Source organism: Lotus japonicus, chromosome 4, assembly GCF_012489685.1.
Source record: "Lotus japonicus ecotype B-129 chromosome 4, LjGifu_v1.2".
Lineage (NCBI taxonomy): Eukaryota > Viridiplantae > Streptophyta > Magnoliopsida > Fabales > Fabaceae > Lotus > Lotus japonicus.
This window is the reverse complement of record NC_080044.1, coordinates 47,801,045-47,872,744: the sequence shown is the minus strand read 5'-3', so window position 1 is coordinate 47,872,744 and position 71,700 is coordinate 47,801,045. Positions and strand designations below refer to the sequence as shown.

General features: G+C 40.1%; 4 protein-coding genes, 2 long non-coding RNA genes and 1 other non-coding gene across 10 annotated transcripts; 2 read left to right on the top strand and 5 right to left on the bottom strand.

Annotated features, from left to right (window-relative positions):
• Positions 1–2,191: 2,191 nt before the first annotated feature.
• On the bottom strand, positions 2,192–7,321 carry LOC130710838 (probable lipid phosphate phosphatase beta). Of its 4 annotated transcripts, XR_009010486.1 has the most exons (5): positions 6,508–7,320; positions 3,893–4,056; positions 3,142–3,282; positions 2,971–3,070; positions 2,192–2,492 (listed from the first exon to the last, which is right to left on the bottom strand). XR_009010486.1 is itself a non-coding variant. In XM_057560212.1 (2 exons), exon 1 carries the CDS (start codon positions 7,181–7,183, stop codon positions 6,509–6,511), a length of 675 nt encoding a protein of 224 aa, XP_057416195.1. In that variant the 5' UTR covers positions 7,184–7,319; the 3' UTR covers positions 2,192–2,492; position 6,508. The 4 variants fall into 4 exon arrangements, 2 of the variants coding, with proteins under 2 accessions (XP_057416195.1, XP_057416194.1); XR_009010487.1 differs by lacking the exon at positions 3,893–4,056 and having other exon boundaries at positions 6,508–7,321; XM_057560212.1 differs by lacking the exons at positions 2,971–3,070; positions 3,142–3,282; positions 3,893–4,056 and having other exon boundaries at positions 6,508–7,319.
• Positions 7,322–14,596: 7,275 nt separating this feature from the next.
• Positions 14,597–16,514, top strand: LOC130714006 (uncharacterized). The gene is made up of 4 exons (XR_009011103.1): positions 14,597–14,788; positions 14,912–14,985; positions 15,952–16,065; positions 16,220–16,514. It is a non-coding gene; the product is annotated as an uncharacterized LOC130714006 (long non-coding RNA).
• LOC130714007 (uncharacterized) lies at positions 16,220–22,723 on the bottom strand. The gene is made up of 3 exons (XR_009011104.1): positions 22,091–22,723; positions 20,093–20,215; positions 16,220–18,776 (listed from the first exon to the last, which is right to left on the bottom strand). It is a non-coding gene; the product is annotated as an uncharacterized LOC130714007 (long non-coding RNA).
• An 18,982-nt stretch (positions 22,724–41,705) lies between these two features.
• On the top strand, positions 41,706–47,335 carry LOC130712853 (uncharacterized). Its single transcript, XM_057562669.1, has 3 exons — positions 41,706–42,178; positions 46,399–46,670; positions 46,911–47,335. The coding sequence occupies exons 1-3, from the start codon at positions 41,706–41,708 to the stop codon at positions 47,333–47,335; spliced, it is 1,170 nt and encodes a 389-aa protein (XP_057418652.1).
• A 6,380-nt stretch (positions 47,336–53,715) lies between these two features.
• LOC130716250 (vegetative cell wall protein gp1-like) lies at positions 53,716–55,266 on the bottom strand. The gene has a single exon (XM_057566456.1). It carries the CDS (start codon positions 55,177–55,179, stop codon positions 53,986–53,988), a length of 1,194 nt encoding a protein of 397 aa, XP_057422439.1. The 5' UTR covers positions 55,180–55,266; the 3' UTR covers positions 53,716–53,985.
• A 1,114-nt stretch (positions 55,267–56,380) lies between these two features.
• Positions 56,381–58,499, bottom strand: LOC130712852 (uncharacterized). Its single transcript, XM_057562668.1, has 2 exons — positions 58,433–58,499; positions 56,381–56,643 (listed from the first exon to the last, which is right to left on the bottom strand). Exons 1-2 carry the CDS (start codon positions 58,497–58,499, stop codon positions 56,381–56,383), a joined length of 330 nt encoding a protein of 109 aa, XP_057418651.1.
• A 10,530-nt stretch (positions 58,500–69,029) lies between these two features.
• Positions 69,030–69,136, bottom strand: LOC130716325 (small nucleolar RNA R71). The gene has a single exon (XR_009011944.1). It is a non-coding gene; the product is annotated as a small nucleolar RNA R71 (small nucleolar RNA).
• Positions 69,137–71,700: the final 2,564 nt, after the last annotated feature.

Sequence of the window (71,700 nt, the reverse complement as noted above, 5' to 3'; positions counted from 1 at the left end):
CTCTTTCCCTCTCTTCTTTCTTTGATGTTTTGTTTGGTATGCCATTTTAGGCTGAAAAGTAAAGGGAAAGATGGGAGGAATAAGTCTACTCCTTGTTTGTTAGCACATTAGCAATGAATTGAAGCGATAGAATTTCCTTGGGCCTATCTCATTTTCCATATCGTCCCCCATTGGAAAGGAAGGGAAGGGAATATCATTAATTCTTTGAATCCTACCACTGATTTACATGTTTTTATTATTTTCCTTTATGAAACCAAACAAAAGAAAGAAGCTCTTTCTTTCTCATTGAACGATATCAAATAAGATAAGAAATATTATTTCATGTTTTCCCATCTTTTACCCCCCTTACTGTATATATTCCATGCCCTTTCCCATTTATATACATACCAAACAAAAAGTATTTTTGAAAATTATATTTTCACATCTGAGAAAAAGAATTATGTGAGAAGCTACTCAGTAATTTTGTGGAAGGAAATGATTTTGGGAGGTTTAACCGTGATACAAACACGCCGAGACAAGAGATGATTCATGTACCTCTTCAAGCATGTATGGATTCGCGTTCAAATCCTCCAGAATCAATTCTACTCCCAAGTAGCTTTTTCCATAATCAAATATCATTCCAGAGTAAAAATCTATCATGTAGCCAAACATGCAATTCATCCAACCTTGGCAATAGTTTTCACTTTTCTCATTACCATAATTTGTGTCATCAGATAAACAAGTCAATAATGGAAACCATGGCATCTCTTCAGCATCAGCACAGATCAGTTAGGTACACTTTAGACATATGAAAGAAACTTCCATCTGAAAAAATTGAAAAAACTCATGCTGAGCCACGAAGCAGAATGTGATTTCAAACAGTCATTTAAAGGAAAAAGGTAAAAAGAAAAAAAGGAGCCTCAGGGATCAAGATCAGATGTGATAACTAGTGGGGTAAGGGGAGACAGGTTTCAATGATGCCCACTGTCTTCATCTCTTGTAACTCTTTCTACCGTTTTGATTACCACATGGTGTCAGCAATCTTTCTACCCTGAATCCCTCTGCTGAGTTTGCTCAGTTTGCAGCAGAGTGATAAATAAATTTGGATACAGGGCCAAATTAGAAAGACATGAAAAGTCTTGCAGTCCCTGCACCCAATATCCAATTGGGATGAGTGGTCCTCCATTAGCTTTTCTTACAAACGAGGTATCCAATATCTCCAAAGTAGAGGTCATGAAAGTGTCCAAATGCAAGTTTAATGCTTCCGTGCAGGTTTGAATGCATGGTGTAAACAATGGTGAATCCAAAATCACAGTCACCATTATTCACCACGATTTTAACTTCACCGTGTTTTTCTACCAATAACCCTGTTTGTATCCAAACATGCACTCAGATGTCATGAAAGTGTCTTAAAACAAGTAACAAGTTTAACGCTTCCATAGAGAAACGCCCACAACCTCCCAAAATGAAAACGTACGAAAACTGGGAAAAGCCTCAAATGGTTGCATCATCATGCATGCATACTAGAGGTTTTTCCACAGCTGATCATGGTCATCCGTAGATGCTAGATCATGACTGGTCCAACACAACATTTAAGAAGCTCTATTGTGCATGGTCTACAACTAACACGAAGACCCAAATAGGTGCTGTACGAATGAATACGACAGAAACCCACCACACTATGACTCTAGAGTCTATGATGATCAAGCCAATGTAGGTGTAACCCCTAAATTTGGTTACATGACCTTGTTTAAACAAAGCCCGTTTTCTAAGAACTGGGGTTCAGGGTTGCTGTTTTGATGCAATCTCGATTCTCAAAGACACCAACGCTGACACAGATGTATAGACCAGTAGTAGTGTAGTACTACTACTACCCTCTGCTCAATTATAAAATTCAATACACAATGTTTGACCAACGAGGATCACGCATAGGTTCAATTCAACAACTCAGTAAAAACTTGAAAAGAACACAGGAATCAAAATCTGTAAAGTGAACAAGGCCTATGTATATTATAGTTTGAATGAAAAAAGTGGTAATGCAGTGACTTTTTGACCACCAAAAGATTTTTGATACATTGACTCTCACATTCTTTTTTATCTCATTTCCACGTATTTTCTCTTCTTTTTTTCTTAATTTTTTTCTATCACATATCATCTTTCTCATTTCCTCTCTTCTATTCCTAGATTTCACTGTTTAGAGGAGAAATTAAGATTTGTATGAATAATTCACCTCTGACAACATTCCAATCGCAGCTTATGAATCAATGCTCTTAGGAAAATAAACAGTGAAAGTTAGATTTTTGCAGAGAGACAATTTCTGATCATTACTAAGAAAACAATCATGCAAAGAGAAACATCAAAAGCAAGAAGGCAGGTGTCCCACAAAACTCAAATTTCCAACCACTCCAAATCTTGAGCAGTAACTTGGTAATCACACAGCAAATGCCAAACATGCGGTGCTTCATGTACGTACATCGTAGGACCCTCAAGTTGTAGTGGATTCCACCAATAACCTGTTTGAGCGACATCAAAGATTATGATTTCCCCTGTTACTTAATCCATAGTAAAAAATTTGCCGACTTTAATTATGTAGATGTAATTATTTTCAGCAAAGCGCGGAAAACAGACAACAGAAGAGAAAAATTGTCAATGTTCCTCCTGGACTAATATGAAAGAAGATGAATCCCCTTTCCAAATTGATAAGCTTAAAATTCTCTTGGAGTTAATGGTTATCAACCCCACATGCCATATCAATAAAACCAAAAAAACAAAGACTGGTTTTACTCCACATGCTTATATCCACATCATAACTATGGCAACGATGCTGCCAGCAAAGAATAACAACCACCCTCTGTGCTGATTTGGTAAGTGTATGAATCTTGTCCAAAATTGAAAGGAAAGCGAAGAGCCATCAATCAGTCAATCCAAAACACCTTAGCTGATAAAGCATTGATCACAGTAAGAAGGCACATGCAAAAGAAGCAAATTTACCTAACAACTTTTTATCCTTCAATTGATGATGATCCAAAGTTTCAGTTTAAGGTCGGCAACAGACACATCAGACAAAACACACGGTCCCTTGAAGAAAATCCTAGAAACAAAACACATGCCAGTGAGCATATGCTACTTTTTTTTTTTCTAACCATATATACATATGCTTACTTGTAATTACTGCTCTTGATGATTACAACCCCCAAAACTCAAACCATAATGCTTCATCTACCGGAACAGAGTAGCAACCAGAGTGTGTTGGATGATGGATAGACACAAAAACCAATGCAGTCCTACCGGCCTACCCAAAAGCTGCACTTCGTAACATCTTGTTAGAATTGATTTTGCAACTTAAATTTGTTTGCAAAAATCTAAACCCAAACCTAAATTGCTTAAACATATTCTTGCGTATAATTACAAATATAATTTCGTCTTGGTGATTACTGTCCCAGAACTCAGGATGATGCTCAATCCACCTGAGATCAGAGATGATACCCTAGACATAAACTAACTACAGATTGACATAAACGGGCTCCAGATTCAGGCAACAATTGTCAGAACAGGTAACACATTTCAGGTCTTCAGATGACACAAAATAAATTGAATTGGCATTAGTACCTATGCAAAAATTGGAAACATCTGACAGCAGCAGCAAATTTATACACTGTATAACTCAATGCATACCACACATCCTATAATTTGAATCGAACATAAGACAAAAAGGTACACAAAAAATACAAACAGACTTGGTGTACCATGAACGTAATTATCACATGTCTACATTTATCATTTATTTGATAGCAGAGGAGAGTGAAAAGAGGCATATAGTTATCAATTTTTTGCTGAGGTACAGCCAAGGAATAAATAACAGCAATAAAGCTACAAAGAAATTTTAACAGATGAATAAGGGCAAAATAGAGACCAGGTAGTGTTTGCAAGATGTTAGTCATAAACGTATCCAAGTTATCGGATCAAGATGCCGACACACTAAAACATTCATCGCTGCATTAGAAGTGGGAAACCAATTAGAAAGATTTGATTCCCCTCCTGTAGCATAAGTTCAATGAGTTCCATGACCATGAGAACCTGAAGCATTAGAATGTTGAAAAACGTACAGCCATCAGATTCTGCACCATTATGCATCTAATGGATATTTAGTAATACAGGTTACATGGAGCCAAATGCATCCACTTAGAACTAATCATACTTTTAAGTACAGACAAACTCTGATGATGAAAGAGAGAGAGAGAGAGAGAGAAAATGGGTGCAAGTACAGACAAACCGATGATGATTGAAAAGGAAGAAAAGCAAAGGTGAACCCCCCCCCCCCCCCCCCCCATGTGGTTGTCCGTGTTAAACCTAATTTATAGGCAACTATTCTAACAAGCCAATAAAAAATAAAGATAAAAACAAAAGCTGAAGAAAAGGACAAGATGAGCTTCAAGAATGCAGTCAACAAGCTTCTACAAGAACCTCATCCCCAGTTTCCAATGCTTTAACAAACACTAACCTTCACAACCATTGCCCACCCGCCCAAAATTATATATGTACTAGTAGGACTGAAAGGCTGTAAATATGAAGAATACCAAACACCAATCCAAAAAAAAATTGTGATAGAAACTTATCATTTTATTTTCTTTAACTCTTTCAATGACATATGAACGCTTCAGTCATAATCCATTAGTGTACATTACAATGCTTCATTTTGATTCTCCTGTCCACTTTCCCACCTTTTCCTAAGATGCTCTATGTCTCTATCATCTTTGCAGCCTCATAATTGAAGCAAGGGCCACACTAAAACTCTGAAATAAACAAAAATAATATACCCTTCTCCATATCCATTTGTTTTCCTTCTACTTTTGATTTAGAAGCTGCAAAATGTTCATACACCCCAAAGCAAGAAACAGCGAAGGAAGTCTATTGTTGGATTGGGAAAACTCACATTCACTTTTGGGACAAACTATAACTAAGTGTGTTTGGGTAACGGAAAAGGAATTTTATCCAATCCACTCCTTGATTTTCTATAGCTTTTCTGCATTGGAATTATGCAAAAGGTGGAAACTCAACCCCCAGCCCAAACCACAAACGTGAGAACAAGTTAAAATGGATTGAGCAAATACAAAATAAAGATGTGAATACTCAAGGGTATCTCAATAACAAAAAGAGAAAATTTAAGAAGGAATGACAAGTCAAAAAGAAGATTGGAAGATCTTATTAAAAATGACTTCATTCTCAACAACATCCCACAAAATTTGGTTTTTGATCGAGCTCAAGGACGTAGTACGATCCATATAGCCAACCTCACTTAGCGAGATAAGACTTTTGTTGTTGATGTTTGTTGTGGTTGAATGATAAGTCAGAGAAATTGTACTAATATAGCAAGCAAAGATAAAAAAAAAATGAAAAAAAAAGTAAGAAAAAATCCTTTGTTGAAAGATGGGAACGAAAGGTTTATTAACGGTATTGCATTCTTTCACATGATTTATTATTTTCCGCATCCACAGGATGATGACAAAGGAAAAAAGAAACTGTACATTATAACAGCAGTTTCTCAATTCTATCTTTTTGGGCACCCTACAAGCAATTTTTTTCTGAATCAAATTTCAAGAGAGTTTCTCAATTCCAACTATGCTAGAAAATGGATTGATAGCAAACAGAAGAATGAGTTTATAATGTATTCAAATAATCATTCAAGAAACATTTTCATTCAAATAATCATTTGCAGCCAAAAGAAATGTTAACATTCATTGAAGACCCTTTAGTAAAACTAACAAATTCATCCTTACACCCTCTAGAGAAGATGCTGTAGGTTCAAACAAGGATAAATCTAAGCTAATTTATCATCTGAGCCAAAAGTCTAAATGTCTAATACAACAGACTCAACCTAGCAAGCATATGTTTAATTCCCCTCCAACACATACACCATTCAAACATTTCAATTTCATATCTTATAGTGGCGTGCCCTGCAACTGCCACTATTGGTTTGTTCTTCTAATATCAAATTAGGGATTTTATATAAACCAATATTTTGTAGAACTATTGTAAGTTTCAGGAAAGCCCTGGCCTCCCCTGTAATCAAAATTCTCCGGAACCATCATAGCTCATACTTCAACACTCAATGTATGTGACCTCAGATTGCAGATTCTTCCAGTGACACATTTGAGAAACTTCTAACTTCTAACCATAATTTGGTTATAAGCATCGCACATAAACGCATTGAGTCAACAATTATCTACCTCATCTTAATGACATTATACAAAAAAATATAGCTAAACAGAAATGAAGGTTGATGTATTGCCATGATTGATATGTATGTATTGTAAAACCATATCTCAATATGATACATTGTAACCCCAAAAGAGAGCAGAAAACGCAGCATTAGAAACCAATTAACCTAAAGATAACTTCATCAGTACACAACTACTCACGCAATACATCAAATTTCCCAATTCCAGAAAAGCTAGTGCAGCATTCATCACTTGTTAACATCACATCATAACAAATCTAACTCCAACAGTTCCAATTATCATCTCTTACCTCAAATCAACGCACGGTATTGGAGAAGGCGCAAAGTGATGAGAGCTTCAAGGACACCAAAGCAAGCTCCAAAGAGGACATCGAGAATGTAATGCCTCCCAAGAACAACCCTAGAAACAACGGTCGTCAGAGCCCAGGACCAAACCGCCGCAACCAACAGATTAACAGCCAAAACCTCGTCTCCCCCGATCCAACGATGAACGAGCGTGACGAGGTGGGGATGATTGGGGCCGGCGATGGCGCCGGCAATGGGAGCGCGGGAGAGGAAAAAGATGGAGGCGATGAAGGAGACCCTGGAGGAGTGGCCGCTGGGGAAGGAGAAGTTATCGAGGGAAACGACGGCGTTGTAGTCGTTGTTGGTGGCGTAGGCAGGGCGAGATCTGCGAGCGAGGGATTTGACGAGGCCGATGAGGATGAGGTCGAGGAGGGAGCAGAGGATGAGAGGGAGGAGGAGGTGGGAGCGGAGAGGGGAGGAAGAAGGGGTGGCGAAGAAGAGGGAGAGTGTGACGGGGAAGAAGAAGCGGAAATCGGCGAGGTGTTCTAGGAGGCGGAGGAGGAGTTTTGGGGCGAGGGGTGTGGTGAGGGTATGGATGTGGAGGGAGATGCGCTCGTCGAAGCTCGCGATGTGGCGGAGTAACGGTGGCGTCGGCGGTTTGGGTGGTGGATCGCCGCCCATAGCACTCGCTATTCACTGAATTGAGCTGTCATGGAAAGTTCTAACGAACCAAAACGGTTTACAACGTCCAACGACGCCGTTTTGTGGTTTTCTATTGCAACTCATATTTCCATTTCCACTTTTTTTTTTTTCTTCTGATTATCTCTTTCTTGGATTCTTAAGACATCACTTATCATGTTTCTCAATTCTTTCTTCTCTATTTTTTTAAATAGATAATAGGGTTAATCGTCTACTTGATCCCTGTCTTTGTCTCGCAGTCTGAAATTAGTCCCTCCTCGAAAAATTTGCAAATCTAGGTCCTCTCGTTTGCAATAAGTCTGGAGCAGGTCCTCGCCGGAGCCCGGAGCTCCGACGAGTGATGAATAGGCATGCTGACTGGATAAATGAGGCTTACGTGGAATTTAAAAAAAAATAAAAAATTACACATCATTAAATTAAAAAATTTAATTCTCCAAAAAAAAAAATCAGAACCTCTCCCAAAATTAAATCTTCACTTTCAGAAAAAAAAAATTTAAAAAATCCCTTGGCCTTCAATATCAAAACCAGATCCCAGAAACACAATTGTAGATCCAAACAAGAAAACACAAGAAGATTCACTTTCTAGCATTCTATTTTTTCTCCCCTGTACTGTGCTCTTGCTCTGGTTTTTCGTTCCTCTCCTCCAGATTATTCACTTTTTAAAGAAAACATCTCTTGGCACTTGATCTGGTTTTGATTAACTTATCCTAATGGGTGACTTCAATTGTTTACTTGTTTTCTTCCTCATCATCTCACTGCAACATTACACATTGACACAGAGTAAGAAACACCCCACCCAGAAACCCATTCTAGATACCCATTCCCACCTTCACCTGCAACCCAACCCCACTCATAACCCACCCCCACCTTCACCTGGAACTCACTCCCATCCCCACCCCTACTCGTAACCCACCCCACCCCACCCTCACCAACAGCCCACCCCTGAAACCCATCTCTACCCATAACCCATCGCAACCCACCCCACCTCACCCGCAACCCACCCCTATCCCCACCCTCACTCGCAACCCACCCCCATGCTCAACCCCACCCACAACTGAAACCCCAACCCGCAACCTCACCCCCATCCCCATCCTCAGTCGCAACCCACCACACCCAAACCCGTAACCTTTCCCCCAAAGAAATGATAGATGGAGGACGATTCGCAGATTCGGGGGGAGATGGTGGATGGACATGCAGGCACAAGCTTGAGAGGAAGAAGAAGCAACTGAGGGAAAGAAGAAGATGAGAAGATGCTCAGAAGGTTATGGGTTTGAGAGGAAGAAGAAGCAATTGATTCAAGAACCCTAAATTCATGTCACATGATTGGGAAATTTGGGGGATTTCAGAAATAGAGAATTGTTTTGGGCCCCAATTAGGATAAGTTAGTTAATTAGGGTTAATTAGGGTTCTTTTAAATAATAAAACTGATTTATAAATTTTTATTTTTTATTGTTTTTTTTCCTTGACACGTCAGCCTCATTTATCCAGTCAGCATGCCTATTCATCACTCGTCGGAGCTCCGGGCTCCGGTGAGGACCTGCTCCAGACTTATTGCAAACGAGAGGACCCAGATTTGCAAATTTTTCGGGGAGGGACTAATTTCAGACGGCGAGACAAAGACAGGGACCAAGTAGACTATTAACCCTAGATAATATTATTAACACATGAAATTGACAACCAAGTTTCTCATGTGAGTTTTAGAGTAAACAACACCACTCAAATGCAATGAAGGAAGGCACATATCATGCCAGGTCAGAGGAAGGGGGCCCATATGGAGAAAAAAAGAATCATTCTAGTAGCAATGGGCCGAGATTTACGGTGCAAAGGATGGGTATGAGGAAACGCGTGGTTAGCACCAAGCTGAAAGACTATGTTTGCACATGAGCTAGTATATAAGGAATAATTGTTAGTAGTTATCTTTTATGCAAGTTGTGAGAATTATCTTTATTCTGTTCTCTCCCTCTTATTTTCTATTTTCCCAATTTGCATTTGTGTACTGATCCTTCCAGAACTACACCTGGAAGTGGTTTTCCCTTTTCAATCAATATAAGAGTTACCTTCCTTTTCTCTTTTGCTCATTACAATTGGTGCTTTCATCTCACCATGGCAGAGAATACACGGATGAAGGAGCTCAATTTCTGAGGTCAAGCGCAGCGCTGAGGCTATCGAGAAGTTGTACTCCGACTTCCATGAGCAGATTGACAAGTTCCAACTTGCAAATTCGGCTCGATTCGACCGAATGGAAGTGATGCAGAAGGATACGGACACCAAATTTTCTCAGATCCATGATGCGCTTGATGTGTTACTGAATCAGAGTCCCCAAAAATCTTCCCATGGTGCTGGAAACTCAAGCAAACAATCCTTTCAAGTGAGAAACGTGAAACTCGAATTTCCCCGATTTGATGGCAACAATGTTTTGGAATGGATTTTTCGTGCAGAGCAGTTCTTTGATTATTATGGTACACTGAATCCGGATCGGTTAACCATCGCCTCTGTGCACTTGGACAAGGACGTTGTTCCTTGGTTCCAGATGATGCAACGTTCTCATCATTTTCGCTCTTGGGCTGAGTTCACTCGAGCATTAGAGCTGGATTTTGGACCATCGATTTATGAATGTCCAAGAGCAACATTATTCAAATTGACCCAAACTGGTACTGTTGCTGAATATTATCTTCAATTCACCTCATTAGCTAACAGGGTTTATGGCTTGAGTAATGATACTTTGATTGACTGTTTCATTAGTGGTTTAACACCTGAAATCAAACGGGATGTGATGGTTCACACACCCATTTCTATTGTTAAAGTTGTGTCCCTGGCTAAAATTTATGAAGAGAAATACCCACCACCAACTAAAACTTCAAAATTCACCCCATCCAATTCATATACTCACAGAGCAACCTTCAATTCAAATAAGCCAGAAAACAGCCAAGCTGCAAGTCATGCTCCTATACTTCAAACCCCACCAACTCGACCCATGAATCCTACTCAACACAACCCAAATATCAAAATAATTTCCCCAGCTGAAATGCAATTGCGCCGAGAAAAAAGCTTATGTTATTGGTGTGATGAACAATTTTCTCTTAAGCACAAATGTCCCAACCATCAAGTCATGATGCTGCAATTTGATGATGGTGAGGAGGAAGTACAACCTGCAATAGAGCACACCCAGCTTGATATGCTCGACCCTACACCTGAATCAACCACAGAGGACCACCATCTCTCTATGAATGCAATGAATGGGACAAATAGCATGGGTATTTTGAGATTCACATGCCAAATTGGACACACCAGTGTGCAAGTATTAGTTGATGGAGGAAGTTCAGATAATTTTCTGCAACCTCGAATTGCTGAATTTCTCAAATTGCCAGTTGAATCGAGGCCTTGCTTCAAAGTTTTGGTGGGAAATGGCCAAACTATGACTGTTGAGGGAGTGATTCCTAAATTGTCTATCACACTAGAAGGCCATGAGTTGATTGTACCTGTGTTTGTATTACATGTGGCCGGAGCAGATATTGTTTTGGGGTCTTCTTGGCTGGCGACTTTGGGTCCTCATGTGGCAGATTATGCAGCTTTAATACTAAAGTTCTTAGACAAAGGAAAATTTGTGACATTACATGGATAGAAGGACACACCACCTAAACCAGCTCAATTCAATCACTGTAAACGGATGTACAACACTGATGCTATTACTGAATCATTTGCAGTGCAGTTATTTCAATTTCGCACAGATGCAGACACCTTACATGAGTTACCACAAGATATAGAACCTAAGATTGCCCTGTTGCTGCACACTTACAGTTCAGTGTTTCAAACTCCAACATCGTTACCCCCTCCTAGAAGTCAGAACCATGCTATTCCACTTATGGAAGGTACTAAGCCAGTCAAGGTCAAACCCTACAAATATCCACATAGCCAGAAGGAGCAAATTGAGAAAATGGTGCATGAAATGCTGGACCAAGGTATTATACAGCCTAGTACTAGTCCTTTTTCTTCTCCAATAATACTTGTGAAGAAGAAAGATGGTAGTTGGCGTTTTTGTACTGATTATAGGGCCTTAAATGCTGTGCCTATAAAGGATAGTTTCCCTATGCCAACTGTTGATGAATTACTAGATGAATTATTTGGTGCAAAATTCTTTTCAAAGTTGGACTTAAGGTCAGGATATCATCAGATTTTAGTGCAACCAGAAGATAGGCATAAAACAACTTTTAGAACACATCATGGACATTATGAGTGGTTGGTCATGCCCTTTGGCTTAACCAATGCCCCAGCAACTTTTCAGAATTTGATGAACCAGATTTTTCAGGATGCCTTGAGAAAATATGTGTTAGTTTTTTTTGATGATATACTCATCTACAACTCTACTTGGCATGAACACTCGCCCCATCTTGAAAATGTGCTAAGAGTTATTCAACAACATGTTCTGTTTGTGAAGTTGTCAAAGTGTTCTTTTGGAGTATTGGAAATTGAGTACTTGGGACACATAGTTTCTGGACAAGGAGTCTCTATGGATAACAATAAAGTTCAGGCAATTTTGCAGTGGCCAACACCCAAAAATGTGAAACAATTAAGAGGATTTTTGGGTCTCACAGGCTACTATAGACGTTTTATCAAGGCTTATGCTCGCATTGCTGCTCCTTTGACTGAATTACTCAAGAAAGATGGGTATGTATGGATTGATGACACATAAACAACATTCCTTCAACTCAAGGAAGTTATGATGTCCACACCTGTTCTAGGTTTACCTAATTTCCAACAGCCTTTCATCTCAGAAACTGATGCATCCGGGGTCGGTATTGGTGTAGTACGTACTAGAAAACACGCAAATAAGGACAGAATTTTGCGACGGAAAACAATTCGGTCCCAAAATAATTAAATTGTGAAGGATTTGGCGACACTTTCTTGTCGCTAAGTTTTTTTTAGTACATTAATTTATCATTTTGGGACGGAATACAAATTTTGTCACAATTTAGGGCCGAAATTAGGCAAATCGTCGCAAATTCGCGACGGACAAATCAATTTCGTCCCAATTGAAACATTTATTTTGGAGGGAATCAAGGCGCCAACTTTGGGGACGCAATAATTTAATTATTCTGTCCCAATTTGTGACGGAGTTAGCCATAATTATCCGTCACAAATGCTTTCTGAAAATATAATCTTTTTTTTTTGACGAAGTTTGTATTCTGTCACAATTTAGTGACGCAGTTATATAAACCGTCGCAATGTGGGGACGCAATTTATATTCCGTCCGAATTTGAATATTTAGTTTTGGGGGGAAACTAAGGCGCCAACATTGGAACGCAATAATTTAATTATTCTGTCCCAAATTGTGACGGAGTTAGCAATAATTATCCGTCACAAATGTTTTTTGAGAATATAATCTTTTTTGGGACGGAATTTGTATTCTGTCACAATTTAGTGACGCGGTTATATTAATCGTCGCAATGTGGGGACAAAATTTATATTCCGTCCCAATTTGAATATTTTGTTTTGGGGGGAAACTAAGGCGCCAACATTGGGACGTAATAATTTAATTATTATGTCCCAAATTGTGACAAAGTTAGCAGTAAATTTCCGTCACAAATGTTTTTTTAAAATATAATCTTTTTTTTGGGACGGAGTTTGTATTATGTCTCTATTTAGTGACGCAGTTATATAAACCGTCGCAATGTGGGGATGAAATTTATATCTCGTCCCAATTTAAATCTTTAGTTTTGGGAGGAAACTAAAGCGCCAACTTTATATTACCGTGTCCATTTTGATACGACCATATACGAGTTATTCCACTTAACTCGCGGGCAGCAGATCTGCTAACCAATATTTCTTACATATTAATAATTTTGATTAAAAGTGCAAAGAGTTATGTTTCGAGTGTCAAGATCAAAGATGCTGTTTGCTCCGTAGCTATGAGATGCTTGACCTGCCCTATAAGGTGTATTCACGAGTTGGATGAGCTTAAAAGTTTCAAGGCATGTTTTCGTGGTTCTCCCCAAAGCATGGGTTTGAGGAATACTTCCCTAAGAAAATTCATTATGTCCTCCCCTCTACAAACCCTAAAATTGTTATTTTCTCACTCAACAATTTATTTAAAAATTAATTCCTAAAATACCCTTTATAAAAAACAATTGCCATCAAATATTGTGTTGGTTTAGCACGCATTAATAAAAAAAATGCTATCAACTCCCCCTCATTGTATTAAGGGTTGAAGTACCTCTTACTCCTTTTACTGCATTCTTTTAGCATATATAAAAAAAACTTACGTTTAAATCATTTCCCTACCGAAAAAACACAATTTTCCAACACTTCCATTTATCCTTTGTAGTGAGTGTGTGAGAGTTGCTAGAGCTCTTTTAAAAAACTATCTAAAAATTGCCTTAAAAGCCCTAAACCCAAATTCTATGTTATTTTCACCTATCGTCCTCTGCTAAATCATTTCCCTACCCAAAAAACACAATTTCCCAACACTTCAATTTATCCTTTGTAGTAAGTGTGTGAGAGTTGCTAGAGCTCTTTTAAAAAAATATCTAAAAATTGCCTTAAAAGCCCTAAACCCAAATTCTATGTTATCTTCACCTATCGTCCTCTGCTAAATCATTTCCCTACCCAAAAAACACAATTTCCCAACACTTCCATTTATCCTTTGTAGTGAGTGTGTGAGAGTTGCTAGAGCTCTTTTAAAAAAATATCTAAAAATTGTCTTAAAAGCCTAAACCCAAATTCTATGTTATCTTCACCTATCGTCCTCTGCTCTCACATCACCCTTCTTCTTATCTCTTCCTCTGCTCTCGATTCCACCACCTCCACTTTTGCCCCGCCTTCGTCCTCGATTATGCCGCCCCTCCCCTCTTTGGTAAGCTCCTCACCCTTGTCATCTCCGTTTACAATGGCCTTAAGTGGCTCACCTGCGGCTTCTGCTCCAAACCAAGTTCAGCCAAGTCCGATCAAATTGGATCCGAATTTCCACCTCGATTTTTCTCAAATGTTAGATCGATTCGATTTGCTAGGTTTTAGGGCAAAAATGTTCGACACCGTTAACAATTTTAGACGCCATGTTATGTTCTATCATTTTTAAATTAATCGATGAATGTTCACAACAACTTTTGTATATTCTAAATTTCCTTGTAACAATGTAACTATAGGTTGCCCTTTGAACCCTTATTTCGAAGAAATCTAAACTATATATTAGGGATGGCAAAAAATACCGGAACCGCGAGTAAATACCCGCTTGGGTAATAGGACCTGCGGGCAGATGAAAGGTATTTAACTACCCATTTAGAAAATGGGGCAGGGCAGGTCCGGGGTACCCATTTATTTTTAAAAAAAAAATCTTGAGGATGTTAGCGACGGACTGTTTCCGTCTCTAAACTTTGTAGTTTAAAATAAAAAACTCAAAGTCTCTAACATTCACTTTGAGCTTTGAACACAGCAACAAAAACCCTAAAAACAGAGGTCCTCCTACTCACTCTGTTCCTCTCTTCAACAAACTCAAGTAGCCGCCGCCGCCGCCGCTCCTCCTCCTCTCCCCGCCGCCGCCGTCGCTTCCCTTCCTTCTCCCACAGGCAAATCTCAGACTCACTCGAAGCGAAGGTATCGTTTCTTCTTTGTTTTCTCTGCAACCCTTCATTCCATTTTTTTCATTTCCTTTGAAATTAGGTTACAAGTCACTAATTTCTTAGTCTAATTTCTTTGATTTTGGGTTGAAACTGTCAGGTTCATTCTACTAGTCACTTTGCTCGGATCCCCAACTTCGAATTGCACCGTAATTCTGCTCGTCGCTCGCACAGGTAGGTACCGGAACCAAATTTGGTTTCTATCTCCTGGGGTTTAAAACAGACTTATGAAGCAAACTCGCCTCAAATTTGGTTCTGAAACTAGAACCACATTTTCGGTGAGTTTGATTGAGGGTAGGTCATGGGGTTCCTTCAAAATCAATTTTTTTAGCGGAATTCATATGGGTCTATGCTTTCAGGGCTCTGTTTGTTTGTGTGCATGTCAAGAGATGGTTTTGTTATCTGTGTGATTGTTTTGTTCTTTTTGTGTAGAAATTTTCACTTGTACCGATTCATTCAGTGGTTTGATGGAGCTGTATAGGCAATATAAGCATGATTTCTCTGATATGTTTTCGTGCCAATATGTTGAAAGCATCATCCTCTGTTAATGACATTATGCTACAGAAAAAATTGCTTTCTTATTTGATCCTTGACTGTGCTGAATTGTTGACCTATAGACATAATTACATAAAGATCACATTCACTTGTAAAATCAGCCAGTATAGACTATATAGTGTGATAAGGAGTTTCTGTACAAACTACAAAGGGAAGGTTCAGCAGCAGCCTCTGTGAAGGAACCAAATACTGGTTCATTCTACTAGTCACTTTGCTTTATACTATCCAATGATACCGTAAAGTTGACTTGGCAGTGCATTATTACTTAGTACTTGCTCATGAAGGGCTCATGCTACAAATGATTTCATTCCAAGATCGGGCTAGTATGTGCTATATAATTAGAGGAACCAACCTTGGTCTACTCAGAACCAAAACCAGCCTTTGTACTTAACTAGTTGCTCACAATGCACACTGAATTTGTGAGCAAATTGCCATATCACATTAGCTTCTTTTTTTCCTGTTTCTTCTATATTACTTCATTGGAGTTGATTCATAACAGTACATTAAAGTGTCAATGATTGATATATTAATAACTTGCTTAACATGACATTGTTTGTGTTCTTATAGTGCCTTGTTTATTTGCAGGATGTCTCAATCTATCCAGCAATCATCTAGTATTCTAATGGGATGATATATTAAACTCCAGTCTGTTGGGAATCAGCTCTTATATTCCACGATTTTACTTAAGTTTATTTTAGAGTAATTACAATCCATTTTGCCTGATAATTTTGGTGTATAATGCGTCATTCATGCTTGCATTGCTTGTTCGATCGGGGTGTTTTCTTATTTAATTTTGTTCAACCTATCTTAGTTTGCTGGTTGTTTCCTAAAAGATATTTATTTGTTTCTTCAGATATGGAGCTTTACCATGAAGTCTGTGTGCTGTAAACATAAGGCAGCAGGGGGAGCATGCTATGAGACGATGTGAGTTCTTCCATGTGTGGAATTTGCTCCTTTAATTGCCAAATCTTTGGGTAGGAGATAAGCTTGTAATGTGAACCTATGTAGTTCCTTCATAAGTTTCTTTTGGTATTTTGGCTAACTGATTGTATCTATCTATTCATCATAAATTTGAACACAAAATGTGGCATACTGTGGATCCACCTCTTCAATTTTTCTTATATATATAATTATATATTGGTGTTTGAGTCTGAGATAAATTAAGGCAAATAAGTGGACTGACCTTTGCCCAAGGAACTGACCTTTGCCCAAGGAAAGGATTTGTTGTCATATTTGCATTTTGGTATCACTTTATACTGCACATTGATTGGACTGGCCCAAATAATTTTTTTTAAAAAAGTTCAAATTAGCGACGGAATATTTCGTCCCCAAACAAACTTCACAGCTCAGTGACGGAATATATCCATCGCACAATTTGGGACGGACTATGTTATTTTCCATTTCGTCACAGGAAAATATTTTTTCTGTTACCCATTCTGTCACAATAGTATTTTCATAAAAAATGTAAATTACTGTATTCCGTCCCAAAAGTGCAACGAGTAAATATTTTCCATCACAAATTTTCTTTAGTTCCGTCACAAATTCTGTCACAAAGTTACCTAAGACGCAAGCTTAGAATGACGCGATCTAGGTAATTGTGGACCGACTTACAAAATGTGCACATTTCATCGCGGTTAACATGACATATTCATTGGAAAAGTTGGCCAAGATTTACATCAAAGAAGTTGTAAGACTGCATGGAATACCAACAAGCATAGTTTCGGACCGAGATCTGCGATTTACTTCACAATTCTGGAAGAGTCTACACAAGGCTTTGGGAACGAATTTAAGATTTAGCTCGGCTTATCATCCCCAAACCGATGGACATACCGAAAGGACGATCCAGACACTCGAGGACATGTTAAGAGCTTGCATTTTGGAAGAGCGAGGAAACTGGGAAGACTGCCTACCATTGGTAGAATTTTCCTACAATAATAGTTTCCACTCAAGTTTAGGAATGGCACCTTTCGAGGCGCTATATGGAAGGAAGTGCAAGACGCCACTATGATGGTTTGACGAAGGAGACAAGATAGTCTTAGGACCCGAAGTGGTACAAGAGATGTCCGAGAAAGTAAAAAGGATTAGGGAGAAGCTGAGGATAGCACAGGACCGACAAAAGGCTTACTATGACCGCAGAAGGAAGCCTTTAGAATTTGAGGAAGAAGATCATGTTTTCCTTCGGATTAGTCCGGTCACAGGGATAGGAAGATCTATAAGGTCAAGGAAACTCACCTAAATTCTTAAGACCTTATCAAATCCTTAGGAGAGTGGGGGCATCAACTTATCAGATAGTCCTTCCACCCTCGTTGTCAAACTTGCACGATGTCTTTCATGTGTCCCAGATGAAAAGATACATACCTGACCCCTCTCATGTGATGAAACCTGAACATATACAACTTAGAGAAAACCTAACATACACAGCAGAACCTAAACAGATATTAGATAGGAGGATGAAGAAACTTAGGAAGAAAGAAATCCCATTAGTAAAGGTAGCTTGGGGAGAAGGGGAAGACCGGGAAGCTACGTGGGAGTTGGAAGAAGATATGCGGAAGACATACTGATGACAGCGGTCCGTGAAACCCGACGGATTGGGGGAGAGGGTGCCTATGCCAGTGCCGGAGGAGGGGAGCAGTGGTGACATGGAAGAGGATCCGGAAGAGGAGGAGGTTGGGGAGTGAAGTCGTATGGTCCGATGATAGTTCACACTAGTTCTCTTAATTAATTAAGTTTTTGTTTGATGATGCCTTGTGGAGGAATGTGTATACCCTCAGTTGAACACTCTATTGGCTTCTGTCATTCGAACTTTATAGTGACCTTCGCCACGTATGCTATGTGTTTAATGCTTTATTGTGTGCTAACTTGCTTGCCTTTATGTATACGGTCATCCATCTGAAAAGGTTAGAGGGGAACTCTGCGACTGTGAGAAGTCGTAAAAGGTCTCTGAATCGATGCATCATTAGAACGGTAACACTAACACTAACACTAATGCGACAAAAAAAAAAAAAACGGCTCACTCATTCATAAGTGATAGGAGTTGGACGAATACGTCACTTGTGGAAGGGGGACGCCACAGGAGTTGGTATTAGAGTAATGATTCTTTGGCCTAGGGAAGGAGCATACTAGAGAAATCTAAGTTGAGGATCTTTGGGAAGGACGGACTCACTATGCAATGACTCCATAGATCCGATATACTCCCTATGATTTCCACACCGGGTAACCATAGGAAAGCAATGCACCGGAACCTACCCAAAACCTCAAATGCGAATCATAAAATTATCCTACAAGCTTAAACCAATAACGGTAAGTTTTTCTACCCAAAGGCTCTTGCCCTACACCCGACTCTATTCTTCGAGTCTTCTATAGATCTTCCACGTGGAGTAGCATCTGCTCACATCACCTCCTTTCGTCGTCTGGCAGCAGGCCGACCGCCCAAACACAAACATACAACCAAAGCCAAGGCGCGAGGGTCAACTCACAGTATACAATAGATATACAAGCAACATGCGACAAAAGGGGTATAGATATATATGTTTATATATATATATATATAAATAATCCTAGCATGTTATTGGCTCTAACAATGCTTCAATAATTCAAATAGCATACAATTCCAGTCAGAGTGAATGTATGCGTGAAATGCAATTCAATATGATCCGGATAATTGTGACGCATTCCCGTTCGCCACTAGTGAAGCATTCCCGTTCTTCACTATGGATGAAGCATTCCCGTTCTTCATCCTTGACGAAGCATTCCCGTTCTTCGTCAAATGATGCATTGGTGAAGCATTCCCGTTCCTCACCATCGATGAAGCATTCCCGTTCCTCATCGAATAATGCATCAGTGAAGCATTCCCGTTCTTCACCAAATGATGCATGATGCAATATGGTTAGCCAAACATCGAATCGACCTCACAACACAAGTGTTTAGCTCAAAACCCAATCTCAAAAACCCAAGAGTTAGTGTCGGTCAATACAACACAACTCCAACAACCAAAACCTAGAGTTAGTGTCGGTCAATACAACACAACTCCAACAAACAAGAGTACTAAAGTTCTCGGGAGTTTAGTGTCGGTCAATACAACACAACTCCAACAACAAAACCCAAAGTCAAAACCCAGAGTTAGTGTCGGTCAATACAACACAACTCCAATAATAAGAGTACTAGAGTACTCGGTGACTTTCGATCATCACCGTGGCTCACCTCCCCCTGGTGTCTAGCAATCCTCCAAAACCCACAACAAAAGTCGACTTTTCCCCGTCTTTCGCAATTATTTTCCCCTTTAGGTTCCCTATGGTTCATTTAATCATGAAAACGTTTTAAATTGAATTAGTCAGGTTATGAGTTTAATTCTTTGAAAACTAAGTTCTCTAAGGTCTTTAGTTTTCGAAATTCTATTCATTCTAAGTTTTCCAAAAACCCACCAAAAGAAATTTCCCGGGGAAAGTCTAAGTATTCCAACGAATACCAACCAATGGCTAAGCCTCAAACCCCACGTTTGAACTTGCCTAGGGTTGTTCATCCAACCTGAAATATCAAACAACACCAGTTCAATGAATCCCCACTCCGAAGTTGCGTCAAAGCGCACAATTCAATAACATCTCAACATCATCAATTATGGAAAACATCATAACATCAGTTCATCAACATAATCAACATCAAAGTAAAGCATAAGTCGAATTTATCGACGCCTATCATGCAGTCATAGCTAATAGTAAGTTGCCCTCACCTTAGGCGCTTTCCTTACTAAGTTGCGACTCAAATCAAATCCAGTCATATCTTTGCTTTCCCGTGTTGGCTCACTTCCGTTTGTTCTTTGGCTTCGTCGTCAAGCGCTTCAGTTATTCGTACCCTTCATAAGTACACATAACATAATCACTAATTGAGCTACCTACTTTCCAAGTCTAAAGCTACACTCTCAAGCAATTGGCTCGACGAAATCACAAGTTAAACTCAATCTCCTTAATGGTTATAAACCATCAAGATCAACCTCAGAAATTAAGATAAGTCATCATAATGACAACAAAGCAATAACAAAGCTTCAAAATCTTATGACTTAGTAAATCAACTTTAAAACCAAATACTCATATGCTTGTCAAAATAGATAAGTACACATTACTAGTACTTACTCCTCTCATTTTCCTTAGAGATCTCAGTCTCTAATAGGATACTCATTGAGGTATTTTCGCAATACTACACACCATTTCCCGTTAAAGCAATTAACACAACATCTGCAATAGAATTCTCCTATCATCATCCTTAAGTAATCTCTTCCCGTTTTCTATTCCATAATCCTCTTTATCCTCAATACTTACTTATCAAGTCACCTACAACAACTTAATGTCTCAACTCGCTCTCACGATCTATTCCTCAAGCCAATGTTGTATCATTATCAATTCTTATCAAAACCACTAACTCTTATCAAGTAATCCATAAACCATAGTTAACTTCCAAGGCAAACAACTCTTCTTATCTAATGATTATGTACTTATTCATGACTCATAAGCTCCTTCAAAACGATCGAATCATTTCTCTTAAACTTAAACTCGCGATATCTCATTAGACACACAACCCTAGTCTCTTCGAAACTCCACTTTGGTTCTACAAAAATCCCAGCTTATAGATAAGTCATCAATCTCTAAGAAATAACTTCTAGTCCTCAATCAATCCCTTAATCACTTCTAAGTCCTTGAACTTCCAAAGTTTCAAATCTAGACCTTCTAGAACCAAGTATTTATAGTAAAGCTCATAGACTTCTTGGAATTCAAGATTCAATCCTAAGTCATCTTCCAACATCAAGATTGCAATCACAACTTAATCCATTCTAATTAATACCTTTCGGAGTCTAATTCCTCACTCGGAAATCCAAACTTAATTGCTCTAACTCTATCCAATCTTGCTATTCCTAAGCATCCATCGACTAGCGAGATAGTATCATTACGCTTATTCCCTAACACTCCGACAACTTGTTCGACTTTCAAAACCTTTCGCAATCGCTTTTTAACGAATAAATGTGCGTGAACTCAAACGTTCTCTATTTTCATAAACGGATAAACAACGTACGTAAGTAAGTTTAAAAAATATGTTTTCCTACTCCAAAGCATTGCAATATCGATTAAAATAAAAGGTTTTATCATCTTTTTCCCAAAGCATTTCTTTTCACTTGAAATAACTAATTTTGTCAAACGATTATAAACTGTACAGCGACTTTAGCTAATTTTTAAATAAGTTAAATGAAGTCCGAAAAATCTAATATTTTTATCCTGGCTTCATCTACAGGTTTTGTAAATCCTCATAAATTTTCAAGTCTAAATTCAAAGTACAGAATTCAGGAAAAATCGAATACTACAGCAGTTCGTGAGAAACGGGACAGCTTAACCCGTGCTCACCAAAATGCGTATAACTTGAGCTAGACAAATCGAAACGACACGAAACCAGTGGCAAAAGTTTGCTAACGGAAAAAGCTACAACTTTTATGAAGAACATAGTTCGAAAATCTTAACCGAAACATACGATTTTAACAGAACAGCGGCTACTACTTTTGAAAACAACAACAGTTTTATGTGAGTTTTCGCAAAAGCTTTTCAAGCACATTAAGGGCTGAACCCTCATGCCCTCAGAAATCAACAACCATAACACTATTTAAAACCATATTTATTCATCTAAACCCAGATAACTTTAGAAATCAAATATACAGACATACTAATCAAGAAATTAAGGCTTTTACCAAGGAAAATGAGAGGGTGATGTGCCGGTGGCGTCCTCTGCGTGGTGGAGCTCACGGTGGTGGTGCTTGGGTCCTTTCATGGGGTTCTCCATTCAAAACCAGAAGAAGGAGAACAAAGATGGTGGATTGTTAGGCTCCATGGAGAGCCAGGAACGGTGGTGGTTAGAAGATGGAGCAAATATGTGATGAGAAGGGGTGTGTGTGGCTTTCATATTGGTGGTGGTGCCATGTTTGTTGCTGCAAGTTAGGAAGGAGAAGAATCATGGTGATAGTGATGGTGTGATCAGCGGTTACAAGAGGGAGAGTAGAGGTGGTGGCTCATGGACTGGTTGTCCATGGAGAAGAAAAGGATGTGGAGATACTGATCAAAAGAGAAAGAGGAACGGTGGGGAGTTGTTGCAGCAAATAAAAGAAGGAGATAAAGTAGGTAACAAAGAAAGAAAAGAAGAAGAAAAGGAGAAGAAAGGAAGAAAGAGCAGAAATGGGTCTGCTGAAGAAAGAAAGAAAACGTGAAGGAAGAAAAAGTAATAGTGAGGAAGAGAGAAATGAGAGTGAGTCGAGGATGAGGTGGACGGAGGGATAAGGATGGTGAGATATTTGTTGAAGATACTTTGAGAGGATATATTTTTTTAAAATCGGTACGAATTGATTTAGACACTGAATCATTTAGCTCATAAACTTAAGAAAAAAATATATGAGTGATATATTATTATCCCAAAAATTATGGGGAACTCTATGAAATGATAAAATATAAATTTGAATCACTTTGAATAAAATAAAATGATCCGTGAATCAAGAAATGAGTAGAAACTGAGCTAAATAATAATTGTGAGATAATTAGAACAAATATGACGTTGTCATATTATGTGTCTAAGCTAGAATAATTTACAAGGAAAATGACAATAGTAACTATTATCATTTGAGAGGAACAGACAAACTTTAGATAGCTCACAGAGCGTTGAATTGAGCTTGTCAAATGAAACAAAGAGTTTTATAACTTATTAAAAATAGGAAAACTATAATATCCTTTCTATTTTCAAAGAAACTCTATAAAGTAAAATATTTTGAAATTAACTATCATTTAAATAATTTCAATGATTTGTAATTAAATTCAAGTCAGGAAAAAGAATATAAACACTCAATTAATTAATAAATCAAAAATAAATAAATAAACTAGTTATTTAATTCAGGGTCTTACAACCTACATGCTCGACCTCGTAGGTATCGTCATACTCTCACATCAACAACGCAACCATGAAACATACATCCATTTATCATCATGCTAATATCATTCAAATCTCATCAAATGGCTTCTTCTGCCAATAATCTCACCTCCAATATCCATCGATCAACCGCTTAAAAGAAAATTATCATCTTGAAATCTATTAATCCATCAATGTCATCTCCTTTTTCGAAACTATCCTCATACTAATCATAAGTTAATCTTTCGCTTAGTCACAAATCGAATCATATACTTATCTCAAGTCCTAACACTCTACATAACTCAGAATTTACCCTTTACTTCAAGATCATTCTTATACTATACCTCAAGGAACTTCACTTGACATTTCATCCTTAGATCTTCAATCTTCAAAGATTCAACTCTTATCGTCACAACTACAGCCATGAAATCCCTTATTCGAACATGATTCTCAACTCACAAGGTCAATCTTAACCCTATGATTCCAATTCAACTTAGTAAATCTCACTTTCTAACCTTAGCACATTTCCTCCAAAATCCATCTTAGGGATTCATTCACACTTAAACTCTCGATCAAAACCTGACATACTATGCGGACATATCCCGAACCCTAAGGAAGCGACATAGTAATTTTCACCTCATTGGTGTCTTATAAACCCAATATCGCAGCTTAGCTCGACAGACCTATTCCTCAACAACCTCTGGTAATCTCAACCAAAGCTCTGATACCACAATGTAACGCCCCGATTTCTCGAGGGTCACTTTAGTAACCTTTATCCAAACTAAATATGCTGACTAAACTTTCGGAGTCCAAAAATGCGAGTAACTTTTTTTTTTCAAAACATGCTCTTGCGAATGCACAGTAATTACCCAATAATATATAACTTTATATCCAAAAGTATATGTACAATTGAGTCTTCAAAAAGGAATATCAAAAGACTTTATGCCCGACTAGCTTCCTGTGATCTCTACGCTGGATAGACCATCAAACGACACACATCGGGACCTACCCTTCCTCTGAACCCAAGAGAATACAAACTCATATGATCATCCTACAAGCTTCAACCAACGACGGTAAGCTTTCTACCCAAAGGGCTCAAGCCCTACATAAGACTCTACTTCTGCCCTTAGTGATTCTCCTCAATCGAACAATCAATCTATGATGAGATTTGCAACAAGGTTCTAGCATTAGCAAACACGTAGTCAAATCCCACGAACGACTTACGGTGCGCTTCACCGAACTGATACAAAGGCATGGCACTACATCAAATCATCATGGATCCCCCTCATCAGCAGCACCACTGCGACTTCCCCAAAAGCATGGTACTTGATCATGTCGTCGCCCATCGCCTGGCAGTCGCCCATCACCTGGCAGTCGTCGGCTGCCCAAACACAAGCAATACATACAATGGCGTGCGAGGATCAACTTCCAGAATATAAGTATATATATTATAGTAGGTCACACAGTATACACATAATCACATACTTATACGTTTCACGCTCACACACGCAGATCTATCGATCACGTGACTTACGTAAAATATGAGGGTTGTCCATGACATACCTCTCCCACACACATAACAATTAAATAACATTTAGCTTATCTCAAGCATATCAAAACTCATAGCACATATCAAGCTCAATCGACAACCCTAAGGTTAGTCTATATGCTCGTGCAAAAGCAATGCCACAGAGGTACATCAAATGATCCGGATATAAACACCATTTCCCTATGAGGTAGGCGGGACAACACTTAGTCGGCCTGATACCCACTCCAGTATCGACCTCTGACTAGTGAATGCCACTTAGTTGATACCCACTCCAGTAACAACATAGTTGATAACCTCTCCATTATCAACATCTGAAGGTACGACCACTCCATCGTCTTCAGAAGACAGGCATGGCCACTCCACCATCCTAACAAAATGTATGCATGCATGATATGAATCATGGTTAGCCAAACAAACGGGAACACCCTCTCCAGTCTTCACGTCTATCTCTAAGAAAACGGTCATACGAGAAAACCAATCTAGATTCATCATCAACGGTTGCACTCCGCTCCAAGTGACCGAAGTTTACACTACGATAGGTCATTCCACTCCAAGTAACTGTGTCGCGAGTCTCGTCTTTCTTTCATCTAAGCCACCAAATAAGACCCCCTTTGAAATTCTTTTTTTTTTCTAAAAAAAAAGGATTTAAGCCCCTTTGAAAACATCCTTCCCATTCTTTAAAAGTTTTGCAATGCAAATAAACTCTCTTTTAATTTACAAAATATGTATTCACTTTGATTATTTAGTTTAGATGAAGTTTTATATGTAAATCATGAATAGGTTTGTTCCTTTTCGAAAACTTTGGTAAATTAAATAAAAGATCCCACCCATTATAAATCTTTTTGAGAAAACCTCTTGATCGAAAATCACAGTAAATCTAAAGCATAGTTAGAGTCTCCTCTAACCGACACTCGGAAAAACCCTCCGGTTACACAAGCGATAGGCCGTTAATAGATAATCAAATATCACAATGAAAGTACAAACATCATCACAACAAGTCATTTTATGAAATAGCAAGCATCAAGGTGCTCTCACAACAATCATATAGCATATATTCAACGATATAAATAGACTAAGAGAATAGTCCTCACAACAAGCATATAGCATATATTCAATAATATAAATAGCCGAAGCGAAGTGCCCTCACCTTAGCTACTTTCCCTCCTAAGTTGTGACTCTGCTTCGATCACGTCATCGCTCCTCGTAGCGGCTTGCTTTCCTTCCATTTTTTTTAGCTCCGACACGAATGCAATCTTGCACTTTGTATCCTTATAAAATTCATCGCTTTGAAAATTGCTAAGCTTCAAGATCCTAACTTCCGCTCCCAAAACTCAAGAATCTCCTCACACTCAAGACAAATACCAAGAATTTTCACTAAAAACTAATGAACTCAAATAGCATTTACCCAAGTAACTATTGCTATTGTGGATATTGTGTGCCAATATAGTTTTGTGGGGGTTGCTGAAGCCTTCATGTTTCTGCCTTATATAGGCATGAATGCTCAATGCTTAAGAGTGAAGAAATCACTAGCAAGTGCCACGTCCAACATGTTTAAGGAGGTGGTGGAAAGTGCATGGGTGGTGGTAGCTTAAGGTTGGACACGTTTTGTTTTTGAAATCCTTGTCATGCTATTTATTTACACCTCATGCTGAACGCTCCACGTTCAAGACCCCTCCAGCTTCAATCTATTTTTTTTATAAATCCTTTCTTACTAATATGAGAGAAGTATACATATAGAAATATGTATTTAAGTATAGAATGGTTTTAGTAGTGTAGGATTTGACTCATAGAGCTATAAAAAAAATATTAGAAAGATGAATCATCATCCTAAAAATTATTAGGGACTCTATGATATAATTTAAAATCACTTTGAAAAAATTTAAGTGATCGAATATAGAAGTGTTAACAACCTAGATATACATATATACTTGCTAATTACATATCTTTTTCTTTCTTTAATTTTGTTGTTTTCTTCTTGTTCATTTTAAGCCACTCACGTTTACCAATGCCACGATTTTGGTCCCCCACCTAATTTAATTACATGGATGGTCCCCGACGTTGTAGGCCGTGTGCAACGTTAGTCCTACTGTTTATTTCTTAATGGAGGAGGCTTATGTAGATGTCTAGTTGGAGAGAAAAAGGAGATCTGAGGAGAGAGGGAAGCACGTGAGTATCACGTGAACTCACGTGAACCTTATATGAACCCATTATACCCAAATCTGAAACCCTAGGGATTTAAATCGCGTTACCATCTTCGTTCCAGGGAGGTCAGGGGTTTGGGTATAATGGGTTCAGATAAGGGTCACGTGATACTCACGTGCTTCCCTCTCTCCTCATACCTCCTTTCTCTCTCCAACTGGACGTCCACGTAAGCCTCCTCCATTAAGAAATAAACGGTAGGACTAACGTTGCACACGACCTACAACGTCAGGGACCATCCACGTAATTAAATTACGTGGGGGACCAAAATCGTGGCATTGGTAAACGTCGAGGACCAAAGTTGCAATTAAGCCATTTCTCAAACTTGAACTTTTCTTTTCTTTTCTTTTTTTCTTCAAGTAAGAAATTAATAGTCCTAATAGAATTATATAAATATACAAGGCATAATAAACACATCAACTTAAACTTAATAGCGCTTATCGCTCTTAAGCCGATAAATAACTAGTTAATTAAACGCTAAATTTATTTGGGTCTTAAAATGGCATCTACTGTTTCATCAGGCTCCATCATGAAGGCTTCATACTTTTTGATCAAGGATAGCGCCTTTGTCTCCTTGACATCTTCATTTCCTTCATGAGATATCTTCAAGGAATCGAAGATCACCTTGGCAGAATCACGGTCTGTGATCTTCTCATATTCTTCGTATGAGATAGCACTCAGCAAGATGGTTCTTGCTCTGTGATGATCTTTGTACATCTTCTTCTGAGCATCAGTCATCTTGTCTCTTGTAATCTTTGCTCCATCTTCATCAACAGGGCGAGTGTAGCCATCAATAATGTGATCCCAAAGATTAGCATCAAATCCAAGAAAGAAACTTTCGATTCTATCTTTCCAGTAATCAAACTTTTCTCCGTCAAAGATAGGTGGTTTAGCTCTGTAGTGATCTCTTTGAGCATCGCTGGTGGTGGCAGTCATTTGAGTTTTTCACACCGGTCCGGATCTCTGAACACTGTTAAGTGTGGTAATCAGAACCAGGCTCTGATACCAATTGAAGGTATGAAAAACACTAGAAAGGGGGGGGGGGGTTTGAATAGGGTTTTTAGCTTTTAAGGATAATTTTTTCAGACTAAAGATCACAAGGTGCACGAGATAAGGGAAAGAGAAAAGCACACAAAGATTTTATCCTGGTTCACTTGATAAATAACTCAAGCTAATTCAGTCCACCCGTTAAGGTGATTTCTTCCTTCTTCGAATGAAGGTAATTCACTATTCATTGATTGTTACAACTGCACTAGCAACCTTGCTCAATTCCTAACAATACAATGAACTAGCAGCACTAAGACAACCTTGCCTTAGTCTTCTCAAGATTCACTAATGAATCATGGGTATCGGATTTGGACTTGTGATGTAGATTATTTGATTGGGTGAATGCTTGTTACCATGAGATGCTCAGTGGTCTGAATTCAATTGTACCTTGGGAGGGTGAGGATTCCATTTTGTGGCTTGGGGACTCGAGCGGTCCAGATACAGTTAAAGGAGCTTATGCAGCCGCTGAATTACGCATCTTTGGCCCGGTTTCTTGGTTGATTTCCAAACGTTGTAAGAAGATAATCCCGCCTAAGGTGTCTCTGTTTCTGTGACAGCTTTCAGAGAATAGAATTGCGGTGTAAGAGAACTTGATTATAAGAGGAATGGATATTGAAAATGGTGGGCTATGTGACAGTTGTGGGCTGTTTGTAGAATCGTCTTCTCACCTTAGCCTTTGGTGTGTCAAATCTTGGCGCTTCTGGTGTGAGACAATGAAAAGAGAAGGGATCTCGTGGTGTATTCCTGGTTCTTTTAATCCACTGCTAGAAGAATGGCCCTTCTTGCGGGTTACAACAGATAGGGTCATTTGGGAACTAATCCCCTGTTCAGTGAGCTAATCTATATGGCTGGCCCGCAACGATGTTGTGTTCAATCAGAAGGAGTTTGTCTTTCATGCAATTTGGGATCTTCATTTGATGAGGATTATGTGGTGGATAAAAGCGTGGTGGAAAGAATGTCCCTACTCGGATTTTTACTTCACGCAACATCTGGAAAAATTAAATTGTAACAGGCAGTTTCAAGATCGCCAAGTAACAAGGTGTGTTTAGTCCCCTCCTCCTTCAAATAGCTTCAAATTTAACGTTGATGGATCAGCTAGAGGTACCTCGGGTCTAAGTGGAAATGGAGGGGTTTTGAGAAAATCAAACAGTGACATAATTGGAGTTTTCTCTATGGCTACCAGTGTGCTGTGGGCTCACCAAGCTGAGGTCAAAGCAATCTACCATGCTTTATCCTTTTGAAAATAATTTTCAATCTCAAATGTTTATATTGAGAGTGATTCTTCTCTAGCTGTCAGATGGGTAAATTGCAAGACAAACAGATCGTGGGTGCTCTTGAACAAATTAAATTCCATTGATCGCTTAAGAAGGGAGATGACCTGTTTGGGAATATCTCACATTTACAGAGAAGCTAGCTCTGTTGTGGATCACCTAGCAAAAATCGGTTGTGACAGAGCTACTCCTCTGTGGGCCTCCTTCGATTAACTTTCCTGATTAATTTTTTTGGTCTTGTTTTTATTTTGATGTCCTGGAGATGTATTCCTTTGGCTCATGGCTGCTAGCTGTTTTCTCATCTGCATTATGTGCTTGTGGTTGGTCTGAGAAACTTGTTGTTAGCTCTGTTAATTTCTATCAATGTGGGACGGTGCTAAGGGGGTTGTAACGCCCCGATTTCTCGAGTGTCACACAGTAACCATGTAACCAATTTTCGTAAAGAATTTTCGTCGATTCAATTATTAATCTTCAATTAAATGACAAAGGTTCATTTTACGAAAACTCTTGAAACTTAACCTTTTCAAAAACTCGCGGAAGTAATCGATAACGCAAAACTTTTAATTAATCAACTGAATAAATACTTACAATCATATAGATAAAGATGGTCCTCACACCCATGTGTGAATTTAAAATTAACCGAGTGCCAAAACTATAAACTCATTACATTTGGAATGAAATATCAAGCCATAACATAGTTTGACAAAATAAGTAAATCATTAAATTCGATGCATCGCTCACAAGTTCCAAAACTAGAAATCTCCAAACCCTATCCTCGTCTCCACTGGAAACCTCAATGACCTCCTCCTCGAGACGACGCTTCTTGACTGGCGGTAGCGACTCAAGTGGTGGAGCCTCAAACTGACCGAATACACAGCAAGCTTCCATGTCACCCCACCAAGCTGGTATTTCAGGAACTCACCCATTCACCTCAGCATTATCATTATGCTTTGGCTCCTCAGCTTGAACCTGTGTTGGGACAATGAATTGCTCGACCAGTCGCTGGGACTCAGCTGCTGCTAGTTCTGAGGGATCGCTTACCACTGATGCAACTTGAGAGCATTCATCCTTCGGGTAAAAGAAACGTGGAGGTGGATATGGCATAGTGATGACTCCACCCGCCATATGTTGTGTCTCCACGACATTCCCATGCACATCTCTACTTGTAAGCCTTGCATCGCCGACATAGACTCGTCGAACTCCGGACGTGTCGGTCGCCCAAACCCGATCTTCATTCTCATGAAGCAACGTCAGTTTCTAGGAATGGGTCGACGTTGTGGTCTTCGTTAGAACCATCTACCCCTCCCCCCCCCCCCCACAAATAACAAATAAACAAGTAGCGCAAGGGTCAGGTCGCAAATAACATAATCATAATCCATATCATAAAGCATAGTAATCGTTTATGTAATTTAAGTTTTATGACAGTTAGTCAGTTAGACTAGTGCATCCTCACATCACACAACCCACCAAAACTCCTTGGCCAATCACATACATCCGCAGATGTACAATCACGTGGATTCGCAATGATCCACAAACACAAGTCTCACGATGACCGCAATCAACCAAATCACATGGAGCCGCAATGATCCACAAAATCTCCCTCGCGTGCAAGCTACCGTTTGTCTCTAACGACTCCATCGTTCTCATGGTAGATAGTCTCACCTAGACCTATGTTCCATTATTTCTCGTTTACTTGCAAGCGATTAATCTCATTCTCTTGGTTAAGGCTCTAACATTAACCTAGAGTCTTACACATGCATCGAATAAATATAACGATATAACAATCACAGTCACATCGGGAATTACAGCTAGATGAGCGACCCTTTGAATGGTTATTCGAATGAACATCATAAAACACATCCTCATGAATGACAGATCGTGGCAAAATCATCAGATAAAACATCGTAAGACTCATGCATCCAAGCGAAAGAAAAGAATTCACCGAACCCACAAAAATAGGGTTCGGCCTGTAACATCCCACCAACCAGGTAAAGACCTCATAGGCGACGCGAAACCCTAGAAAGTCGGAATAGGTGAATATGAGCTAATAACTATACTATATACATATGAAATATATATATATATATATGTGTGTGTGTGTGTGTGTGTGTGTGTGTATGCGTGTATGTGTGATATTTTATTATAGTACTTGTTTGCACGTAAATCGAGACGTCTTTCAATCGACTTTAAATCGACCCGGCAATAGAAGTACCAAAGACATGGTCGTAATAACCCCAATAAGAAGATGAACTCGAGATAGAGGTAGGATAGGGCTAAATAGATGATCTGGTCACATCTCTTGGCAATGATAGATGCATTGTCTCAGAGTGATCGAAACCCGAATCAAGCTAAAAAAGTGATACCCTAATCACTCAAAAGAGATGATATTGAACCTTCAGAGGGGAAATAAACTCTAATTTAGCACTAACAGACCTGAAGCAGTATAATATTGCATCAGTTTTGTCCCGACATGGAAAATGATAAAGAAATCGACCAATCGGAGCCCTAGTATTTGTGTGCAAATGACCTAGGCATGCAATCAGCAATTACACCATGCAAACCTCACTTCTAATGCTTCTGGACGTCCCCAATCAGCAGCCACGCAAGCTCAAGCCCTAGGATAAGCCCCATGCATGAAAAACCATTGGTGGTGCAACTTTTATTAGGCTTAAGCTTGATTTAGCAAATTAATCACCCTACAACCTATTTAAAGTTTACCACTCGACTCCACGCGACCCTAGCTACCCACAGAGTGTCCTAGAACGTTCAGAGAGTACCCAGAGAGCCCAGGAAGAAGGAGAGACCGAGAGGAAGTTCTTGAACTTCACCCCTTCGAATCTCTCAAACCAGAGAGAGTTAGGACCTAATTCTTGTCCCATTGAGTTTCTGGAGAGGAGAGGAAGAGAATCGAGTCATTTTGGTCAAGCTTTGGTCGAGAAACAAGGGATTCACCATCTCAGGCGAAGCTCCGGCGAGTCCCCGACCTGTAACTCACCCTTTCTCCCATCTCCGAGCACTTCAGCGACACCCACGATCGCCATTCAACTCCCCAAAGCATGTAGATCAAGTTCCAGTACCCGAAATAGCACGGCGGTGACAATCTAGGACTCTCCGATCATCTTCTTCGGCGAGTAATGTAAGACCCTACCTTGATGTATGAAATTATTTATTTTGAATAAATAATAAAGTATGGTTTGCTTATGATTTGTGAATTTCCTTGATGCTTTGTAGTGTGAAGTATTATTAATATGAAAGTGATAATTGTACTTAAGGGCTATGATATAATTTTTATAAGGTCAAGGATCCCAAGATGAATAAGTTTGAGTTGCTTGGAGGCCAAGCATGGTGCCATGGCCGAATCCCATGAGGAAGGAATGAGGGAAGACTTGTTTGACTTGGTTGTGCTTAAGTTGTGGTAATGATTTGGGGGTTATGTCTCCTTAGTCAATGCAAATCAGTTTTGTTGAGGGAATAATGAGAAATTGATGAGCATTAATTTCATGTCTCATTTCAAATTGAAAGAAAAGGTTGTGAATGCCCTTGGAGTGTGTATAGGCCGCGGGTTTGAGGGTAAAAGGGGGAGAGATTTTCAGATTTTGGAGTGAACAAAAGGAGAGAAGAATTAGAAACCCTCTTCACATTTTCATCACTTCACACATTCAGCAAAAGAAAGAAAGAAAGAAAGAGTGAGAGAGAGAGAGGAAGGTCGTGGAAGAGAAGAAGAAGAAAAGAAGGAAAGAAGAAGAAGAAGAAGGAGAAGAAGCCGTGGTGGAGCAAGGGTGAGGAGGAGATTTCGAGCAAGGAGAAGGGAGCAAGGATCATTCTCTTTGAATCATTCATCTTCACCTATTCTTCTCAAAACACTAAGACTAAGGTAAGGGTGGATCTAGTTGGGTAGAGTCTTGCATGCTTAGGACTTGAGTTGGTGATGTTTGTTGTTGTATGTTGTATGAAGGGCATGGGCTGTTATGTTGCTTTGTGATCAAGATGTTTTGCTGCTGAGTTGAGATGAAATGTTGATGCCATGATACTCCTTTAATCATCACTATAATTATCATTTCTTCTATGATTTTGCTTGATTAAAATGATTGAAGATTCATATGCTTAGATTTGCCTTTTGTGCTGGAATGGATGGTTATCATGGGTCTGGAAAATTTGGCATGAAATATGATGCATGTTATATGACCCTTGATGCTAGTATATGACTTAGAACCTTTAGAATAGAATGGCTAAAACGAAATTGATGGCAAATGCATTCCCTGTCAGATTTCTGTGCTGGACAGTAAAACTTCAGGGCCTATTTTCACATATTTCTGTTCGTCAAATGAAGACGTGATTAAAGTGAAAGTTGTAGATTTTCGAAAAAGCTTTCCATACATATAAAGATCATAAATTTTGGTTTGATAATGTGTGCTGTAGGTCGTTTTTAGTAACTGTTGCACCGGCTGTTTTTCCCTGTGTCGGACAGAAAGCTTCAAGGCCTAATATCACCTAATTCTGGGGCTCAAATGAAAAAGTGTTTAACTCGAGAGTTGTAGACCTTTAAAATAGCTTTCCAGAAAGGTATCATACATGATTTTTGGTTGGAAGACGCGTTCTGTAGACCAGTTTCAATGAATGTTGTTTCTGCTGTCAAAAGCTAAGTTGCGAAAATGTTTGTAGTCTTGTTTAGGAACATGTGATTAGGAGATGCTATGAATTATGTGTGATTAAGCTTGTCAACATGACTACGTGCTTAGTATAGCTTATATTTGCTTAATTGGGATATCGCCAAAAGGTCGCTCATCTAGCTGTAATTCCTTTTGGTGCTGTGGTTATTACTGTGATTCACTTGTGTAAGTCTTGTGAAAATGTTAAGACTCTAGGTTGACTATTAGAGCCCTAACAAAGAGAATTGAGACTTAATCGCTTGCAAGTAAAATGTGATGTAATTGGAACATAGGTCTAGTGATGAATATGGACCATGAGAATGATGGTACCGTTAGAGACAAACGATTACTTGCACGCGAGGGTGTTTGTGGGTTGTACGTTGTGTCCCCACATGATTTGGTTGACTGCGGTCACCTTGAGATTTTGTGGGTTGTACGGTGTGTCCCCACGTGATAGAGGGCTTTACGGTGTGTCCCCTCCGAGAATTGTTCATCTGCGGATGATCGTGATTTGGCCATTGATGTTGAGGTGGTAGTGTGAATGGTGAGGTCGTTAGCCTAACTGGACTTAGGTGACTAACGGTGATATAACTTAAAGATTATCTTTATTAAATCTTGTTATTTATGAGAGTTACATGAATATGTGAATGTTTATATGAGAACATGAGATCTGACCCTGTTATTTGTTTATGTGTTATTCTGGGGGGGGGGGCCCATATGGTGAAGGTCAAGAGTGCAGTGGTCTCGTGGACCATAGATTTACATGATCAGCACAAGGAAAACGCCTGGCAGACTGACTCTGCCCAGGTACGTCGCATCTACGTCGACAGAGCTACGATCAAGGGACGTGACCGGCATGGGAACGTCGTCGAGACTCAGATCATGGAGTGGGGCAAGGTAAAGCTGCCCTTTGCACCTTGCCGCTTCTTACACCCAGGAGTCGAGGGTTCTTGCTCGAACTCTCCATAGCGGGCTGCAAGAGAGGAGGGTTCTTCACGGGCGTTCGAGGTACCAGACTGGTGGGCACGTCTTGGCGACCTTTCAGTCCCGGCTCCAGAGTCCCTACCTGAGACTGTTGTTCCCCTGCCCATTGGTGTAGTTGTTGCACCAGTGGAGTTTGTGGCGGAAGACAAGGCTCCTTTGAAGAAGCGTCCCAGGAACTGCGGATGGCTTGACGAGTGATTGATATTGCTATGCTGGGGGTTGAGTGTTTCGTAGTGCTGAACTATTATTTATCAGTATTTACTTTCGGGTTCTTTTGATGTACTTTGATGTAGGGTTTTAGCCCAAGGTTTCATTTATGTACTTTTGATTTATGGTTCTTTTGATTAAGAGTTATTTTATTCAAAAATGCATGTCTTATTTTTTTCGCAAATTTATTCGTAAAGTTTTATGTTTCGCAATAATTGAACTTTTGTCATTAAATCAAGATTAATAATTGAACGACAAAAATTCTTTACAAAAATGGTGACGTTTGGTTTACTGTGTGACACTCGAGAAATCGGGGCGTTACAAGTAAGTTCTGCAACTTGCTCGTTTTAGCTCGATTTCGATCCAAATTGTACCCTTAAGCATGTTAGGACATAGTTAGGAAGCTTTAGACTAGTTTAGAGCCATGAATCGTTAGGAATCGAGAGAACCAATACATAGTTTTTGAAGCTCGAAGAAGCTATCGGGTTGAGCTTCTGAGGGCGAATTGGCATGCAAACAAGATTGGTTTATGCTTCTAAAAGATGATAGGAGCTTTTAGGATAGTTAGAATTGATGATTGAGCCCGAAGGTGAAAAGCCCCAATCTCACCTCTCGGCCAGCTTCGGAAATGGCTAATTGGAGTTGTTACGGTGCTCAGAAGCTGAAATTGATGGTTCCATTGAACTCAGGAGGTAGAAAACTATAGGAATGGACTCTTAGATGTTAGTTTTAGGTTCAGTTTATAGATTTCTTAGTTTGCAAGTAGACTTTGAATTAAGTGCTTAAAATAAGTGATTCTGAATCTGATTATAAGCTGAGACTGGAAACTTGTGACTAACAGAACGTGAGACCATTGGAAAAATAGGTAGGACTTAGAAGTTATAGCCTAGTTATTAATTTAATTTGCATAATGTGGCTTAGATAATTGAAATAATTAAATAGTAACATTTTAAACTTAAGTGAGATTAGTAAGCTAATGACTTAGGAATAACAAGGTCAGGAGATTGATGATAGTGCAGGACCTGAGGTCAGAAATAATGATGTGGAAAGAGTTATGGAATTTAGCTATTAAAAATGAAATTTGTTTGCATAATATGACTAAATAATTAAGTTATGGTATTTTGGATTAGTAATTAAGCTAAGTGGATAGTCTAATGACTCCAAAATGATTAGGTCAGTTTAGTGGACATGAAGGTATAAGGTCACACCCTAGTTAGTTGAGACCAAGGTTAAGTTAGAATGGTACTAGTTTAATAGTTTAATGATTTAGATAATTATAGTAATAATAATAATAATTGTGATAATGATAATAGTAATAAATAATTTGATAATTTGATTAGCCCAATCATAACCCTAGCATAATCAATGATGCAGAGGGAACAATCTCAGACCTACAAGATCAGTTGGTAAAGGTTAAAGTTAAGGGGGGTTATACTAGACCTTGTCTTGGTACACAACTCATAAGTTAATCGTTATTACGATAGAAAGCATATTATTACTTGCTTATGTGTTATTGGATGCTTGATTGGATGTTGTGCTTGAAGATTGAACGTTAGATGAATTGTTGTGCTGAATTGCTATGATTGTGATTCGTGCTTGAATGATTCACATTAGAAAGGGATGATAGTACGCTATGGGATATAGTGGTACTTAGGATTAATGGGCCTGAGTGGCATGATATCAGGATTGTCTCTGATACATTGAAGCATCTGAGGTAGTGGGAAGAGGGAAAGGATAATCCCTGATTTAATGAGTTATTGGTACTTGCGTTTGAAAAATTTACCCACCTATAACGCCTTAGGGTTACCCATAGGATAGATAGAGTAAATGAATTAATAATAATAATGGGATTGGCAAGTGAGCCCTTTTCTCTAAGCAATTAAAAGTACATAACCATTAAATGGCGGATTAGAGTTCCCGCCTGCATTCCTAAAACTACCTGATCTTATTTAAGATCTCACCTCTATAATACTTTTGGTGTACTTACTCGACGTAAGGCAACAGATGCTCGTTTCTAATTTATTAGAAACTTAATGGAAGTATAAGGGGGAGACGATTGATACTTGAAAACACACTTAAGGAGCAATAAGGAGTAGGAAAGTACTGTCACTACCACTAAGAGAGTGGGAATACAGAGACGCCAAAGGTGGTCATGTTCAGAGATGAATTGACCCGGGATTTACACGGCAGTACACCTCTCATGTCTGTCTCGTCAGGACCCCTGAGGTCGGGATTGGCATGATGTTTAAGGCAAAGAGTTGCGTCGTGTACTTAAGTCTGTGAGCTACTGAGCGATCATTGTCCGGTAAAGAGTGGACTGTAAGGAGTGTCCATGTTCTCGAGACGACTTTTCAAAGATAACGAAGCGATAGCTTCGGGCTCTTAAATCATACTCATCACATGATAAAGAAAATAAATAAAAAGGTTGGCGATGAACTCACCATTTCCTACGAAGTAGTGAGAGAATTCAATTCGAAAGACGAAGATATAAGGTAGACTTAACCATAGTGCATTATAACTTGTGTTTGCTAACATGTGTGTAATTAATGGTATGTTGGCTTGAGTTTTAATGCTTATCTTATCTGATGTGTATTATTGTGCAAAGTTGCGTGTGACTCACCCTTGCACTTATTTTTATAAAAAACAAATGACAGGTGTGACAATGAGCATCCCTCCAGTCCTCGTGATCCACGCTGATTTCCCGTCCCGTGCTGGCTGGCATGTTGACCCAGTCACAGGATACTGCTTTTACCAAGGACTCACAATTTTGTGGTGCAGGAATCCAGGAGCAGGGCATATCGGCTTTCCCGTGACACTCCCTATGGTGTTCTCATTCTTTCTGCCGACCCATGCTCAGCATGTTGGTCCACAGTGTAACGCCCCGATTTCTCGAGTGTCCCGCAGTAACCAAATGACGTAGTTTTCGTAAAGAATTTTCGTCGATTCATTTATTACTCTTTACTTAGTGACAAATCGTCGTTGATTTTATAAAGTTCTTTAATTAACATCATAAACCAATAACCAAAAGAAACATGCGGAAATAAAACTCGTAAACGAACCTTGTAACCATAAAGTACTGGAAGTAAACGTGGTGGTCACACCCATGTGTGAAAAAAAACCACATATGAAAAGTAATCATCCAAATATCTGTGAAATAGAAACCACTAAACCATTTTTAAAATATCCAACAAGCAAATAAATCAAAATCGACGTAACCACTCCCAGGATCCCCAAAGTACAAGCTCAGGGCTTCTTAGTCACAATTGTGTCGCCCTCAGAACCTTCAAGCCATCTGCATTGTCTTTTCTTTGGCGGTGCTTCGACAACAGGATCTGGAAGAACAGGCTCTGCAATCACTGGTCGGAAATCCACAGTCGTCTCCTCTGAAGGATTTGTCTCCTCCGAAGAAACTCTGGACTCTTCGTCTTCCGGGCAGTGGAACCGTGCCGGTGGAAAAGGCATCTCTATGACTTCTCCGCTTATGAATTGCTCCTCCACAATATTGCCCAGCTTGTCACGTCCTGTGAGTGCCACGTTGCCGACATAAACCCTGCAAACTCCAGACGCGTCGGCCGTCCAGACTCGGTCATTGTCTTGGTCATTTAGTCTCATCACCCAGGAACTGGCGTGAACCGTCATCGTGGTCAGCACCATCTACCCCCCCCCCCCCAAAATAAGACACATAACAAACAATGCAAGGGTCAGGTCGACAGGAAAACAATATAAACAATAATCAATTCTTGTGGATTTATTATCTCTTAAGGGATTTAATTAACAGTTAGTCAGTTAGGCTAACGGATCCTCACTTCACACAACCCACCAAAACACCTTGGCCAATCACATACATCCGCAGATGTACATACGTAATGATCCACAATTCACAATTCTCACGGTGACCGCATTCAACCAAATCACGAGGATCCACCGATCCACAAAATCTCCCTCGCGTGCAAGCTACCGTTTGTCTCTAACAACACCATCGTTCTCATGGCCCATAGTCTTCACTAGACCTATGTTCGATTAATCACATTTACTTGCAAGCGAGTTAAGTCTCATTCTCTTTGTTTTTAACGCTCTAAAGTCAGTCCTAGAGTCTTATCAACTTTAACGACAAATAATAATAATAACGACAATAGATATTCACAACACCAATGGGAATTACAGCTAGATGAGCGACTCATGGTTCCTCAGTCAGGCAATATTCATAACACATAAGTATCCCTAACCATACTCGCATGCTCCTCAAACACATAAACATGGCAAGTTAACCAAACGGGATGTCTAACAACCGGTGCATGAAAACGAAGAAGAGGAATGGCCTGAACCCTAAAACTAGGTTCGGCCGAACCATGCACATGGCTCTAGGGTTTTTCGCAAACATTTCCTTCTTCCTTTTCAAGTGCACTAGCCTTAGATCAGCCCTCAACCATCAATCTAATTACCCAAAATTTCCAGATCTGATCAATCATCAAACATCATGTTGGAAACAAATGAAAAGTAAGCCAAAACTAGCAAGTTATCATATGAGTTTCACATAAAATCATAAATCCATGGCAAGTACATCAAATATAGATTAATAAGCATGTGTTCACTGCACAAAAATTCCAGCAACAATTATATTCACAAAACATCATGCGTAAACCTTCAAGATCATCACTTTTCCTCATAGAAATTCATGGCAACATTCTAGGCATCTACCCGTTCCTAAGACCAGCCCTTACCTTGCTCAAAACCTTGATGAAAAGAAGGATTCTTTGCTGTAGAAACAACCTAACAGCTGCTGTCCAGTCCCTTTCTTTCATCTCCACTCGATCTCTCCCTCTCGTCCCCTCGATCTCTCTCTCTCTCTCGCGCAGCTTCCTTTCCTCGTGCGTGCGGCAGCCGGCGATGCTAGGGTGCAAGGAGGTGGCGGCGGCTCTAGATCAAACTCTAGGGCTGCTGCTGCCTTCTCTTCAAGTCTCCTCTCCTTTCCTTTCCCTCTCTCTCGGCTGCTCCCTCTCTTCTTCTCCCTCTCTTACTCGATTCTCTCTCTCGGCCTCTCCCTTCTTTCTCTCTTCTTTCTTTTCTTTTCTTCTCTTCTGTTTTTCTTACGTGAGTGCAACACTTCTATTTCTGCATGAGGAGGAAAAATAAGGGTTTCTTTCCCCCCTTCACCCCTTGTCAACATGCGGCTACACTATAGATGGGCTAGGGTTTGATTTTTCTTCTTTTTAAGCCCAAAACAAGGCAAGCCCTAGACCCACTAATCACACACTTAAGCAGGTCTGAACTAAATGAAAATTTAATCCATTTTCATTAAAAATAAAAGTAAAATCGGAATTAAAAGAGAAATTAAACAATTAATCCGCTGGCACTGTACAGCCAAAACCATCGTCACTAAAACTAGGATATCTCGAGCTACAGAGATCGGAATGACCGGAAACCACTTGGAGAATTTTCTTAACTTAAAGGGCTACAACTCTCATGAGGGAAGTTTTCCCAAATGAGGTCGTTAAGACCCTATAAATATTCGCGCAAGGTGACAGCCAGAATCTGTCAAAACTCAAACCTTGTCAAAACCTTCATTTTTATTCAATTTTCCACTTGAATAGTATAAAATGAGTTTAGGGCCTTACACACAGAGTCCCGGCAGCCCACAGGTGCCATACCCACTGGCAGGCGAGCCTATGGAGACCGAAGAGCCTGTCCCAGCCTTACCAGTCACCGTGGTGAGCCCACAGGGATCTCCTGATCAGAGAGTTCCGCAGACCCACGAGTCTATGGGATCTCCTCCACCCCGGAGGAACTTGTCTTGCTTTCGGGTCACGGCCCGCAAGAGGGTGAGATCCCCTAGATTCTCCCGAGATGCCAGAGTTTACCGTCGCAGATTCCAGAGAGGCGAGGCGTTCGGAGACAGAGAGTCAGAGCAGGGTCCTATGTCAAAGCCAGTGTCAGTGCCAGCTGCCAGTGGGGGAGTCAGTAAGGAGGATCCGGAGGAGGAAGATCCGAGGGGATGAAGCCGTATGGTCCGAGTTTCTGATGATGATGATGATTTGTGTTTCTACTTCTATATTTTGATTATCCGTACCAGACTATGTGCTTGAGGGCTCTGTGTCCTCCTTATGTGTTGTTTGTTTCACTGTAGACTTACGCGGTGGATCCGTCCACCAACTATGCATGCTATTTATGTTTCGTGTGATCTGCATCATTATTCCTCGCACTCTTAGGATAGAGGGGTCGATTACCTGGGGATGAAAAGGGAATGCTCGAGTATACCTTACTCTTGCGGTCCCGGCCTAATGAGATAACAGTAAGTTGAAAAATAAAAAAAAACGTACACTAGTTTACGTCGCGTACTCACTCCTAAGTGATGGAGTAGGGTGAAGTCGTCACTTTTGGAAACGGGACGTGACACAGAGTTGGTATCAGAGCAGTGATTCGTCGGCCTAGGGTAAGAGCCTACTAGGGAGTCTAGAATAGGTAGTTAAGGGCATAGGAAACTAATCACCTTGTGAATTTCAGGAAAAGATGGCAGCAAGGGCTAGAACTATTGAACAACTCACCGCTTTCTTAACCGAGCAAGCGGAAAGAGCTGGGAATGGAGGTGGACACCAACCAGCGGAAGAGGATGTCTACCACGAATTGGACAAGTTTCTGAAGCGAGATCCACCAAAGTTTGAAGGGGGTTACAACCCCGACAGAGCATATGAGTGGATCCGGGAGTTAGAAAGGATTTATGAGACGTTTGTATGTGCTGACCCACGTAAGGTTGCTTTTGCTAGTTATTTACTTTCAGGAAAAGCTAGGACATGGTGGACTGGAGTAAGAGGAAGGATTACTCCAGCAAATGGAGCCATAACCTGGGAGATTTTCAATAATGCATTTATGGAAAAGTACTTCCCAGCGGATGCGAAGGGAAGGAAAGAGATGGAATTCTTGGAACTAAAGCAAGGTATGATGGCAGTTGGGGAATATGCAGCTAAGTTTGAGGAACTGTGTAGGTTCCACCCACATTATAGTGCAGCGGCTTGTAACACCCCGATTTCGATGGCGTCACTTTAGTAACCAAAAAGAAAGTTTAAGCGGAAAAACGTGAATATATTTTTCTCGTCGATAATAGAACCAAAACTGAAAGAAATAAAACTAGACGACAAAAGATAATAGAACTAATATGCATTAATAATTACAGCCCCCGCCGTAAGTACCCAACCTCGTCACGAGTAATCTCCAGTGACGGAAAGTAAAAGAGAGTAACGCCCGGAGGCAATAAGTACAATCCAAAAGGAAAGGTTAAGTGTCCGCAACACAACCCTCAAAAATGAGAACGAGTTAGCCCAGATGGCCTAAAACAAGACCTCCTAAGTCTAACCAACTCTCTATGATTCCCGTAAAGAAACCACACAAAAAGCTATAGGTGGGAAACTACCCTGTCCCCAAAGAAAACAATGACGGCCAGAGCTAAGACTCTACTCCTACACTAATCCCATCTCGAGGAGCTCACACCAGCACTAAAACCTACATGCTAGCATGATCGTCGTCCGAATCTGAATCCAGAACGACCAAGTCTATGAACACCATCCGTCCTCCTCTCACTACCGCGATGCGCTCCTGTTCCAGCATCTCAAACCTAGTTCCCCCCGAAGGGTGAACCATCATGAACTAGTCCACCATGGACATCTGACAAAGGGCGTAGTCCGCCAAAGCACACACAGAAGACGCGAGGGTCAACTCCAAAGAATTACGTAAATAATAGCACCGATAGATACAGATAATAGAATAGCCACTTAGGCTTATAGCTAGGGATAACATCCTAGGGTTGCATATTCCACCATAAATGTAACGACAGTGATAACAATTAGCATGCATCAAATAGACTTAACAATTATCAATCACACTCAGCAGCTAAGTCAGTATGCATGTTGCATGAAATGCAGATGGCGGTTAACCAAGTTAACCAAATGCATTCCGGAAACGGATGGACATCAACGGATCAATCCTAGCACCAGCAACGGTCGGACCATTTCTGCCCGCGTGCCTCTTACACCACACAAAGGTAGCCAGATCAGCAGTAAACCCGAAGGTCTGCCATTTCGGTCTGCTACTAAGAGTCACATAGCAGCGCTCTTACGCGGAAATCCGGGTCTTATGACCATTTTGGAATCCACCGAGGTCCGGTATCACGCCGTGTATTAACCTCCTATGTGTGCATGAATGCAATGTGATTAGCCAAACAACGTCTCCAACCTCACACGACACGTCGCCACGTGTTCTAGCTAACTTATTGTCTCTAAAAAGAATACCCTAAGGTAAAAGTCGATTCTGCGACAAAATACAATTAATCGTAAAATGAGTGCAACCACTCACGATAACTCTTCGAGTCATCAATGCTCTCACGAAGTCTCACGCTTCAGTGGAGTCTCACACATTCACAAAGTCTCACGCTTCAGTGAAGTTTTATGCTCTCACGGGGTCTCACGCCCCAGTAAATTTACACACTTGCACGAAGTCTCACGCTTCAGTGAAGTTTCATGCTGTTCACGAGGTCTCACGCCTCAGTGAAGATCCATGCTTTCCACAAGGTCTCACGCCTCAGTGGAGTATCACGCATTCACAAGGTCTCACGCCTCAGTGAAGCTTCTCGGCTCATCCCTTGGATGGCTAAACAAACCGCTCAACGAGCGAAGGAGTATCAACATACTCAGAACTTACAATTCTCTCAACACTTGGATCCGACGACACTTCTCGTTTTCCAAAACTAAGATTTGCATCCTAAGCTTCCTTTGAGATTATTATCATCACTAAAAGGTTTAAAGGTTGTTTTATGTCTTATGAGTTTTCCTTACAAAATAATATCATTTTAGTCTTATCGCAAATCTTATAAGTTCTCGGGATCTCCTAATCCCAAATGACTCCAGAGAATGTCTCGATCCATGAAAACCATAACAAGGCCCGAATCTCATTCGTCCTATCAAAGTTCCTCAAAATCTCAAAATAAAATCGGCATGACCTGCCCGCTATTCTCACTACTTAGAATCACAGATATCATTGTAAGACATAATTAAATCAGCACAATCAACCAACATATCATATATCAACACATTCTAAAAGAACCACGTAGCACTTAGCATATAAAGCATGCATCACACATCCTACATGACCCACTTAGCACGTACCATGTAATTCAATCTCAAAAACATTCAGTAGATGAAGCATCTACATTGTCAGCCGAAGCCTCAGAAAACATTTTTCCAATCAAGCACAAACAAGTGCATAAACAGTAAATCAATGTCGAAAACATTCGACCCTAAGCATTAACTAACGATTCAATGAGTAGCCCTCACCTGAAGATTCTCCAGGGTTGTCCTCGAAAGTTCCTTCACAACCAGCTCCTTGTTCTTCAGAGAATTCCTCAAAAGAACCTTTAGAGTAAAACCACAGAATTCCATCAAAAACTATCCGAAACTCAGCAATCAATACTCACTAAGGTTACACGAAGTAGCATATACTCCGAGGTACGATAATCTAGCGCGAAAGGACAAGTTTTCGAAAAAGGAATTTTCCTCCTCCCCCCCTTAGGGTGCTCGGCCACTTTAGGTAATTAGGTGGGTCGATTTTTCTTCGATCAAACTTGGTTCCTATGCTATCATTAGCCGTAACTAAGGGTATTCTAAACTCGGAAAAATTATCGGATCAAAAACTGTCGCAGGGGTATTTTGGTCATTATTTTTAGCTCAGAAATTCAAAACTGAAATTTCGAAAAGCAAATTGGATGGGGACGTCACCAACGACGTTTATGACAACTAATCCTACTAGCACTAAGCTAAGGCGATAGTTTTCAGCCCAAAGGACGAAGCTTTGCCCCAAAATGGGTATTTTAAGCAGAATTGAAACTCGACGGTAGTTTTTCGAGAATCGGCGCAGTATTATTAGCTAAACATACTCAGAAGAACGTAGGGAAGATGTTTAGAATCAAAAATGGAATTATCAGGATAGTTTTGCAAAAACCTCAAAACTATGAGCACAGAAAGACATAGAGAAAAGCTATGGAAAAAGCGATCAGAGGTAAGGATTAGCGACTATACCTCGAAACCTTCAAGTAGCAACTGTTGGATCAACGATCAAGCAAGAAATGAAGAAAATCTTCTCTTCTCCCTCCTCTAGCAAACTCGCGGCCTTGGTGAAGAAAATGGGTAAGATTTGTGATTTTTTCTCATTTCTTGGCTATATATAGAGGTTGGCAAAACGCGGTAAAATGAAAGTTTCGCGAATCTGATTTTTCCGGCTTCATTCTCCGTGAATTCTAAGATAGGTTTTGGCGACATAAATCCAAAACTCAAAAGAGGTTTCCTTGTATTTTAGGTGCCTAATGCAAAGTCGGTGTAAAACTATTTTACCCGATAAGTTACTTTTTGCATTGAATGTTGGAATAGAAAACTTCCTTCTGAAGAAAGATTGGAATCATCAAGAGAAATAGGTGTACGCGTGTAGAATCTTCATTTGAAGCTCCGAATAGAAAAAGTCTTCTTCGTCGGTTGATTCTAGGGTTTTGAACTATCAGGGTTTTAGTTTCGGCAAACTTCCGATGATTGGAATCGGACGTTCGTACATCCTAGAGTTTCGCCTTGAAACAATTGTGATATATGGATTAAGAGAAGTTCTAACATTTCTCTGAAGATTTTTTTTTTGGAATTAATTTCCATCGTGACTTTAAGCGTAAACTAGCTATTTGCTAGGGTTTCTGCCCTAGGTTTAAGCGTATAACGATCGTGTTATGCCTTTAATCGACTTTGATGAAATCCTTCGACTTTTCCTGAACTTTCTCCTTCATAAATGTATTTCATTTAGCAAACTCTTGTTCAGGTTTCCCTTCACGATACATCAACCCTAATCGTGAATAGGATTTTATTTACTTGGCATAAACTGAAAAACTTGGGTCTTACACGGCTGATGAGACCTCAAAGTGTGTCAAGTTTGAATATGGACTGAGGCCAGACATCAGGACTGTTGTGGGACATGACCAGATTCGAAACTTTGGTACCTTGGTGGAGAAGTGTAGGATTTTTTAGGAGAATGAGAAGTCCAGGAATGAGTACTTGAGGGGACATGGTGTTAAAAAGGCACCAAAGAAGAAAGAGGAAAGAAGGAAGCCATACTTTAGACCACCAGAGCAAGGGAGGAATCAGTTCGGAAACCGAACAGGGGGATTTGGATTCCATAACAGGACAAGCGGATTCAATCCGAACAACCCATTCTGCGTGAGGTGCCGAAGGAATGGACACCGCACTCAAGAGTGTAGAGTAGTGTTAGGAGAGCAGGCTAGTACTCAGGCTAGCGGAAATGGGAATCCAAACCCTACCGCTACAACAGGCGAGGGAAGTAGCAGAGGTGCACCTGCACCAAAGGATAACCGGAAGTTTGGACGACCCACGAATAAGGGGAAAGTGTTTGCAATGACGCTGGAGGAAGTAGTTGAAGCACCGGAACTTATCCAAGGTACGTGTTATGTTAACAGTTTTCCTTTAAGTGTTTTATATGATTCGGGTGCAACGCATTCGTTTATATCACAAGAGAGGGTCAAACAATTAGGTATACCAGTGACAAGTTTAGCATGGGACATAGAAGTAAGTACCCCGACTAAAAACACCAGTTGAACCTCGAAGGTTTGTAGGGACTGTAGGTTAAAAACTTTAGGGAGAACCTTTAGGCAGATTTTAGTATGCTTACCCTTAGAAGGACTTGAGGTGATATTAGGGATGGATTGGCTAGCGGCCAATGATGCTACCCTAAATTGTAGGAAAAAGACGGTTACTTTTGGAACTAGTGAGGGAGACGCTAAGCGCGTAAAACGAACCGATAGGGTAGGAAAAGCGTCCGAGCGCGAATCGAACGTACTTTTAGGAACGCTAGAGACACAGAGGGACGACATAGGTATAGAAGGGATACGCGTAGCAAGGGAGTTTCCCGACGTTTTCCCTGAGGAAGTGTCTGAGTTACCACCGGAGAGAGAAGTTGAGTTCTCTATAGACTTAGTTCCTGGAACAGGACCTATCTCTATAGCTCCATATAGAATGTCACCAGTGGAACTGGCGGAACTAAAGAAGCAAGTGGAGGAACTTATGGACAAGAAGTTCGTGCGGCCAAGTGTATCCCCTTGGTGAGCGCCAATCCTTTTAGTGAAAAAGAAAGACGGTGGTATGAGATTATGCGTAGACTACCGCCAGCTGAATAAAGTAACGATCAAGAACAAGTACCCGTTACCTAGGATTGACAATTTGATGGATCAACTAAGGGGAGCTGAGGTCTTCTCCAAGATAGACTTGCAATCCGGATACCATCAAATTCGAGTGAAGAAGGAAGACGTACCGAAAACGGCTTTTCGGACAAGATATGGGCACTACGAGTATTTAGTCATGCCGTTCGGACTGACTAATGCACCTGCGATATTCATGGACTACATGAATCGTATCTTCATTGATGATATTTTGATATACTCGAGGAGCAAGCGAGAACATGAGGAACAACTTCGATTAGTATTGGGAATACTAAGAGAACGACAGTTGTACGCCAAGCTATCCAAGCGCGAGTTTTGGTTAGAATCTGTGCAATTTTTAGGACACGTGGTGAGTAAGGCAGGAATAGCGGTCGACCCGGCGAAAGTGGAGGCAGTTAACTCATGGGAAGCACCTAAGACAGTCACGGAAGTACGAAGTTTCCTCGGATTGGCAGGATATTACCGAAGATTCATCGAAGGATTCTCCAAGATCGCGATGCCACTGACCAAGTTGACGAAGAAGGATCAGCCTTATAAATGGACACCGGAGTGCGAAGAGAGTTTTAAAGAACACAAGAAAAGGCTAACTACATCACCGATTTTGGTATTGCCCGATCCCGCAAAGGAATTTGAAGTGTACTGTGACGCGTCAAAAATGGGACTAGGATGCGTACTATTGCAAGAGCGGAAGGTAGTAGCATACACGTCAAGACAACTTAGACCTCATGAAGTGAATTACCCCACTCATGACCTGGAGCTAGCAGCAGTAGTGTTTGCACTCAAAATCTGGAGACACCACTTGTATGGTGCGAACTTCACTGTGTTCTGCGACCATAAAAGTCTCAAGTATCTGTTCGACCAAAAGGAGTTGAACATGAGGCAAAGAAGATGGGTAGAATTATTGAAGAATTACGATTTCAAGTTACAATACCATCCAGGAAAGGTGAATGTGGTAGTGGATGCGCTGAGTCGAAAGAGCTTGCATGTCTCAGCAATGATGATAGAGGAACTGAAGCTATTGGAAGCGTTCAGAGACCTGAACCTAGCAGTGGAATTGAGGCCAAAACAGATGAAGTTTGGCATGGTTGTAGTGACAAGTGAATTTCTAGAGGAGATTAAGCGAAGTCAAGAGGAAGACCAAAAAGGAGAAGATGAGGAAGAATGAAGGCGAAAAGCTAACCAAAGGAAGGGATGGATTATGGAGATTTCGCGAGCGGATATACGTCCCGGAAGATAGAGAGTTAAGAGAAAGAATCTTGGAAGAGGCACACCGAAGCGCTTTGAGCATACACCCTGGATTCACCAAGATGTATCGGGACATGAAGGAAAGATTTTGGTGGCCTGGAATGAAGAAAGACATCATGAAGAAGGTAATGACCTGTCTGACATGTCAAAAGGCGAAAGTAGAGCATCAAAAACACTCTGGAAAATTGAGACCTCTAGAGATACCAGAATGGAAGTGGGAGAGCATTTCCATGGACTTTGTCACAGGATTACCGCGAACTCAAAGCAAGAATGATGCTATTTGGGTAATTGCTGACCGACTTACCAAGTGCGCGCATTTCATAGCGGTAAACATGACATACTCACTAGAAAAGTTAGCAAGAATATATGTGAAGGAAGTAGTGAGGCATCATGGAATACCGGCAAGTATAGTTTCGGATAGAGATCCACGGTTTATGTCACAATTTTGGAAGAGCTTGCACAAGGCCTTAGGAACGAATTTGAAGTTTAGTTCAGCATATCACCCCCAGACAGACGGACAGACGGAAAGAACTATTCAAACGCTGGAGGATATGCTGCGAGCATGCGCTTTAGAGGAGCAAGGCAGTTGGGAGGACTGTTTGCCATTGGTAGAGTTTTCATATAACAATAGTTTCCACTCAAGCATAGGAATGGCACCATTCGAAGCATTGTACGGGAGGAAGTGTAGAACCCCGTTGAGTTGGTTTGATGAAGGAGACAAGTTAGTGTTAGGGCCTGAATTAGTCCAAGATATGTCGGAAAAAGTGAAAAGGATCAGAGAAAAGCTTAGAATAGCACAGGATAGGTAGAAGGCTTACTATGATCGTAGGAGAAAGCCTTTAGAGTTTGAAGAGGGAGACCATGTTTTCCTCAGAGTTAACCCAATTACAAGGATAGGAAGGTCAATTAAGTCGAAAAAGCTTACACCAAAATACTTAGGACCTTACCAGATCCTTAGGAAGGTAGGAACATCAGGCTACCAAGTGGCACTACCGCATCTTTGTCAAACTTGCACGATGTATTTCATGTGTCCCAAATGAAGAAATACATCCCCGACCTTTCTCATGTGATAAAACCTGAACATATACAACTCAAGGAGAACTTAACATACACGACCGAACCTAAAAAGATATTGGATAGAAGGATGAAACAACTTAGGAAAAAGGAAATCTCGTTAGTAAAAGTAGCGTGGAGCGAGGGAGAGGATGAAGAAGCTACTTGGGAATTAGAAGAGGATATGAGAAGGACATACCCTCAACTGTTTAGTATTTTAGGATGTGAATTTCAGGGACGAAATTCTCAAAAAGGAGGGGAGAGTGTAACATCCCACCAACCAAGTAAAGACCTTATAGGCGACGCGAAACCATAGAAAGTCGGAATAGGTGAATATGAGCTAATAGTATAACTATACTATATACATATGATATATATATATATATATATATATCTGTGTGTGTGTGTGTGTGAATGTGTGTGTGTGTGTATGCGTGTATGTGTGATATTTTATTATAGTATATATATATATATGTGTGTGTGTGTGTGTGTGAGTGTGTGTGTGTGTGTGTATGCGTGTATGTGTGATATTTTATTATAGTACTTGTTTGCACGTAAATCGAGACGTCGGTCAATCGACTTGAAATCGACCCGGCATTAGAAGTACCAAAGACATGGTCGTAATAACCCCAATAAAAAGATGAACTCGAGATAGAGGTAGGATAGGGCTAAATAGATGATCTGGTCACATCTCTTGGCAATGATAGATGCATTGTCTCAGAGTGATCGAAACCCGAATCAAGCTAAAAAAGTGATACCCTAATCACTCAAAAGAGATGATATTGAACCTTGAGAGGGGAAATACACTCTAATTTAGCACTAACAGACCTGAACCAGTATAATATTGCATCAGTTTTGTCCCGACATGGGAAATGATAAAGAAATCGACCAATCGGAGCCCTAGGATTTGTGTGCAAATGACCTAGGCATGCAATCAGCCATTACACCATGCAAACCTCACTTCTGATTGCTTCTGGACGTCCCCAAGCTGTAGCCACGCAACATCAAGCCCTAGGATAAGCCTCATGCATGAAAAACCATTGGTGGTGCAACTTTGATTAGGCTTCAGCTTGATTTAGCAAATTAATCAGCCTACAGCCTATTTAAAGCTTACCACTCGACTCCACGCGACCCTAGCTACCCACAGAGTGCCCTAGAACGTTCAGAGAGTACCTAGAGAGGCCAGAAAGAGGGAGAGACCGAGAGGAAGTTCTTGAACTTCACCCCTTCGAATCTCTCAAACCAAAGAGAGTTAGGACCTAATTCTTGTCCCATTGAGTTTCTGGAGAGGAGAGCAAGAGAATCGAGTCATTTTGGTCAAGCTTTGGTCGAGAATCAAGGGATTCACCATCTTCGGCGAAGCTCCGGCGAGTCCCCGACCTGTAACTCACCCTTTCTCCCATCTCCGAGCACTTCAGCGACACCCACGATCACCATTCAACTCCCCAAAGCCTGTAGATCAAGTTCCAGTACCCGGAATAGCACGACGGTGACAATCTAGGAATCTCCGATCGTCTTCTCCGGCGAGAATCGTCTTCTCCGATGAGTAAGTTCTGCAACTTGCTCGTTTTAGCTCGATTTCCATCCAAATTGTACCCTTAAGCATGTTAGGACATAGTTAGGAAGCTTTAGACTAGTTTAGAGCCATGAATCGTTAGGAATCGAGAGAACCAATACATGGTTTTTGAAGCTCGAAGAAGCTATCGGGTTGAGCTTCTGAGGGCGAATTGGCATGCAAACAAGTTTGGTTTATGCTTCAGAAAGATGATAGGAGCTTTTAGGATAGTTAGAATTGATGATTGAGCCCGGAGGTGAAAAGCCCCAATCTCACCTCTCGACCAGCTTCGGAAATGGCTAATTGGAGCTGTTATAGTGCTCAGAAGCTGAAATTAATGGTTCCATTGAACTCAGGAGGTAGAAAGCTATAGGAATGGACTCTTAGATGTTAGTTTTAGGTTCAGTTTATAGATTTCATAGTTTGCAAGTAGACTTTGAATTAAGTGCTTAAAATAAGTGATTCTGAATCTGATTATAAGCTGAGACTGGAAACTTGTGACTAACAGAACCTGAGACCATTGGAAAAATAGGTAAGACTTAGAAGTTATAGCCTAGTTATTTTAATTTGCATAATGTGGCTTAGATAATTGAAATAATTAAATAGTAACATTTTAAACTTAAGTGAGATCAGTAAGCTAATGACTTAGGAATAACAAGGTCAGGAGATTGATGATAGTGTAGGACCTGAGGTCAGAAATAATGATGTGGAAAGAGTTATGGAATTTAGCTATTAAAAATGAAATTAGTTTGCATAATATGACTAAATAATTAAGTTATGGTATTTTGGATTAGTAATTAAGCTAAGTAGATGGTCTAATGACTCAAAAATGATTAGGTCAGATTAGTGGACATGAAGGTATAAGGTCACACCCTAGTTAGTTGAGACCAAGGTTAAGTTAGAATGGTACTAGTTTAATAGTTTAATGATTTAGATAATTATAGTAATAATAATAATAATAATAGTGATAATGATAATAGTAATAAATAATTTGATAATTTGATTAGCCCAATCATAACCCTAGCATAATCAGTGATGCAGAGGGAACAATCTCAGACCTACAAGATCCTTAGTTGGTAAAGGTTAAAGGTAAGGGGGGTTTATTAAATAAATCACTTAAGCATTACATAGTAAAGGTTAGGGTCTTACAGGGGTGATTTTGCTGATCTGTTATGGAGTTGGTGTTTTATACTGCTGTACTTATTAGTCCCCTAGGTTCTCCCCTGTTGTTATCTTGTTCCATCTATGTTGTTTTAGTGCTTTTGTATCTTGCTGTAGTTTTTCGGATGCTTTTTCCTACCCCCCTACTACTGGGTGGGGTGTACTTGGTCTTGAGATTTTTCTCTTGGCTTCTATCAATAGTATCATTTCCCCTTTCATAAAAAATGTCATGGTGTATAAAGAATACATATTACAGCCACTATAAGGAGACATTAACCAAATAAGTTCAACATCTAACTTCATAATAAAGTTAAGTTCATTAAAATACATAAACAATCAAAAGTACCTAGAATGCATAATTCATAATAAAGTCTTGGAGATGGCTCAAAATTTGAAGCGGCGACGACGACTTGCAGCAGTGATGTCTCCTCTTCTCCTTGGGTTTGAAGGTGAATGAGAATGTTGGATTGAAATGAGAAACCCTATCTTTCTTTCAGTCTTAATTGAAAGCTTTTTGTGAAAACTCAAAATTACCTCATTTAATTTGGGAATTTAGGGAAAAATTTGTTTTCTCCGTAACTAGTAGACTTTGTGTAGAATCGCGAGTCTATGCGAGTTTACCGAGACTATGCGATTCTTGAAATTTTAGAGTTTCCTTGCGACTTGACTCGTCTTGAGGACCTAGAAATGTAGAATCATACGATTCTAAGAGTCAACTCGAGAGTTTGACAACGTTGAGTGTAAGTAAATTATAATTGTGAATCATACTTTACTGAATATATAATTAGGACCAGAGCTCCACGACTACACAAAAATGCGACAAGACAAAATAATTTCGCTCTACAGCACAACAGAAGTGGGAGAAAGACAAACTGATTTACAAACTTTTGTGTTTTAACATTATAAAAACATGAGTAAGATCACATAACATAACAGGTGAAGAAAGAAAGTAGATAAAAAAAAAACCTCAAGTAGCAGTCAACTTTTTCACTAGACTATTCGATATATAAACTTATACAAATTTTACGGTGACCATAAAAGTGTACTTTTATTTAGAAAGTGCACTTTTATTAAGAATGATTTGAAGAAGAAGGGGGTGACCATGCCCGCTGAGAGTCTCCCCCTCCCTCTGTCTTGAAATATGAACAGGATGTTCATTTCATTGGCAAAATGTATGAGACCTGCAGGGCAGGGGGAATAATATTATCAAAGTATTAATATAAAGCAAACACCATGATGAAAGCTAGGACGGGTTTGTTTAATTAAGATGAAAGCAGAGACTTTCATTTATAGAACTTTTATTGAATACAAAACACTAGTGAGGCTGAGAAGGAAAACAAGCAGCCTTCAAGTTCAAACCATCACTACAAATATAATAATAATGACAATAATCAAATATGAACAACATGTTCATTTCACTGGCAAGGTATATATGAGACGTGGGCTGGGAGGATAATGTTATCAAAGCGAAGTATTAATAAAAAAGCAGACACCATGATGAAAGCTACGACGGGTTTGTTTAATTAAGAGCACACGAACCCCTTAGGGACACCTTTTCCACAGTAGTTGAGGATCAAACTCAAGTCGATGGGGATGTTGAGGTTGATGCCAAGGACATTAGCTCTAAGAGCAGTGCAAAGGCACACAGCAGCATCAAGATCAGCAAGACCCTCAAGGAGGGCGCAGCATGGGGTCTTTGATGGCGTTCCAAGCTGCACATTGATCAAACTCAACACGTCAGCACACACACCCAACTTGAGGGTGTCCCTAGGGCAACTAGGTATCTCAGTGGGGGGTGGTGTTTTGGAGGGTGGTGTTGGGGAGGGTGGTGATTTGGAGGGTGGTGTTGGGGAGGGTGGTGATTTGGCGGGTGGTGTTGGGGAGGGTGGTGTTGGGGAGGGGGGTGTTGGGGAGGGTGGTGATTTGGAGGGTGGTGTTGGGGAGGGTGGTGTTGGGGAGGGTGGTGATTTGGAGGGTGGTGTTTGAGAGGGTGGAGTTGGGGATGGTGGTGGGCAGGGTGGTGTTGGGGAGGGTGGTGATGGAGAGGGTGGTGATTTGGAGGGTGGAGTTGGGGAGGGTGGTGATTTGGAGGGTGGTGTTGGGGAGGGTGGAGTTAGGGATGGTGGTGTTGGAGAGGGTGGTGTTGGGGAGGGTGGTGATTTGGATGGTGGAGTTGGGGAGGGTGGAGTTGGGGAGGGTGGTGATTTGGAGGGTGGTGTTGGAGAGGGTGGTGTTGGGGAGGGTGGTGATTTGGAGGGTGGTGTTGGGGATGGTGGTGTTGGGGAGGGTGGTGAGCACACAAACCCCTTAGGGACATCCTTTCCACAGTAGTTGAGGATCAAGCTCAAGTCGATGGGGATGTTGAGGTTGATGCCAAGGACATTAGCTCTAAGAGCAGTGCAAAGGCACACAGCAGCATCTATATCAGCTAGACCCTTAAGGAGGGAGCAGCATGGGGTCTTTGATGGCGTTCCAAGCTGCACATTGATCAAACTCAACACGTCAGCACACACACCAAACTTGAGGGTGTCCCTAGGGCAACTAGGTTGCTCAGTGGGGGGTGGTGTTGGGGAGGGTGGTGTTTTGGAGGGTGTTGTTGGGGAGGGTGGGGTTTTGTGACCCTTGGTGGGGGGTGGAGGGCATGGGACATAGGTGGAGCTTACAACTGTGAAGAAGAGAATGTTGAGAGTGAGGAGAATAGCAGCCTTGGAAGCCATTGAGAAATTAAGCTGTTGGAAGCTCTACTAAGAGACTCTTGGAATGCTACTCTTAGTTGCTTCAGTTTGGTGTGTGAGGTAGGGAGGGAGTTGGAGTTGTATTTATAGGGGAGGGTTCGGTGAGTTACTATTTTTGTCAAGGTTTAAATAAGAAAATACTTGGTAGACATGCAATCCGTAGTTTTGACTTCTGAGTTTACTCTTAATTTCCATAAACACAGCGTACAAATATCTTCCTACACACACGTCGTAATCACAAAAGACGAAGTGTACGTACTGGCAAAGACGCACTTGTTGATTATCAGCAATTTGCATGAAGCTTTGGCCATGAGGCATGGACTATAGTAAGCCATGATTAATAACTATTGAAAGAGACTGAGATATATCAATCTGCATTCTGCGCATGTGCAATGCCAAATTGCCAATGGATTATGATCTTGTCGACAAACCCATAAGTTTAGATATATATATCATCCAGTTTTGTTATTTTATTTTCCTCAATATATCTTGACATTGCTAGTTAAGAGATTAATTTCTTTAATGTTCAAAAATCACATGAAGTTGTAAGTATCGCCCAACTATATATTTTTTTCATACAGACTGCTCAAGATTGAACATTTGTGGATTAAATGTCAAAAGACTAATTAATTTGTAATCTGATGAATAGAGTAACATCATTTAATTTTCATCCAAATCTCTACAGAGGAAATTACACGACACTAGCAAACACAGACACATAATTCAAAGAGGTCGACATGTATGGACAAATTCAGTTGTATAAGTAGACCCCGGATATATATGGCTTTATTATACGATATTTTATTTTCTCCTCTTCGTATTTTGTGCTTACTAGCTAGCTATATGTGGTGTTTAATTTTTTTTAAAATAAAATATATATGCAATTTTTTTGTAAAATCACTTATGGAATAGATGAACATTTTATCAACTACTAATTGCTTGGTTTATCACAAGAGTTGATTCAAGTGGTACAAGATTATCTTATTTCTCTCAAATAGCATCTCCCATTTGAATGTTATATATGTAAAAAAAAAAATTGAAAAATATATGTAAAAACTATAAATGGCCACATTTTTTTTGGTACTTGTCGTTAAATAAAAAGAAAACTAAGGTCTCACATAGGAGACACCCATAACATCAGCTAGCAAGAGAAAGCTCATCCCTTCTGGCGGTTGTTGAATAATCACGAGCTTGTTATTCTGTTGCGCCCCATGTTTGCTAGGAAATCAGCACAAGCGTTCCCCTCCCGGAGAGTATGGTAAAGCTGCACATCCCACGCACGAGCTAAGAGGTCCTTAATATCCCATATGAGGGAAGCATACATGTGTCTCTGCGAAGGGTTTGACAACACAAGATTCACAGCATCAAGGGAATCCGATTGACATTCCACCTTGCGAGCGCCATAGTCCCAAGCTAGATTCAAACCATAATAGATTGCAAGCAACTCTTGATAAATGGCCACATAAATTGTATTATGTTAGCAATGCTTAACTAAAAGTTTAACAACGTTAGTATTTAGAATTCAAGTATTTAATTACAAATATTTAACACTAAAGGGTTTTAATTAAAACGTTTTCAATTATAAGATTTTAATTTTTTTGAAACTAATTATAAGATTTTAATTAAAAATTGAATCAAATTCACTAAAAAAAATTGTTTTTAGTGGTACTACATTTGTGACATTTACAAAAAAAAATGCCACAAATTAAACTACCATTAATCTCGCATTTAATTAGAATGTCACTATTTTGGGAACGCAACACTAGCTAGCTATTTAGGAGCTATTTGGCAGCAAGTTACTCTATGGCATTTATCTAGATTGGGTAGGGAGAGGTCTAGGGAAGATTCCTAGCAGGTGCAATTTATCTTTCCGATGTACAAAAAAAATCTATAAATCAATTAGATATATTAACTAAGAAAAATTTGCCAACACACACGGAAAAACACGCATTCATCTCTCACTCACACAGAACAAACGTGACCTCTCACAATCACGGCCACGCATTGCATCGGAAACTTTGCGTCGCGCATCACCGCCTTTCATCGGTCGTCTTCACCGCATGATTGAGCTTCAGGAACACCTAACAAGGCATGTCACGTTCTCTAAACCCTGATTTCTCACTCCTTTTCATTTTTCAGATTCAATGTTTCTTATTCCTTTTCTCCTCTCCCTCCAAATCCCAAGCAAGAGCTTGAATGCAGCATTCACTTCTGTTTCTGAAGATTCCGCCGATTTATCACCAGAATCTGAAATCTCATACGCAAATCAGAACGAAGATGCCACAATAAGTTTGAATCTGAACATTTTGCAATTGTATTGTAGGTTCGTTTATTGAATTCGTTGTAGATTTGCAATTGAACGGTTCGTTTGTTGAATTCAAAAAAATTTGATGTCTTGAAGTGTTCATGTGTCAGAAATGATTTCCAGATCTGTTTTGGTTTGTCGCTAATGTATATGGTTCTCTTTCCCAGTCATCTCTGTATCTAGGTTTTCCTGTTTGCTTAGATTCCAATGTGTGTGTCTTCTCCCCTCTAATTTTCGCTGTTTTCTCTTACCATAAGAGTTTTCTGATTTTGAATTGTGAGTATTTTGATTTTTTTTAAGGTATGTTTCTTTTATAAATATTAAAAGGGTGATTATAGTATTTTATGAAAATGATAAGGGAAAAACATAAATTATAAACTAACTCAAGTAGCTTATTGAAAGACCTTTAAGCTATTAAAATAAGCTCATCTACCAAAACTTTTAAACAAGTTAAATAAACAATGGAAAAAAAATTTATACACCATTAAAAAGTGGTGCAAAGTTGCACCACCCCCTTTTTACCTGCAATAGCAGGTTTTTTAAAAAAAATCAAAAAAATATATTTTCTTAATTTTTAATTAATTATCTAATTCCAACCCTAAATTAAACCTTTCACCCTAAAAACAACAAACCCAACCCATATCTTCAGAAAATCAATCTTCCAACATCATCATCTACAACCTAACCCCAACTCATCCTCTGCCTGAAAACCTTAATGGCAGCCCGAACCCATCAGCCATGGCAGCCCTCTCTCACAACTACCACCAGAATATCATCGTCAGACCTTCTTCTTCCTCAGATCCAGCACCAACAACCCCAACTCAGGTGAAAAGGTGTTACCTTTGATTACCCCCAATGTCTAGATCTGACCCATGTTGCTGAACGATATCCTAAGTCGCCCTGTGAAACATGAACATGATCGAAACAAACCTTCAAACTCGCTGGTGATGAAGCTGATGAACTGGTTCAGGGTGGTGGCGGCGTCAACCACAACCATCGTCCCCTCCTTTGCCACCGCGCCAAAGAAGTCGCCGAGGAATGGAACCACTTCTCCTCGTGGTGGGGATCATCGTGGTGGTGTTCGTTTCTTCAAAGGTGATGACCCTCGTTTTAGTCTTGTTTTTAGGGTCATTTCATTGTAGGTTTTGAATCTTTTTCTTTTGTCTCATGTAGTGTTTCATGCATTCTCATGCTTTTTTTTCTTTATTAGTGTCTTTGCTTGGTTTTGGTAATTTCCTAGTTTTATAACGGATTTATTTGCATTTTAGGTTAGTTTAAGGGTTTATTGAAAGTTCCACTTGTTTTGAGGGCCTTTGTGCAAAACTAACCTTCAAGTTTCTAGATATTTCCTAGCTTGTGCATTAAGTTTTTCAGGTTGAATCAGCTGAAGATGGAAGGTCTAGGTTGCTTAGAGACTTGAATGAGGCATTAAAGTGGAGTTAAAATCAAGTTCAAAGGGTTTTTGAGCGTGCTGGGGCACCCAGGCGCCCCAGATTGGCGCCTAAGCGCCAATTCAACAGAAGGTTGGGATGCGATTTTTGGAGCTGGCGCTTGAGTGCCCTAGGGGAGCACTTGAGCGCCCATGACAGAAAGCTTCTATTTTGAGGGCGCTCAAGCATGCATGCTTTTGCAGTGCTTGAGCGCTCAAGCATGCATGCTTTTGCCTTTTATCCTTGCTACTAGGAATAGAGGAAGGGTTAGGGTTTGTTGGCCTGAATTGCATGCTTAGTGCCTTTAGAAAATGTTTAGGTTGTCAAGGAATTGTGTCTATCCTTTGGCTTCAGAGGATTGTCTATGCGAGGCATCGTTAGATAATTGATGAGGCTAGAACATCAAGGAGAGAATCAGAGTTTGGTGGATAGAATAGGTTGATTATAACTGAATTAGTCAAGCAAGAACCCAAGGCATCCTCACCTCTGTTTTTCGCACACTTACATTTCATTCTCTTGTTAATTAAGTACCTCAACAAAAGTCAACCTTAAAACTGAATTTTACTCGCTTTCTTATCGTGAACTCGAGGCTTAAACTGAATTCACATTCCAATTCCCTGTGGTTCGATAAATTAAAACCGGGTAGATTCTGTGCACTTGCAGATTTACCAACAAGTTTTTGGTGCTGTTGCCGGGGAATTATTTGTGGTTTTTGGTTTAAGTTTTTAGTTTATGGTTTTTTTTTATCTTTGTCTAGAATTAGTGCTACTAATATTTCTCTGTTTGAGTGTCACACTTTCAAGATAGTCTCACAGGAGACACCGTCATGTGTGGCCATATAACAGAGGAGGAGATTGAAGCCCACATTGAGGCGAGAATCCAAGAAGGGATCACCCTCCGGTTACGATAACAAGAAGTTGAGAATGCCAACCGGTCTCTTCAGGAACTCACTTCGTCTATCATGAGTTATGACTATCCCGGGAGCATTGTTTTTTCCAAGGGAGTGGGAAACTTTGAGTTGAGACCGGCATTCATCAACTTGGTGAGCCAAAGCCAATATGGTAGAGGTGCCTGGGAAGATCCTCACGCTTGAAGGTGTGAAAAACACTAGAAGGGGGGGGGGGTTTGAATAGGGTTTTTAGCTTTTAGAAATATCCCTCTAAGATTAAGGATAATCTTTTCGGACTAAAGATCACAAGGTGCAAGAGATAAGGGAAAGAGAAAAGCACACAATGATTTTATCCTGTTACACTTCATAAATCACTCAAGCTAATCCAGTCCACCCGTTAAGGTGATTTCTTCCTTCTTAGAATAAAGGCAATTCACTATTCAATGATTGTTACAACTGCACTAGCAACCTTGCTCAGTGACTAACAATACAACGAACTAGCAGCACTAAGACATCCTTGCCTTAGTCTTCTCAAGAATACTGACCTCACTGGTCTCTCAAGGAACTACAAACAAAGTTTGTGAAAGAGTTTGGTTTACAAAGAGATGCTTCTAAACAAGCAGATGTAAACACAATAAGAACAATGAAGAAATATTGCTAAGGTATTCGTTGAAAGTATTTCACGTCTATGCACAAAGTTTTCTTAGCTTATTTCTTCTGTCTTCAGCCTTTAAATACTCCAAGGTTTAGAAAGTGTATCCGTTGGATGAATCTGTCCGTTGGAGGGCAGTTCTGGAATTTCCAGAGCCTGCTATGGCTGAACATCGTAGGTAAGGCAGTCAGAATAGTACATTAGCTTTTCTACGAATGACAGTGACGTTGCCTTGGCCTAGTTGACTCTTGATCTTGGGCGTCGCTTCATGTTGGAACTTGTGAAGCTTTTGTGATCAGAGTCAGAGCGAAGATTGGATCTTCAGATCATCAGAACTTCTGCTTTTGTGAAGCTATTTATCACCTTTTCATCAGAACATCTGGCATTCAGAGCATGAAGTGCTTCTAGTCTTGAGAGCCAGCTTACTCTTGGACTTCAGTGCTTCCAAGTCTTCAGCTTCTGGACCGTTCCTCAGAACATCTGGTCTTCAGAACTTCAGAGCTTGGATCGTTCGGAGTCCACATCAGAGCTTTTAATCTTCAGAGCGTCTAAAGTGTTTGCTACCGTTCAGAAGAACGTAGCTAAGTGCAGAAGCGTTGTGCTGGTTACTCTTGGTCTTCAACCTCTGAATAATATATCATCTTTGAATCAGAGTCAGAGCCTGTTTTTCACAACTTAAACAGACAAACGTTAGAGTACCACAATTGTTCATACATAAAAATAAACTTGTTATCATCAAAACTTAGAGTTGTACCACCTGACCAAATCTGGGTCTTACAATCTCCCCCTTTTTGATGATGACAAAACCAAGTATTTTGATGAACAATTCTTAAACAATAAACTGAATACACTCAGATTTTAAGGTATCTGAGTTAAACTTATCCTGATATGTATAGTTTATTTAGCTCCTTCTGAATCCAAGTAATGAGCTTGATTCTGAGCTAAGCTCCCCCTGAATTTGTGACTTAATGAAAACGTTAGAGTAGTCTAGATTCTGAGCTTTAATAGAATAAATGATCAGAGAGATGTATCAATCAGAGTCAATCATTTAATGAACAGTATGACATAGTATATTAAAGCATAGAGGAAATTAGTGCATATGATCACTTCAGAAGAAGTGAAATGTATTCCTTGCTAGTGCCTCATGAAAGATCTATAGTCATAACGATATGTAACTTCAAATTCTCCAAAAGAAAAAAATAACACATCAAAAACTGTGGTGTACTCCCCCTTTTTGTCATAAGCAAAAAGATCAGGGGTGTGAAAAACTTAGCATTGAAGTGCAGAGACTCCCCCTCAAAAGGACTAAGTTCACAAACAAAAAATAAGGAGAATAAGATAATTAATACACACAGAAAATAAGGAGTAAAATAAATGAGATGAAGAATATCGGCCAGAGAAGGAGAAACAACGTTTACCATCGGTCAAAAGACTTTCAGATATTCAAAGATAATCTTGGTAACGGTGTCTTGGGAAGGTGTTTCAGTAATAAATGCTAGCAAGCGTTCCAGGAGTATAAATAGAAGAGCTTTCTGAGTGAGGAGAGCATACTCGAAAGAAATCAACATGACAAATTTTGAGAGAGCTCTTAACGATTTGAGAGAGAGAGAGCTTTTGAGCAGAACCTGTATGCTGCTCTGTACTACCGGAGGACAACGGTGGATAGCATCCGCCAACTTGTCTGCCGGTTGCTTGGAATGGAATTGGATCCTGTCCTGGATGCGACACTTCGCATTTTTCTGGAATACGTGGAGGAGCTAGGCGAGCTCTTCCGAGAGGAGGTGGAAATCACCATGATGATTGGTGGTTGGGAGATGGAACTGGAGCTCCGAGCAGATGACACAGAAGAGCGACAGGAAGAGTGCAAGAATGAAATGGCGCAACTGATTCGTCAGAGGCAGCCCATAGATAGGCAACTAGCAGTAATGCTAGAGCGTTATCATGTAATGAGGATAAATCCTCCATTCTAGATGTACTCAGAATTTCAATGAATAAAGAAAAAATTGTGTTTATATTGTGTGTATGTGTGATGTTAGAAAAGGTGATAAATATCAGATAATGAAAACGATAAAAGAAAACAATAAGTAAAACTAATAACAAAGATAAACAAGAAAACCAACAAGATATATATATAAGGGGCTTTGCCATTCTTAAGAAGAGCTGCAAGGCGAGTGCCTTCTTCACATGCCGCATCTTCATAAACAGTCTCAGCTTGAATCCATTCAGCCATTTCATCTTCAAGTGCAACTTGGAGAACTGCATTTTCTTCTTCTTCTCTGCTACGAATTCAAGCCAGAGCTAACTCTTGCAATCTCAGAAGACCTTGATATTCAGCACGCGCTTTCAGAGAGGCTTCTCTTGCTTCAGCATTCTTGATTCTATTATCCTTATCATAGTCAGCATACGCAAGCAAGTCTTCAAGTTGCATTCTCAGCCAATGCTCAAAACTTTCCCAATAAGTTTTTACCAATCTTGGTTTAGGACAATTATAAGTGGCAAAGTACAGATTGCGGATCACTGTGTTTGCCTCAATAGTCATGCAGTTCAGAAACTCAAGAAGGTTATGTGGCTCAGGTGAGCTGAAGGAAATCAGAGCTTGGTTGGAAGAGGTGCATTTCAGAGTGGAGCTTGAAGCTTCAGAGGTAACTGGAGCAGAAGTTTTTGCTTCAGAGTGGAGCTGTTCATATGCTTGGTCTATAATCATCTGATCTTGGATAGGTGGATTAGATGGAGATTGGATTGCTGGGTTTTCTGGTTGGGAGAAGGCAAAATCTTTGGAAATGGTTGGGGAGTAGTTTCTGAGGGTGACATCAGAGGGTTCTGAGGTTGTTGAAGGAACAATCGCTGTTTGAAAGGCAACAGAGAGAGGAACAGGATTGGATGGGTCGGATTCATTTGAGGTGAGTCTGGGATAGGTGAGATGTATGATTGGTGGAGTTGGAGCAGTAGAGGTTTGGCGGATTCATTCCAAGAGATCTTGGTTAGGTTGTTGAGGATTTTGTTGGTTAGAGGTTGTGGTGACAGTGGTGATGGTAGTGTGAATAGGTTGAGTGGAAAGAGGTACGATCAAAGGTGGGATTGAGGTGGTGCTGGAAGAAGGAGGTGGCAAGGGTAGAGTTTCATCAATTGACTTGAGAGCAAAGGAAACAGATGCAGATGTGGATTTACTTACACGTCGGGCAGAGCCTCTGGTTGATCTTGGAGCAGGATTCTAACTCAGATTTTTTGAGGCAGAGTCCTTCTTGGTCTTCTTCTTCTTGGCCTTCTGATCGCCTTCAGAGGATTCCACTTCAGACTTCCTTTTCCTTGGAGGCTCAGCACTTGAAGTCTCAGGAAGATTCTTGATGAACACTTCAGGATCTACATCAACGCCTTCATCCTTCAGACTATTCAGATATTCCACAATGGCTTATGGAGAGTCCTCCTTGGACCATAGTGGGTAACCATCGACGTAGATGCGTCTCAGAGCCAACTCGTCAGGTGATTCCTTGACTGGTATCACAGTGAATTTCTCAATGATCTTCATGGTTGAGAGGGTCTTGGCATTAATGGCTTCTCTAGTGGCCACAGTCAGATCATCCAAGCAATTTGAGTCCTTCACAAAATTGACCAACCCATTCTCAATGAAGATGTCTGAAAGCATTCTTCCAAAGGGAACGTACTTGATTGAAGCTTTGTCAGAGGTGGTTGTGGTCCTTGGTTTTTTACAGCATCCTTCAAATACTGAAAGAGGAGGTAGGGAAGACAGAGCTTGAACTTCATATCCAGACAGTAAAGCATACACTTCTGGGTAGCGTTCATGTAGTCTGGAGAGTTGGAGGTGGGTCTTGGATTGATGCACGTTAGAAGTATCTTGTGTCAGACCTTCATTTTGGCAGAGAGATCCTTAGTCTTACAATCGGACTTGGGAACCTTGTTGCCAAAGAGATGAGGATTAACATACTTTTGGACCAACCGTATCTGGTTGTCGACATTGGTGAAGCGTTTCCCTCTCTTGTTTTCCATTCCCAGAAGCTTGGCGATAGAGATTTCTGAGATAACAATCTTCTGCCCCAGAATGTATGAGGTAATCTGAACATCATTGCAGGTGGCCTTTCTCCAGAATTCCTTGACCAATTTCACATAGACGGGCCTAGGAAGACGGTTGAAGTAGCTTTCCCAGCCCTGAGCGGCAACCTCATCCTTCAAATTGACCCCGTGTTGCTCAAGGTTATCAAAATCAACCCTTGGTTCACAGAGAACAGTCAGTTCTTCAAAAGTAAGAACACATTCGACCGGAGCATCCTTCATTTCAGCAACCTTTTCCTTTCTGGTTCAGGCTTTCTGGGTTGAGCCTGAGAAGATGAATATGATCCTCCGGCATGAAGATGAGGAAAAACCGGTCCATCAAAGGTTTCTTCCAAACCTTTGCTTTGACCCTCCTGAGAAAAGGAGTTGAGATACTCCAGAGTCGCTGCTTGCTTGTGGCTGATTGAAGAATCCATGGACGATGATGAAGGTTTTAGGTGAAGAGGGATTGTGAGGAGAGAGAGAGAGAGAGAAAAAAATTTCAAGATTTTGAGAATCAATGTGAATGAGTGAAGTGATAGGAACGTGTGTGAGATCGTGGGTAAATAGTGATTTTTCAAAAGTAACCGCTGAGTAGTTGAGAAATCAAAGGTAAAGGTAAAAATCAATGGTTGAAAATTAAAGTTGTAATAATCAGCATTAAATACTAATAACACGCGGTGGAGAATCAAGTGGTATGTATCATTACAACAGAAATTCTCAAGAGGCACAAGGAACTAGGTATCAGAATAAATCTGACACGCATTTGATGACTTATCACAGAAGTAATACCAATGGGTACTAACCTCTGATTAAGTAACCTTCTAAGCTAGACAGCTTCTGATAAAGAAGCATCATAGTTAGAGGTTATGATCCATCTTCATATAGGACAAAAGTCCATATTCAGATTTTTCAGAATAATTTAAATCTATTATCTGCTAAGGGCTTTGTGAAGATATCTGCCCATTGATGGTCAATATCCACAAACTTCAGAAGAAGTACGCCTTTCTGAACATAATATCTAATAAAGTGATACTTTACCTCAATGTGTTTGGCCCTTGAGTGTAAGATAGGATTCTTACTTAGAGAGATAAAAGCAGTGTTGTCACAATAGATTGGGATATTGCTCTCAAAGATCTGATAATCTTCTACCTGATGTTTCATCCAGAGCATCTGAGTGCTACAGATAGCAGCTGATATATATTCTGCCTCTTCAGTAGATAGAGCAATTGTAGATTGCCTCTTGCTTGCCCATGAGACTAAGTTGCTTCCTAGAAATTGACAATTTCCAGAAGTGCTTTTCCTTTCAGTTCTGTCTCCTGCGTAATCAGCATCACAGCAACCTTAAAGCTTATACTCTGATGTTTTCTTATACATCAAGCCTAGGTTAGTAGAGCCTTTCAGATATTTGAGAACTCTCTTAACTGTAGTTAAGTGAGTTTCTCTAGGATCTGATTGAAAACGAGCACATAAATGAACACTGAAAAGAATATCTGGCCTGGATGCAGTCAGATAAAGAAGAGAGCCTATCATACCACGATAGAGCTTCTGACAAACCTTTGAGCTTGTGTCTTCTACTTCCAGAATGCACGTAGGATGCATTGGAGTCTTAGCAGGAGTACATTCTGACATATTGAACTTCGTCAGAAGTTCATTGGTATATTTGCTTTGGTGAATGTACGTTGCTTCTGGTTGTTGATCTACTTGAATCCCTAGAAAGTACTTGAGTTCTCCCATCATACTCATTTCAAATTCAGCCTGCATTAGCTTAGAAAATTCCTTGCACAGAGAAGGATTAGCAGAGCCGAATATGATATCATCAACATAGATTTGAACTATAAGAATGTCATTTTTATAAGTTTTGCAAAAGAGAGTTGTATCCACTTTGCCCCTTACGAACCCATTTTCCAGAAGGAAAGTACTGAGTCTCTCATACCATGCTCTTGGAGCTTGCTTTAGACCATAGAGAGATTTCTTGAGCTTGAAGACATGATCGGGATGTTGAGCTTCTTCAAACCCAGGGGGTTGATGAACGTACACTTCTTCAGAGATATAACCGCTGAGGAAAGCACTCTTGACATCCATTTGATGAAGAACAATGTTGTGATTCATAGAGAATGAAATCAGCAACCTTATAGCTTCTAACCTTGCTACAGGAGCAATGGTTTCAGTGTAATCAATGCCTTCTTATTGACTGTAGCCTTGTGCAACAAGCCTGGCTTTGTTTCTGACAACTTCTCCCTTCTCGTTGAGTTTGTTTCTGAAAACCCACTTGGTTCCAATGATGTGTGTGTTCTTAGGTGACTTGACAAGATTCCAAACATCATTCTTGGTGAATTGATTCAGTTCTTCTTCCATAGCCAGAACCCAATCTTTGTCTTGAAGAGCTTGATCAATAGAGGTTGGCTCAATCAGAGAGACTAAGCCCTTTAAACTTAGAAGAGTCTCTTCAGAAGGCTTGAAGGAGGATCTGGTTCTGACTGGTTCATCTTTGTCTCCCAGAATCAATTCTTCAGGATGAGAGGCTATAACTCTGCTCTTCTTCTGACGTGAAGGTTCAGAAGTTGTGGCAGATTCTTCTTATGTATTTGCTTCTGGATTAGCATTCTCTGAATCTTTGTCTTCCTCTGAAATAGTTATGCTCATATCTGCAAACTTTTCAGCTAGCTTTGACTTGTCAGAGTCAAGCTTATCATCAAATCTAACATGTATAGATTCTTCAATAGTTCTAGATTCAATATTTTAAACTCTAAAACCTTTAGAACGTTCAGAGTATTCTAGCAAATAACATTTCACAGACTTGGAATCAAACTTATGCAATCTATCTTTAGTATTTAACATATAACACACACACCCAAAAGGATGAAAGTAGGAAATGTTGGGCTTTATATTCTTCCACAATTCATAAGGAGTCTTATTCAGAATTGGTCTTATGGAGATCCTGTTCTGAATATAACACGATGTGTTTACTGCCTCGGCCTAGAAGTGCTTTGCCATACTAGTTTCTTGTATCATGGTTCTAGCCATCTCTTGGAGAGTTCTGTTCTTTCTTTCTTCAACGCCATTCTGCTGAGGAGTTCTAGGACAAGAGAAATCATGAGATATCTCATAGGTATCAAAGATTTTCTCAAACTCCTCATTCTCAAACTCTCCACCATGATCACTTCTCACGTAGACAATCCTACTGGATTTCTCATTCTGTACTTGGAGGTAGAGAACACAGAATGCGACTCATCCTTGTGTCTTAATAATTTTACCCATGTCCAGTGGCTATAGTCGTCAACGATGACCATCCCATATTTCTTGCCACCTATAGACTCAGTTTTCACCGGGCCAAATAGGTCAATATGCAGAAGTTCCAATGACCTTGAGGTGGAAACAACATTCTTTGCCTTGAAAGGGACTTTTGTAAATTTTCCTTTCTGCCAAGCTTCACAAAGAGCATCTGAAGAATACTTCAGAGTGGGTAAGCCCCTGACAAGGTCAAGCTTACTCAGCTGAGAAATCTTTCTCATACTAGCATGCCCTAACCGTCTATGTCATACCCATTGCTCTTCATTAAAATAAAGAAGGCACTTTACTTTCCGAGTTTCCAACTCAGATGATCTGATCTTATAGATGTTGTTCCGCCTCTTGCTGTTAAACAGAACAGAGCCATCAATCTGACTTACATAAAGAAGGCACTTTACTTTCTGCTATGGCTGAACGTCGTAGGTAAGGCAGTCAGAATAGTACATTAGCTTTTGTACGAATGACAGTGACGTTGCCTGGGCCTAGCTGACTCTTGATCTTGGGCGCCGCTTCATGTTGGAACTTGTGAAGCTTGTGTGATCAGAGTCAGAGCGAAGCTTGGATCTTCATATCATCAGAACTTCTGCTTCTGGACCGTTCATCAGAACATCTGGCATTCAGAGCATGAAGTGCTTCTGCTCTTTAGAGCCAGCTTACTCTTGGACTTCAGTGCTTCCAAGTCTTCAGCTTCTGGACCGTTCCTCAGAACATCTGGTGTTCATAACTTCAGAGCTTGGATCGTTCGGAGTCCACATCAGAGCTTTTAATCTTCTGAGCGTCTGAAGAGTTTGCTACTGTTCAGAAGAACGTAGCTAAGTGCAGAAGCGTTGTGCTGGTTACTCTTGGTCTTCAACCTCTGAATAATATATCATCTTTGAATCAGAGTCAGAGCCTGTTTGTCACAACTTAAATAGACAAACATTAGAGTACCACAATTGTTCATACATAATAATAAACTTGTTATCATCAAAACATAGAGTTGTACCACCTGACCAAATCTGGGTCTTACAACGCTCACATGGAGAGGTTCATCTGGAATTGCAACACTTACCGGGTGAACAATTTCTGATGGATGCAATTCGGTTGAGCTTGTTTCCATTTTCTTTGAAGGACACGGCTGAGGAGTGGATGGGCTCACAGCCTCAAGGGAGTATCACTAGTTGGGAAGACCTAGCAGAAAAATTCACAACAAGGTTCTTCCCAAGAGCTCTTTTGAGGAAGCTGAAAAAAGACATCATGACTTTTGTGCAAACCGCTGAAGAGAATCTCTATGAAGCTTGGGAGCGCTTCAATAAGCTCTTGAGGAAATGCCCTCAACACAATCTCACCCAAGCTGAATTGCTTGCAACGTTTTATGATGGTTTACAATACTCTTCGAGGTTTGGCCTAGATGAGGCTTCAAGTGGGGAGTTCGATGCTCTTCCCCCATAAGCGGGGTATGACTTAATAGAGAAGATGGCAGCGAGAGCCATGAACTCTGAAAATGATCGCCAAATCTGAAGGAGTATGTTTGAAGTTGAAGCTTATGATAAGCTCTTGGCCTCCAACAAGCAACTCTCTGAACGAATGGTGGAGATTCAAAAGCACATAAAGGCGACCAAGGCGGTCGGTGCTAATGTAGCCAAAGTGGAGTGTGTGGCTATTGGAGGGCCTCAAGTTAGTGATTCTTGTACCATGACTAGTCAAGGTTTCCGAGATCAAATCTCTGGACTATCTCACCAAGACCAAGAGCAAGTTGGTGAAAATGGTGGCAAGAATAGCTTAGAGGAACTATTGGAGAGCTTCATCATGAAGGTATGAAAAACGGTAGAAAGGGGGGGGGTTTGAATAACGTTTTCAGAACAAAACTTCCACCTTAAAGATTTTGACAAATCTTTCGAGAACTTAAGTGCTAAAGATAAGAGATAGAAAAGCACACAAGGATTTTATCCTGGTTCACTTGATAAGTCACTCAAGCTACTCCAGTCCACCCGTTAAGGTGATTTCTTCCTTCTTAGAATGAAGGCAATCCACTAATCAGGTAAGAGTTACAACTGCACTTGAAACCTACAAGTGACTAACAATTACACTGACTTAGCTCACACTAAGATTCACTCTCTTAGTCTTCTCTAGGATCCGATCAACCTTGATCTCCTAAAGGAACTAAACAAACTGTTTATCAAAGAATTGTTTACAAGAGATTTGCTTCTAAAAAGCTAATAGTAAACACAATGAATTTCAGATGAAAGAAAGCTTAGAATATTTTGAATATGTCTTGCGCGTATATGTGTTTCTTTCTCTCGCGGCTTCTTTCAATCTTCAGCCTCTATATATACTCCAAGGATTAGGGTTGAGCGTTGCATGGGAAATGCTACCGTTGGAGGGCAGTTCTGGAAAATCCAGCTTCTGCTGTGGCTGAGAACGTTAGGTAGGTCGTCAGGAAGGTACACTTGCTTTTGTACTTGGATAGCGACTTGACCTTTTAACCTAGGAGACTTCTGATCAGGGGAATACTTCATATTGGAACTTGTGAAGCCGGTTGATCAGAGTCAGAGGGAAAGCACAGATCCTCTGACCATTGTATCTTCTGATTCTGAACTCAGAGGGAAGAACATGGCCTTCAGAGTTTCTTGCTTCTGGACTTCAGAGTTTCCACTATTCAGCTTCTGGATCTTCAGAGTCTTCTACACCATCAGAACATCTGAACCTTCAGTGTTTCTTGGTTATCAGAACTTCTGGATCTTCAGAGCTTCTAGCGACTGAGTCCACATCAGAGTTTGTATAGCTTCAGAACTTCTGAAGCTTTTCCACTGTTCATACTGAACATGGTGAATGCGAAAGCGTTGCTTGGGTTACCCTTTATACACAGTGCTTCTGATTTGTGTGAGATTGAGTTGAGGTCAGAGCCTGTAAATAGCACACTCAGAAAAACACGTTAGAGTACCACAATTGTTCATATCAAAAGGTTAACTTGTAATCATCAAAACATAGAGTTGTACTACTAGATCAAAACTTGATCTTACAATCTCCCCCTTTTTGATGATGACAAAACTAAGATTTTTGATGAACAATTCTTAAACATTAAACTGAATTCACTCAGAGTTTAGAGATATAGAATAAGACTTATCCTGATGTGAATAGTTTATCTTGCTCATTCTGAATTCAAGTCACTGCTTGATTCTGAGCTTAGCTCCCCCTGAATCTAATACTTGATGAAAACGTTAGTAAAGTCTAGATTCTGAGCTAAAAAATATAAGAGTTCAGAGTGAAAAGCTTATGACATAGATGAAAAACGAATAATCAGAGCGCATAAGTGATCAGAGTCATGGACAAGGTATCAGAGTCATGGGTATCAGAGTCAACTTAGAATCACTTCAGAAGAAGTGAAATGTATTCCTTGTATTTGCCCAGTGACACATCTATGGTCATGAAGGTGGAACTCTTAAAATCTCCAAAAGAAAAATAAGTCACACTAACACATCTTACCAATCAAAAACTGGGTTTACTCCCCCTTTTTGTCATAAGCAAAAAGCTTGGGGTGTGAAAAACTTAGCTTGAAGTACAAGGTACTCCCCCTTAGAGAAGGTCTAAGTTTAAAAGAAAATGAAAACGATGTAAGAATCAGAGTTAGGCGAAAATAAATAGAAGAGTTAATGCAAGGGATGAACGTTTACCACCGGTCAAGTGAGTAAATAGAAGGGTCAGTTACCAAGAACTTAACCTCGAGAAACTGTAAGAGCATTAACTTTCAGAGAGAAAGTGAAGCCTATAAAAAGCTTTGGAGAGAAAGGTAAGCTTCACACCTCGAATAATTTTCAGTAAAAAAAATGGCATCATACAACGTAGCACTAGAAGAGCTGAGGAAGAAGGCCTTTGAAGAGGACTTGTTCCTGAACATCAGGCATCCAGA

Bases quoted from the DNA above. Each gene is read 5' to 3' on its own strand.
- LOC130712853 (XM_057562669.1), top strand. From the start codon at position 41,706: ATGGCAGCAAGGGCTAGAACTATTGAACAACTCACCGCTTTCTTAACC. The intron at 42,179-46,398 runs GTTCCACCCACA...ATTCCATAACAG, and splicing joins AAGTTTGAGGAACTGTGTAG to GACAAGCGGATTCAATCCGA. The intron at 46,671-46,910 runs GTACGTGTTATG...TACCCTTAGAAG, and splicing joins AGCACCGGAACTTATCCAAG to GACTTGAGGTGATATTAGGG.
- LOC130716250 (XM_057566456.1), bottom strand. From the start codon at position 55,179: ATGGCTTCCAAGGCTGCTATTCTCCTCACTCTCAACATTCTCTTCTTC.
- LOC130710838 (XM_057560212.1), bottom strand. From the start codon at position 7,183: ATGGGCGGCGATCCACCACCCAAACCGCCGACGCCACCGTTACTCCGC.
- LOC130712852 (XM_057562668.1), bottom strand. From the start codon at position 58,499: ATGGTTGTGGTTGACGCCGCCACCACCCTGAACCAGTTCATCAGCTTC. The intron at 56,644-58,432 runs GTTTGTTTCGAT...CCATTTATCAAG, and splicing joins CATCACCAGCGAGTTTGAAG to AGTTGCTTGCAATCTATTAT.